The following is a 72,089-nucleotide window of genomic DNA, read 5'->3' on the forward strand; positions in this document are numbered from 1 at the left end:
CTCCTAGATCTCGCTCGCCACTTTCCCAGATCTCGCTCTCTCACTCACCTCTCTCACTTTATACAAAAACGTAAATGTATAAAATGCGTGAAAATTGTATATATACATATATTTTCATTCCCCTCTCTCCCCTCTCCCAGATCTCGCTCGCTCACTCGCCTCTCTCACTTTATACAATTGATCTTTTTGTATATGTATACCAAAGTAGATTATACAACTGCTTTCTTTTGTATATGTATAGCGAAATATACATATTTATGTTTGCTATGGAGCACAATTATGCAAACTTTGCTATAGCATACAAATATAAATTTTGTGTTTGCTACATGTGAAAGTTGCTCTAAATTATTTGTGTTTTGCACGGAATTGAACTATTTTATTAATCTTATCACTTGGTAATATCCGTCCATACAAGAACATAATTAACTAAGTTCAAAGGGAGGACCTTCGACTCCTTTCTTATGAACCTCCATCAATCTCTTTTTTATTATAGTATGTCATCTCATGTATATATCAGAAATGACCCTATAGTTGTTAATATGATAAAGGTTTGCCTCATTGTCTCATAATAGTCATTAATATTGCTTAGATTTCATATCATCGGCCCCGACTTATTTAGAACTGAACCATAGTTATTGATATGGTTATATTATGCAGTTACAAAGAATTAATGCAATGATCAACCAAACAGTAGGTGTCATCTGAATGAAACTGTTCACAACTGGATATTCTAAATCCAAATTTTGATACATAACATGTTAAAATCTCACAATATAATTTTGTGAGCATTTGAAATCACAACTATACATAAATAATAATAAAGACGATCTTAATTTCCTGCCAATCAAGAAGAAAAATGCATGTTTCTTAACATATTTTTCAATAAGATAGTCTGTCAGACTGTATCCAAGTTTACAGTTCATAAATTTAATTGAAAGAAGCCAAAAGAAAGAGTTATTACTATAGTAAAATGATCTTTAACAGAAATTAATACCTTAACTGCTGCTAAATATGTATTTTCAGAGGTAATTAGTACTCTCTATAAATGTCCTTAAAGTATATAGAGTCATTTAATCTATTGACAATTAATTAATGTCGGTAAATGCTCTATCATTCTTCGTTAATGTGCATACTTATTACCGATAAAAATTATTTTTTGTCATAGTGTATTTTGGGCAGCTGTTAGTTTCAAGAAAACTCGATCTCTTATTTTGTACAAAAAGAAGAGAGGAAGAAATATGACCAATTTAATGTCAACTTGCGATAAAAAAAGTGGATTAATTGTCTCTATAAAAATATTTTAGGAAGAGTACAATGGCATATGAAATGTTTTACCTAAGATAAAATAATCAAAATAATATAGTTAATGTGGCAAGCAAGAGAGCAATCTATTTGGTTCTTTTAACAAACTTCACCATTGGTTTTGTATTAGTTATCACATACTTCCTCTGTTCCAATTTATGTGACTTACTTTCCTTTTTAGTCAGTCCCAAAAAGAATGACACATTTTTTTATTAAGTAATTTTTCAACTATAAAATGTCTATTTTACTCTTAATGAAATGATTTACAGTCACACAAATTTCTATCATTCATTTTGGACCACAAGTTTTAAAAGTCTTATCTTCTTTCTTAAACTCCGTGCCGAGTCAAACTATCTCACATAAAATGGGACGGAGGGAGTATTTGTTATTGTGTGTTATCAAATATAGCACAGTCCACAAGCAATTTTCCCTAAAAGTGAATGAAGAAGCTTGTAGAAAGGGACAAAAGAGAAGATAAATTTGCATTCATCCTTGCTAGAATTTTTAATAGAGTCCAAAAAAGTCACCAAAATAGTAAAAAGAAATTGCAATAGTTACATGAATCACTATGACTTACAATAAAAGATTAAGCTTCATGGAATAGGAGGAATAAACTTTTGAGGAATGAAACACATTTCATAAGAAGTTAATTAATGTATTTGAATTTTACTCCCTTGTAGAGAAAAAAAAACCTACAAATAATAGTGGCAGAAATAGAAGTTTTGTTTACTAAAGAACAAAATATTATGAATTCAACTATTCCAGTAGTGTTATGAGTTGTGGATTGAGTGACACAAGAGTAGCAATGTCGCATTGTGATTGAAATAAATTTTCAATGTTTATTCTTTCTTCTTTTGGTGCATTGAAATTAAGTGTGGGGTTTTAAAAGGTGTCAATGAAAAATGAAAAGTTGTGACTTTTGTGAAAAGTTTTGACTTTTGTGCAAAGTTGTAATTTTTGTGAAAAGTTGTGATTTTTATGAAGAGTTCTGACTTTTCTAAAGAATTGTGACTTCTATGAAAAATTGTGACTTTTTCGTAAGGTTATGACTTTTAAGAAGAGTTAAATAAGATTGTGATTTGTGACGGCGCCACATAGGCGGATCTAAGATTCTCTTTTATATATATATACACTAGGGAAATTGTCCGTGCTTCGCACTAGATTGAACTATTTTATTAATCTTACATATGATCATTCGAATATCTATATTTTTGATACATAAACTACATTGTCAAGAATATTTTATCTTAAGGCAAAGCATTCCTTCGAAATCTTAAAGTGCTATATTTTTCTAATTTTTATTTTTATTACACAAAAATTATGAGTCATAGAGAGATTTTAAGTATAAGAAAGAGGTCTAAGAAAATCTCCATGGAAATAGTTGGACAGAAGTAATATATTTTCTAAATTCCCGAAAGTTATAAAAAACAACATCAAACGTTAAAGAAGAGACAAAAAGCCTCAAACGACAACACTCCTAAGTAAAGTGAAACATCATATCCATACAAGAACAAAATTAACTAAATTCAAATTGACGACCTTCGCCTTTTTTTTTATGAACCTCCATCAATCTCTTTGTTTATCATGCATATGTCAAAAATGACTTTGTTCCTTGTTTATGCTCAAGTGTAGATAAGATACTTAATCCTCCCTAGTGTGCCATGCTCAATTGATTTTTGTCATTCATAAAGCAACAATACTGCTACATCATATGGCTGCCTCATCATCCCACCTTGAACAAGTTGGTCGGCTAGCCGTTTGTTAACATAATCCAAGCTACAATAGAAATATTGCAGCAACAAGTTGTCTGGAACACCATGGGTTAGACATTGCAATAAACTTACAAAACTGCACCAATATACCATGATGATGTTCGCCAAGAACCCTTTTAATGTTTTGGATGTTGTCCCTAAGCTTTATCATCATCGAAAGAGGGAAAAATCTTTCAAGGAATACATCGGTAAGCTCTTCCCATGAAGTGATAGAATCATTAGGTAACTCGGCTAACCATCTATAGCTTCTCCTGTTAAGGAGAATGGAAATAGACCGAATGGACTCTTTTGAAATGTTCTTAAAGGTGAATGGTCCACAAACATCCACACAATTTATGAGGTGTTCATGGGGTCTTCATAAGTAAGGCACCATACATTCCTCACATTTGAAGTAATTGAAGCATGGTTTCCGTCACATGAAATACTTCCCTCCTAGTGGTAAGAGGCAACTAGATAGCTCTTGTGGTTTGGACAATGTTCACATGCATCTCATTCATATCGCCCATGTGATCATTTTACCCAAAGTGACTAGCGTCGTCATTTCCATTGTCACTCATCTTTCCAACTACAATTTCGAAAAAAAAAACAAGCCTCTAAAACTAAATGAGTTTACTAACTTCACAAATTAAATTCTTACCCATCACTCTCAGGTAGCAGCACCATTTTTTATAACACTCAAATTTTTCTCAAGAAAAGTAAGAGAATAAGCGATCGTTGTCAATAAAAATACTCAACTAAGAGTCGGAGTAGAATCTTGCAGAGAGAGACATAATGCTTAGTTGATTTGTGTCATGTCATAAAGCAACAATACTGCTACCTCATATGGCTGCCTCATCATCCCACCTTGAACAAGTTGGTCGGCTAGCCATTTGTTAACAAAATTCAAGCTACAATAGAAGTATTGCAGCAACAAGTTGTCTGGAATACCATGGGTTAGACATTGCAATAAACTTACAAAACTGCACCAATGTCCCATGAAGATGTTGGCCAAGCACCTTTTAATGTTTTGGATGTTGTCCCTAAGCTTTATCATCATCGAGAGAGGGAAAAATCTTTCAAGGAATACATCAGTAAGCTCTTCCCATGAAGTTATAGAATCATTAGGTAACTCGGCTAATCATTTATAGCTTCCCTTGTTAAGGAGAATGGAAATAGACTCAACCGAATGGACTCTTTTGAAATGTTCTTAAAGGTGAATGGTCCACAAACATCCACACAATTTCTGAGGTGTTCATGGGGTCTTCATGAGCAAGGCACAGAACATTCCTCACATTTGAAGTAATTGAAGCACGGTTTCGGTCACATGGAACACTTCCCTCCTGGTGGTAGGAGGCAACCAGATAGCTCTCGTGGTTTGGACGATGTTCACATGCATATCATTCATATCTCCCATGTTATCATTTTACCCAAAGTGACTAGCGTCGTCACTTTCATTGTCACTCATCTTTCCAGCTGCAATTTGGAAAAAAACAAGCCACTAAAATTAAATGAATTTACTAACTAACTTCACAAATTGAATTCTTACCCATCACTCTCCGGTAGAAGCACCATTTTTTATAACACTCAAATCCTCAAGAAAAGTAAGAGAATAAGCGGTTATTGTCAATAAAAATACCCAACTAAGAGTTAGGGTCGAATCCTATAGAGAGAGATATAACGCAAAGATTTCAATTATGAAATTTAAATTGTAAATCAATTCATTTACAACAATTAAAAGAGAAGGGTGGATAATTCCACTAAATTTATGAAATAGGATTTTGATATCAAGTGTCACAATTCAACTAAAATTTTAGAGATTCAAACAATTAGAAAATAATCTAGGGGTGCGGGGATTGGAATTGATGTCACATAGGGGTAGTTGTGTTGCTCCATAGTGCTAAACAATCAAGGATAGGCTAGATTATCTTTAATGAAACTAATCTTCTTTCGATCTCATCATACCAATTCATAGAATCTTCTCTAGGTCTCATCTATGTGAATTACAAATAAACCCATTACCTTACGAAATTCCTCTTTTGATCAGATTTGAGCAAATAGATATGACCTATAACATCTTTTTGAGCAAATCATAGACATCAAACCTATATTGCATGTATTAAACTAATTGCCCACTTCAATTGATCTCTTTCGAGTGGCTTACTAGTGGTTTATGTCTCTTCCATGCTTCATATCGATCCAAAACAGATTTTGTTAGAGAAATATTCAAGAGGTAGACAATTGCAACCAGTGTTTTTCCCCCAAAGTGAATAGGAAGTCCCCTTTCATTAAGTAGGCTTCTGGCCATTTCAACCACTGTGCAATTTGTCCACTCAACAACTCCATTTTGTTGTGGCAAATACGGTGCTCTAAGCTCCCTATGAATTCCATTCTCATCACAAAATATATTTAAATCATTAGATAAAAAATTTACCACTACGATTTGTGCGAAGAGCTCTTATGTTGCAGCATGTTTGCTTCTCTACGAGAGCCTTGAATTTCCTGAAATTCTTAAACGCTTCAGATTCCAATTTTAGAATGTAAACCTAGCTCATACAGCTATAATCATCAGTAAACAAAAGAAAATAGTGACTCTCATCAAGTGAATCAGTCTTCATTGGTCCACAAAAGTCAGCATGTACAAGCTCAAGACAACTGCTAGCCCTCTAAGACTTTTTTATAGGGAAAGATCTCCTACTTTGTTTTTGAAATATGCACCATTCACATGACTCAAGCTCGCCCACTTTTGGTAAGTCAACCACCATGTTCTTTCTATTCAACAGTTTCAGCCTATTAATGTTCAAATGACCATAGAGAAGATGTCAAAGTTGAGTTTCATTAACACCTTTAGCAACTAACACATTTTTAATAATAACTAAAACATTAAGGGGAAACATATTGTTCTAAGTCATATGCACAATTGCAATAGTTTGACAAGATTTTTCGTCACTAACAATACATGAGTCATTATCAAACAAAACAGAATAACCATTAACCATCAAGTGTCCAATACTTAGCAAGTTGTAAGCCAAATTATGAATGAATTGCACATCTAGATAAGTTTAGAATTACCCTACGTTGTTTTGATGGCTATGGTACCTCTGCCTTCAACTTGTACTTGTTTGTCATCACCGAGTCGAACTTCACTCTTTTTCGACTCATCAAGATCTCTAAATAGAGGCTTTCTACAAGACATATGATTCGAGCATCCACTATCAATAATCCAACTACCATCAAAATTGTTTGTAATTGGAGAATGAGACATGAACAACTTACTTTCATCCTCAACTTTCTCGGAGAAATTTGTGTGCTTTTGCTTATCTTTTTGCTTGGTCCAACAATATGCTTCAATGTGTCATGACTTCTGACAATACCAATATTTCAAGTTACTCTTGGGCTGACTTGACTCACGAAATTATCCTCTGCCTCTATCGTGACCTCAACCTCGCCCACAAAATCTGCATCTTCCTAAACTAGAGAAATCTGAGGATTTTTCCTTGAAGAAAGATGGTTCATCTTTCGCCTCGAATGTCTTTTCTTCAACCTTCTCATGAGACCTATTTAGCCTATCTTCATGAGCTAACAAAGAATCCATTAATTCATCAAATGTATAATTAGATAAATCCTTGGATTCTTCTATAGTAGCAACCACTTGCTCAAACTTATTGATTAAAGACCTCAAAATCTTTGCTACAACAGTTTCATCAATAATTATCTCTCCATAAGACTTCATGAGATTAACAATTGCAGAGACTCTAGACATATAGTCTTGCGCTGATTCACCATTTTTCATACTCAAAGTTTCAAAATCACAACGCAAAGTTTGCAATTTAACTACAATTACTTTTTTATCTCTTATATACTCCTACTGCAAAAAATTTCAAGTTTCATTAGATGTCTCCGCTACTGAAATTCTAGGGAAGTTATCATTATGAAGGCCTTTGTTGAATCAGGAACAACACCTTTGAATCCTTCCTGTGATTTTTCCGTAGTTGTTGTGTGTGGCCATCATCTGTGTCTGGAAATCCGTTTTCCACCAAGTTCCATAACTCTTGAGACTTAAAAAGAATCTTTATCTTAAGACTCCATAAATGATAATTCACCCCTTTAAAAACTGGGAGAGGTTGAGAGTTTGAATTGGTGTTCACTGCCATTTTTTTATGGATTTCTCTCATGTTTTAACAATCTCTCTTCCTCACTCTCTCTTTGACTCAACTTGGTTGCTCTGATACCAAAATTGCCAGAAAAAAAGAAGAATAAAAGTAGGCAGAGTTATGAGAAAGAAAGTTTTATTACTGCACAATTCCACACTGCATAAAACAACCAGACATAGTACCCTTTATAGGCTTACAACTTAACAAATAAAGTTAAAAAATAGGAACTAACAAGTAGTGGTTAAACATTGGTAAAACACTGAAAACGTGTCCTACTAATATGATCGTCAATGAGAGTCTTTAATATGTTGTGGTTGGGAAGTTCTCATATGAATGACCGGACATCTAAAATCTGAGGAGATTAATGCCCAAACAATGTTATTTGAAGGGAGAATGCAACATAGGCCTGCTAACGTACGATATTTTCCAACCAAGGCTACCTTATTAGAGGACTATGTTAGCTTGCTATCAAAACCGACGTTTTACATTACTCACATAAATTGGTCTTACCTAATTAGGACTCTGAAGTGGGATCCGTTGTTTGACCCGGAGGAGAAAACTTCAATAACTATTGCTTGTTGACTAATTCTTCAAGAATATCAACCAAGTGTAGAATCTTATTATGGTCCTATTTTTTAGTATTAGTAGAATTAAGGTTTACTTAGTCAATTTCTTTATTTTCCGCTTACTGTTTTAGTTGTTTGCTCCAATGACTCTAGGCTCTCCATGCAAATACGCAATAGGCTTCAGTGGCACTGGCCTCACTCCCGCCGTCATAGGTTTAATCTTTCTAGTATATGTATTTTGTGGTGACTGACCTACCTCCACCAGGGGTTGGCCACTTGCCGTCGCGGCAATTGTAATCGAGATCTCTATTTACTTTTGTTTGACGGTAGTAGGTTTAGGTTTAGAGAGCGTGTACGCTTTTAAATTTTACTTTGGCACCAAGAAACATAATTCTTTAAAATAAAATTACTTTCAACAATGGCTTCTATTAAAAAAAAAAAGTTTGTGATATTCCACATATATTGACTGTGAATCCCTTGAACATAAGGATAGACGTTGACAAATCTCAGTCACTATATTATATTTATCTATATCCACCACAACTCACCTTCCTATTAAAAATTAATTTCACCAAATGACGAGAGGGAATAGGAGAAAACATGCATGGTGAGCACAAAAATGAATACTTATGGTAGAGGAATGGCATATACATTGTACGAGTAGTTGCCGAACGAAAGGGGAAAAAGCATAGCATAGTTACTAAGTTGTAAAGAGAAATTGAAAGCATGACTAAATAATATTACAGCAGAAAATGTATAGCATCATAAGCAATCAACCTTAGACTTTTGGCAGATTGAGTGATCATGATGTTATAGCTAGCTAGCACTTAACTTGGTTTTTTTTATCTTGTTAAATTAATGTGACCATTCACCGGAAACCTCCTCCGAATGCGGGAGCCCAGTAATCTGCTCCATTGTCACTCCCAACTTGCAGTGTGCATGATAGCGGAACTAGACACAAACCTCTACTCCGCAGATCCTTTTTCTCTTCTTCTTGATAATCCTTCATTCAAATACAAGAATTAGAGATTGTCTGTTGAAAGAAGGAACAAGCTGTAATTGTTTGAACACATATATAAAACAACTACCTGCTCACCATTTGCCTTCCTTTTCAGGCAGTTGTCATTGGATAGCTGCATTAAATTGAAAAAATAGTTAACAACACCATTTTTGTCACTAGTGTCATTTGAATGCTCGGATGGTAGCTATTATTATTATTATACGTAAATATGGTATTTCGTGATAGAAATTAAAGGGAAATAAAGAATATATACCTGACCAGGGTCTTCGGGAAATAAACTATTTCTCTCATGAACCTGTAAAGCAAATAATAATCATTAATCAATAAATGCAATAACTATATATTATATTAATATTAATTGAATTTCACATGCCATATGCCTCATATATTGTAGACCACAGATATCACATGCATTACAGTGGTCCGCCCACGGCCCCACCTATAGCATTACCGACGGATATATACTTGGGAATGTTATCTCACATCCTTCGTCAAACTAATTAAACAACTCTCCATTCATTTTATATGATATAGTTTGATTTGATATAACTTTTTTAAAAAAGAAAAATTAAATTTTGTGACTTAAAATAAGTGATAATTATTTGTGTAGTTATAAATCATTTCATAAAATAGATATTTTAAAGTTAAAATATTACTAAATATAAAAATGAGTTATTCTTTCTTGAATTGACTAAAAAATAAAGTGAGTTATTTAAATTGGGATAGAGGGAATGTGCATTTTGAATGTTGTTATAGTTTTAAAAATGGACTCTCTTCGTGTAAAAAAGAATAATCTAGTTTGATTCGACCCAAAGTTTGATGATATAAGAAGATTTTTTAATCTTGTGTTTTGAAATTAAAGTTATATCAAATATATCAAAATGTCTTTTAATTTTATGGCCTTAAACATGTCACGTAGAAAGTTAAAATTAAAATATTGCCTAAAAAGTTATTATTTTTTAAATAGACCAAAAGGAAAGAAGATCATTTTTTTAAAACGGAGTAATAGATATGGCTACAAGCTGAATCGTGAAAGTAAGCCGACATCGATTTTACGAATTTCTACTAGCTTTATTCGTAATGCTTCAATATAAAACTTATGTATTTAGAAAGTTCAATAGTTAACAATTCATATTTTTAAAAATTATGATATGTTTATATTTGTGTATTTTTGTGTGTGTAGGGGTCATGTATACTACTCCCTCCGTTCTACTTTATGTGAGGTAGTTTGACTCGCCACACAGTTTAAGAAAGAAATGAAGACTTTTAAAATTTATGGTTCAAAATGAATGATAGAAATTTGTGTGGCTGTAAATCATTTCATTAAGGATAAAATATATATTCTTTATAGTTATATTGTTACTTAATATAGAAATGTATTATTCTTTTTGGGACTAACTAAAAAGAAAAGTAAGTCACATAAATTAGGATAGGGAGTATGTTATTTCAAGAAAGAATATGTACATACCAGTTTGAAAATAATATGTGTAGTTTAAAGGTTAGTTTAGGAGAAAGAATAAAGTTTAAAAAATGGGAAAATTGAGAATCTTACAGATTGCTGGCGCCTCATATTTCCTGATCCACTACCTAGGTAAGGCAAGCTAAGGGCCTGCAATTAAAAGAGAAATTGGAATATATTTTTACAAAAACTAAAACTCATTTTATTTTTCAATCTTATATATTCCATTACTTATGTGTTTCATGGTAGTTTGGGAAAATGAAAGACACAAGAAATGTCACCTCAATTTGGCTCTGCAGGAATCTGACGTACCCAATTGCTTCTAACAGGACAGAAGCTGTGTCAGTCTGCAAAAAATTTAGTAATTTAGGGTATGTTTTGTACCCACCAAAATATTCCCCCTAAAACAAATCAATTTTCTTACTTATTTACTAATATTTGATAAATATTATCTCAAAAATATTTTATATAATCTAGCAAAACACTATAGGGGGTTCCGGGGTGATTGTTTGGCATCGTCATAAGGAGGGATTAGGGGTGTTTGGTGGGTGGAGATGAGATAATGAATTTGCATATGGCACTAATCTATCTAGTAATTTTTCCTATTTTGATTAACAATAATTCATTTTCCTAGAAAAAACATTTTTGGCCAACAAAACTTGAGAATATTGAAAAAAAATATTTTCGTCTGTACCAAAAACACTCTATAAGTTTTTTTTTTAAAAAAAATGGGTAAAGAAACTGTAAAGTGAAAACCCTAAAGGATAAAAGGAGAAAGATGAAGACAGCTTTATAGGAGTATAAAGAAGTTATTTCTTTTAAAGCTGAAAATACATATTATTGTGTGATAATTCCACACTTAAAAGGTAATTAATTAGTTATGTTAATTAATTGGGTAAAGCTTACCTTCCCAAATGGGGAGACAAGTTGGTGAAGAGCTGTTATTCTGTCCCCTAATTTTTCCTTTCTCACCTGTTTACAAACCACAAAAATTTACATGTCTTTGGTGACATATATTGTATGGAAAAGAAAAAAAGAATCACCATTTTTGAAGGTTAAGACAATCAAGAAAGACAAGAGTGTTGTGACAAAAATGAGAAAGAGATGGAGAAAAAGAAAAAGTTTGATTTTTACTAATTATAATTATTTACCTTGAAGGTGGACTGAGTTGAAGATGGTTGAACCCTAGCCTTCTTATTTGGTGCTCTGCTGTTGCACTTTGGAAAAAGGCAAACAAAAGAAACAATTAGTCATTCCTAATCTAACAATCATATCAAACTAGTATGAATATATACCTCAGATGAATGATCTGGAGTTGGGTGTGAGTTTTTGTTAGAAAAATCAAGCATGTTGCTGCTCAAAGTTGTAACACAAGACTTGGGAGATGAGACTGGTATCATCTGTGCTGACCAAGTTGGTTTAGCAGCTAATTCTGCAGTTTGGTGATGGAACTCCACATTATTTCCATCTTCATACATATTATAGCTATTTCCGACATCCTTTTGGTTAACGTCTATAACAGAATCAGGCTGGTTCAGGAACGTCTGTTCATCCCAATTGTTCTCCAATTTCTTCACCTGCATATGTACTGACTTGTCTTCTTCTCCCACCAACCCACCTCTATTCATAGACCACACATCAAACACAAACAATTAATTATACCAACACTACTTTTACTTAAAAAAACATGAAAATCAAAATCAGTTTCAAACAAGTCAATATAAAAGTCTTCAATGAAAATCAAGATCGGAATATTTACACAAGTAATTGGCTCCACGATTCAGGTAGCTGATTTTGGTTACTATCATTCCATGAAGCAGCAGTAGATGACATGGGAATTAGTGAAGAAGAGAAATGAGGAATATGATTATTAGGAGGCAACAAGGAAGGAACATGATGAGTAGTAGCAGCAGCAGTAACAGCTTGTTGAGATGATGATATGGGAGGCCTCATATTATTCATCATGTTCCACCAGTTAGGGCTTCCACCCATAATTTGTTGTACTGGTGATTTCTCCATAACATCACCTCTATTCATTTTCTTTCCAAACTTAGCTAACTTTCTCTTTCTTGTTTATTTCATATCTTCTTCTTTCCAATAATATTTTTTCCTCAAGTCTTGTTTTTTTTTTTTTTTTTGGAGAAACTTTGAGAGGTCTTTCTTACTCTTGATTAAGTAGAGGAAAGATACATAAAAGGGTAGCTATACTTGGAGGAGGAGGAGGAGAGAGAGAGAGAGAAAGAGAGAAGAAAGAGAATTTTGAATGATGGAGTTTTGAGAACCTTTGTCTTTCTATCCCTCCTTTTTCTTTATTACTCTTACTAGCTTTCCTTTATTATTTTTTCCTCCTCCTTTATGTTTTCCCTTTCCTTCTTTACTTTTCTCTTGCTTTTGCTTTATCAAAAGGTGATTGCAATTCTCATCAAGTAAAATAAAAGTTATGTATTGATGAGTTCTACTCCTATGGCTGCTAGTGCACCATAATTTCAACCCTTTTACAACCTTTGCTTCTTCAACTCCTATACTTACCATACATGATACAACTATGACTTTACCAATATTACATTTAATTGTCCATAATAACATGAAAAATAAATTTGTTACTAAAAATTAAATTATGTTTATAGTGTAAAAAAATATTCAATGTCATTGTATATAAATTGCACCATTTTTTGCTAGGCTTTCAACATCTACTTATTTTGACAAGTAATTTAATCAGATGTATTTTTCGAAAAAATAATTTTAGAGAATAGCAATTTATGTTTGGGTAATCCATTAGAAAAATACTTTGTTCAATATTAGAGCACTAATTTTTGTTTGATTATCAAACTACAACAAAAATAGTTTTAAATGACAATAAATATACACATTAACAAAGAGTGTTAAAATTTTTGCCGACATTAATAAATTGTCATTTGATCTAATGTCGTTATAGGATTTAGGGATATTTACAAAGAGTGTTAACTGCCACTAAAAATACATATTTAGTGGCAATTAAGTTATTGTCATTAATTTATATATTATTATTTTATATTTCATATATCGTTTTACATACTATTTTGCAAAATTAGAAAAGAAGGTAACAATAATATTTTTGCAAGATTAGAAAAAAGAAAAAAAAATACTAACAAACATAGATTTCAGCCCTCCCAAAAATGTGTTATATTGATTGAAAATTTGTATATTTATTTAAAATAGTTTCTCTCTATAAAATAATCTTAATATTAAAGGTACATTAATGCTTGACATTTTTCGTAATTTGACTCTTAAAAATACTTTTTAAAAAGATTAATCAAACTCAATTTGCTTATGAAAAACACTTTCCAAATGAATCAGTCAAGTACAAATTGTTATTTTCTAAAAGCACTTTCCTAAAAAACTATTTTTTTAAAATGTTTCTATTAATAAATAGTTTTTTAACAGCGATACTAAACAGGCTCTAAATTATACGTGGGAGGTTAAATTTTGGGAATCTTTTATGCCGATGTATTAACGATTCTAACGGGTTGAATATCATGTTTCCTAAATCCTAATATGTGATGTTTTTTTTGTTGTAGTAACTAGTAAGTAAATTGAGATGTCCCTTGATCCGATGGTATTTAGTTAAATATGAAATTTAATAAAGAAAAAATAGCATTTAAACATATAATCTAAAATAAACTATAAATATATAAAATTCATGAAATGTTAAATATAGAAATGTACCTGTTTTTAAATAAACATTTTAAAATTATTCTAATTTCTAACTATCTAACCTATTCAGCATGCCCTCCTAATCCACATATTTGCTATTCTCTTGTTATTAAAAGTAACTAAAATGATAAAGAAATTAAAGAACATTATTTATTCTTATTGTTTTAGTTATTAATTATTCCATTGACTTCCAAGAATTAACAGATTAATACTCAATTGATTGATCAATTGACTACTATAACTTTTACCATGTTGGTGAGTATTTGATTTTGTTGAGTTTTGAGCTTTTTTCCTTTTCTATGTGAATAAATGAAAGTCCAAGGTTTTGGGTCTTCCTTCCTTTCCTATGTGGATAAATTTAGTCTAAATTTGACTAGTCCACTTTGTCCATAAGCCTAATATTATGGTGCATACATAAGACTTTCTTTTAGGTCTTATTTTGAGAGGTATGACAAGAGATTGAGAGCAGCCATATAGAGAGAAAAGTGAGAAAGTGCAGATTTTCGCACAAGCCCTAACAGCCAATTTCAAATCGCGATTCCTGCTTCGTTTCTTGTCTGATTTTGCTGATTTTTGGACAACTTGTTCTTTTCAACTTAATCTTTGATTGGGAACTGAGAGAGGGTGATGTGGAGTTCTATAGCTCCAAATTTTAGCTCATGAACAGTAGCTGCGGGTTTGGTGTTTTTGCTTGTTTTATTTCTCTAGTTTTTGGTGCTATCTTGTAGTTGTGTTGCTCTGATAGGACTTTGTCGGTGGCCATTTTGGAGAACACTTTTGTATCTCTTGTTGATTATTGTGGAGCTTTGGCCTTGTGGTTTTTACTCTTCACACCAAAGAGGTTTTCCATGTTAAACTTTGGTGTCTCATGTGTTGATTTATTTTTCTTGCTTGGTTGATTTGTTTGCTGCCCAAACAGTTTTATTCTTGCATTATTTTGTCTTCTCTTGGTTCAAATAGAAGGGAAAGTTTTGACTTGGGTTTTCTTTCGCTATTGTCCTGTCGTCCACATTTATGTTGTGCTTGCCTTTCCCAACAAAGTGGTATCAGAGCATTGGGTTGTTGTTAATCATCTATTTGCATGATGGAGTCAAATATGAGCAAGATGGTTTGTTTGAATGGTAATAATTATCATACTTTGAAAGGCAAGATGAAAAATCTTCTATTTGTCAAGAAAACACATCTATACCTGTGTTTGCTTCTAATAAACCCGAATCTATGAATGATGAGGATTGGAAATTTGAGAATTTACAGGTTTGTGGATATATTAGACAAAGGGTTGAAGATAATATTAGAAATCACATTGTGAATGAGATACATGCCAGAAGTTTGTGGGACAAGTTCAAGACACTATATGATTCGAAGACTGGCAACAATAAATTGTTTCTTTTGAAACAATTAATGAACATCAGGTATAAAGAGGGCACTCCTATTTCTGATCATATTAATGATTTTCAGGGTGTTCCTGATTAGCTATCCGGAATAGGTGTAAAATTCGATGAAGAAATTCAGGGACTATGGCTTCTTAATACTCTGCCGGACTCTTTTGAAACTCTTCGAGTTTCTTTGACTAATTCTGATCCCAGTGGTGTTGTAACCATTGAATATGCTAAGAGTGATGTCTTGAATGAAGGGATGAGAAGAAGATCTCAAGGCTCATCTTCTTCTAGTTCACACTCCGATGTTTTGATTACTGAAGACAGGGGGAGAAACAAGTTTAGAGGTCAGAATGACAGAGACAAAAAGCAGAGGAAAGTCAAAGTCCAGAGTCAAGAATGTTACATATGACTATTGCCACAAGAATGGGCATATCAAGAAATATTGTTCAAGTACAAGAGAGATATGAAACAACAAAAGAAAGAAGGCGATAATGAAAATCGTGTTGTTGTTGTTGCTAACGATGACCTTCTTGTTTCTTGTGATGAAAATGTCGTCAATCTTGTTTGCGATGAGTCTAGCTGATTTGTGGATTCTGGTGCTACTTCTCATATCACGCCTAGGAAGGAATTATTTTCTTCTTATACTCTAGGTAATTTTGGGATGTTGAAAATTGGCAATAATCATGAGGTTGAGGTTCTTGGTATTGGGACTGTTTGTTTGGAAAGTAATAATGGTTCCAAACTAGTTCTCAATAATGTCAAGCATGCTCCAGATGTCCGCTTGAATTTGATTTCTGTTAGATACCTTGATGATTAGGATTATGTTAATACCCTTGGTGCTGACCAATGAAAGCTTATAAGATGTTCGATGGCGGTAGCCCGTGGTGACAAGTTGTCTAACTTGTATGTTTTTCATGGAAAAGAGTTTCTTTTCAGAGTCATCCGCCTTCAAGAAAGCTTGATTTGCTGGAGTTGATACATTCTGATTTGTGTGATCCTTTTAAGGTAAAATCTCTTGGTGATGCACTTTACTTTGTGACTTTTATTGATGATCATTCGCGCAAACTCTAGGTATTCTCTTTGAAGTCCAAGGATCAGGTACTTGATGTGTTTAGGAATTTTCAGGCCTTGCTTGAGAGACAGACAGGGAAGAAATTGAAATGCATCCGTTCTGATAATGTTGGTGAGTATATTGGTCCTTTTGATAGATATTGCAGAGAGTAGAGTATTCGGCATCAGAAAACTACTCTGAAGACTCCTCAGCTAAATGGTTTAGTGGAGAGGATGAACAACACTCTTGTTGAAAGGGTTAGATGTATGATTTCAGATGCTAAGCTGCCAGATTCCTTTTGCGCAGAAGCACTTAACACTATTGCCTATGTTATCAATTTATCTCCTACTGTTGCTTTGAATGGTGATGTTCCTGACAAAGTTTGGTCTAGTAAGAATGTTTCTTATGATCATGTTAAAGTTTTTAGGTGTAAAGCCTTTATACATGTTCCTAAGGATGAGAGGTCAAAATTGGATGTTAAAACTAGGCAATGTATCTTTGTTGGTTATGGTCAAGATGAATTTGGCTATCGTTTCTTTGATCCAGTTGAGAAGAAACTAGTTAGAAGTTGTGATGTTGTGTTCTTTGAAGACCAAATAATTGAAGATCTTGACAAGGCTGAGAAAGTTGATTCTCAGAGCACTGAGAGCCTAGTTGATGTTGACCCAGTTCCTTTGACTATTCCACCAGGTGAAAATCTTCAAGTTGATATTGAAGATAGTGATCATATTTAGAATGACCAGTATGTCGTTGATGCTCCAGTGCAAAACGATGTAGTTGGTGAGGAACCAACTATTATTGATGCTCCCGAGAGTTCTCTCAGAAGATCTACTAGAGAGAAAATACCTTCATCTCGGTATTCTCCCAATGAGTATGCACTCTTGACTGACAGGGGAGAACCAGAGAGTCTTGATGAGGCCATGAAAAGTGAAGAAAAAGAAATGTGATTTGATGTTATGGAGGATGAAATGAGGTTTCTACATGATAATCATGCCTTTGATTTGGTTATGTTATCTAAAAATTGACAAGCTTTGAAAAACAAGTGGGTTTTTAGGGTGAAATATAAAGATGGTAGCCCAGTTTCACGGTACAAGGGTAGATTAGTTGTGAAGGGCTTTAACCAGAAAAAGGGAATTGATTTTGATGAGATATTCTCTCCAGTTGTAAAGATGTAATACATTCGTGTGGTTCTAGGCTTGGCTGCAAGTCTGGACTTGGAGGTTGAACAGGTGGATGTTAAAACTACTTTTCTCCATGGTGACTTGGATGAAGAAATTTATATGAAGCAACCGGAAGGCTTTGAAGTCAAGAGAAAAGAGAATTATGTTTGCAAGTTGAAGAAGAGCTTGTATGGTCTAAAACGAGCTCCCAGGCAATGGTACGAGAAGTTTGGTTCTTTTATGAGTTAGCAGGGCTTCAAAAAGACTTCTTCAGACCATTGTGTTTTTGTGCAAAAATTCTCTGATGATGACTTTATTATTGTTTTGCTTAATGTTGATGACATGCTTGTTGCTGTCATAATACTTACAGGATTAAAAAGTTGAAGCAAGAGTTGAATAGGTCTTTTGCTATGAAAGACTTGGGACCAGCAAGACAAATTTTTGGCATGCAGATTGTCTGTGATAGAGATGCCAAGAAATTGTGGTTGTCCACAAGAGAAGTACATTCAGAAAGTACTTCGTAGATTTAACATGGACAAAGTTAAGATTGTCAGTACACCTTTAGTTATGCACTTCAAATTGAGTACTAGACATTGTCCTTCCAGTGATGGTGAGAAGGAAGATATGAAGAAAGTTCCTTATGCTTCAGCAGTTGGTAGGTTGATGTATGCAATGGTGTGTACTAGACCAGATATTGCTCATGGTGTTGGTATTGTTAGTTGTTTTCTTTCTAATCCGGGAAAAGAGCTTTGGAATGCTCTAAAGTGGATTATGAGATATCTTTGGGGCTCTTCTAGTCTGAATTTGTGTTTTGGGATAGGGAAACTTATTCTTTATGGTTATACTAATTCAGACATGGCCGATGATGTTGATACTCATAAGTCTAGAGGCTGAGCTTATTGCAGCTATTGCAGCTGTTGAAATTTGCAAAAAGTTGATTTGGATGAAGAGATTTTTGGGGGAACTTGGTTGTGCTCAAGAGAGGTATGTGCTTTATTGCGACAGTCAAAGTGTTATTCATCTTGGCAAGAATTCTACGTTTCATGGTTAGTCTAAACACATTGATGTGAGGTATCACTGGATTCAAGATGTGTTGGATTCTAAGTTGCTTGAACTTGAGAAAATCCATACCAATGATAATGGTTCCGAAATAATGACTAAAGCTTTGCCAAGAGGGAAGTTTGAAGAATGTTGCATGATCGCCGGGATGGCGGTTTCCTTCACATAGTCGGTAGGGGGAGAATTGTTGGGTTTTGGGCCTTCTTCCCTTCCTATGTGGATAAATAAAAGTTCAAGGTTTTGGCTCTTCCTTCCTTTCCTTTGTGGATAAATTTTGCCCAAATTTGACTAGCCCACTTTGCCCATAAGCCTAATATTATGGTGCATACGTAAGACTTTCTTTTAGGTCTTATTTTGAGAGGTATGACAAGAGATTGAGAGCAGCCATATAGAGAGAAAAGTGAGAAAGTGCAGATTTTCGCACAAGCCCTAACAACCAATTTCAAATCGCGATTCCTGCTTCGTTTCTTGTCCGATTTTGCTGATTTTTAGACAACTTGTTCTTTTCAACTTAATCTCTGATTGGGAACTGAGAGAGGGTGATGTGGAGTTCTATAGCTCCAAATTTTAGCTCATGAACAGTAGCTGCGGGTTTGGTGTTTTTGCTTGTTTTATTTCTCTAGTTTTTGGTGCTATCTTGTAGTTGTGTTGCTCTGATAGCACTTTGTTGGTGACCATTTTGGAGAACACTTTTGTATCTCTTGTTGATTATAGTGGAGCTTTGGCCTTGTGGTTTTTACTCTTCACACCAAAGAGGTTTTTCACGTTAAACTTTGGTGTCTCATGTGTTGATTTATTTTTCTTGTTTGGTTGATTTGTTTGCTGCCCAAACAGTTTTATTCTTACATTATTTTGTCTTCTCTTGGTTCAAATAGAAGGGAAAGTTTTGACTTGAGTTTTCTTCCGCTATTACCCTGTCGTGCACATTTATTTTGTGCTTGCCTTTTCCAACAGATTTCCCTTCTTGACACTTTCTCTCTCTCCCCCCCCCCCCCCCCCCCCCCATTTCTCCTTTCCGTGCTCTCTCGATGTAAAACAATTTTATTTTTTTTTTAAAAAAAACACAAATCAGTACTCTCTTTCCCAATTAAGCTGGTCTCAAAAGAAATTAAGGTGTATGATTTTTTTCAATAAAAATATCAATATCACAAAATCTTTCATTCATCCGAACCATTTTGTATGCCTAATTTAATTTATTTTCACCTTGTAGTATAATATTCTTTTAATTATTAAGAAATTTCTCCAAAATAATCTTGCGCCTTTTGACATAAATGGATAAAATGAAAATTCTTTATCATAATTAAATGTTACTAACAACTAACTTCTGGAGGTCCCCACCCCACCGAAAAAAAAATCCTTAACGACCTCTCTCGCTAAACATTCCTGCATCAACGTATAATATTTAAAAAATAAAAAATACTACCTAAAGTGTCAGTAATTTATGCAATGTGATTATTACTCCCTTGTCCAAGTTAATTAATTATATGTCTAGTAAAGTGAATGTACATTTGGTTGGGATAGAGATCAATTGATCTATCGGACAAAACAAAATCGAGAATATTAGGTAAAAAGGATCAAAGTGGATCCAAACTTAAAGAGAAGGAGGAGTAAAAGCTAGTTTAGGGGCAGATTTGCACCTTTTAAACTTAAATATGCTATCGAACTTTCAGAAAAGGTTCATCTATGAAATTCGTTAAAAGTTTGGTTCATTTATGACATTGTTGTTAAAGATAAGGCTCATCCATGCCTTTTTTTAACTCCATTTTTGTAAAACCATTTTTTTACATCCCAAACAACTTTTAACACTTTTCAATCAGAGTTTTTGGATCAAATATACTCGTTTTGCTTCTTCCTTATTAAGAACACCAAGAACACATAAACAACATTAACGATTCCCAAATTTCAAACTTCTTTAATTCTTCACGAGATCACCTCAAATTTCAAAAGTAGTTTTCCTCCGAGCTAGATATCAAAACTCAATACTTTTTTAGCGTGAATTCAACCTAACTCAACAAGACCCACTTGAAATTTTTTCAAAGTTTCAAAACTTCAACACTTTTAATGGTAAAATTTTCTCCACAACTTCAAATCATTTGAAATTTTGAATATAGACTCAAAAAACACTAGGGAACAAAGATATAATGTCAAAAATAACTACAAAAATATGAATCAAAGCAAATTTTTGAAATTTTGGAACAAATTATTGTTTTTTTTGGAATACATTTTTTTAATACGGGTAAATTTTTAAAACTCTATAAATGATTTTAGAATTTCGGTTTTTAGAAAACAGAAATTAATGATGTACCCGAAATTTGAGATGATTTCATGAAGAATTGAATATGTTGAAAATTTGGGAGTTGTTTATGTTCTTCATGTGTTCTTGGTAAACTTAAGGAAAAACAAGCAAAAAGAGTACATTTGATCCAAAAACTTCAATTGAAAATTGTTAAATCTTGTTTGGGGTGTAAAAAGTGGTTTTGTAAAACAGAGTTAAAAAAAGGGCATGAATGAGCCTTTTCTTTAACATCAATGTCATAAATGAGCCAAACTTTTAACGGGTGATATAAATGAGCTTTTTTTTCTAAAACTTCGATGGCATATTTATGAGCCTTTTCCTACTAAAATACATATATATTGATATCCTTAATCATAGGAGTATTTTTACAATGAATCATTGCATTTTTGAATTTATTTTATAATGAATCATTTCACAAAAGAAAATATTACAATGAATCATTAATATACACTATACTTTATGTATAATGAATTTATTTTTTATATAAATTTAATAAATATGATATATAATTTAGTAAGATACAATGATTTTGATTAATTTACTGTACTTTATGTATAATAATATAAAAAAAAATTATGTGAACTCAATAAATATGAAACATAAATTAGTAAGATACAATGTTTTTGATGTAATCAAAATTAACCTTAATTGAATCTCAAAACACTCTTAAAATTAATAAATATTAATTTATCGATTAAATAATACCTCTACAAAATAATAATATTTCATGATGCCACCTATATTAATTCAGTGGGGTTCTATTATATAAAGGAAAGTACAACAACAAACTAAAACGAAGAAAATAGAAATTAAAATAAAATTTAAGTTAATTATTTTTAAATGTAAAAAAGTGTGTACCACATAAATTGGTATGAGTAAGTACATATTAAATGCTTTTTTTTTTCTAAACTTTAATAATTTTGGAAGAAATTCAATTTGTTAGAATGAGTAATATGAGGAAGTACTCCCTTTATTCTATATTATCTGAATTTGTGAGGCAATGCACATATATTTATTAAGAAAAATATTTAAGGATATAATTTAAATCATATTTTTTCTTATTGCTCTTTATGAAATCATAAATATAACTTTGAGAGTAGTGCAGTTTATCATCCGAAAAAGTGCAAAATTACCCTCGAACTATTTGAAATAGCTCATATATATCATTTAAATATGTTTTGGATCAACACTACCCTTGCTATCTATGTTATGGACCACAAATACCTTTAAAACATTATCTTTGCCATTAGAGCTGACATGACAGTCCACCCAGACAATTCAACATGACAAAAATACCTTCCTCTCAATAATGTTGTTCGGACTTTGGAACTCCAATTTTAAAGTGTGCTGAAGTTTGTTTGAGATTGTAATTGCGTGTTGAAGGATCGGGTTCATTGTTTGAGATTTGGGGTCATAGATTCACAAAATCGATTTTTAGATTTCAAGCTTTTAAGAACTTTTTCATGTATTTGGTATTTTAACACAAATCTTCAAATATCAATCTTCAAACTATTAAAATCAGTTGTTAAATGTCTATTTCCAGGCTCAATTGCAATATCCAAGCAATTTTTCATAACATTCAGTTAAATCTCTTCAAATTTTTACACTTCAAAAACCCAACAAAAGTTAGAATTTCTCACCAACAAGAATGACTTCAAGAGTTTTTCAACATCTTTCAACCTTGAGAATTAAATTTTCAGCCTCAAATTCGATGACATCAAAACTCAAACAATTTAACACACAATTACTATCTCAAATGAACTTCAGCGCACTTCGAAATTGAAATTTCAACGTTCAAACAATAACTCAAACAAGAACAATGAAAGAACTATTTTTGATATTTTTTAAAAAAATTGTAATCGAGATAAACAAGGAAGAACAACATAATTGAGAGGAAGGAATTTTTGTCATGTTGAACTGCCTAGGTGGACTGCCATGTCAGCGCATATGGCAAAGATAACGTTTCAAGGGTATTTGTGGTCCAAAACATAGACTGCAAGGGTAGTTTTGATCCCAAACATGAATAAAGGGTAAATATGAGCTATTTTGAATAGTCCAACGGTAATTTTGACCCTTTTCCATTTATCACCCAAAAAAATATCAAACTTCATTAAAGGAAAGGGAAAATATTTAAAAAATAATTCAAACGTCTATCTTAAACTTTGAACAATTCAATTACTCCCTCTGTCCAACAATAATTGTCTAATATTGACTTGACACACCATTTAAGAAACAATAAATAATAGGGGTAATATTACTATATTATCATTTGGCTTTATTAAATATAATGCTTTGAGAAATATGTTAGATGATAAATAATTGAGTATTTAATAACAAGGGTAAAATAGACACAAAAGGAAAATTATCTCTTGCTTTTCTAAACTGGACAAGTATTATTAGATAACTATTTTTAGTATAGTGACAACTATTATTGGACGGAGGGAGTAATTTGAACAATGAAAAAAACCCCTAAAATTCAGTTAATATGGAATAGAGGAAGTATGACTTAATAGACACCTAATGGCGTTAGAGGCAATAATTATAACCAAATTCCTTCCATATTATATTCCCTTCATTCCTATTTATATATCGTCCTTACTAATTTAGACAGTCCTTAATATTTGTCATTTCATAAAATCAATGCATAAATGATACCATTCCTACTTTACCCTTGAGAGTTATTAGCCTTGAAATTAAGTATGAATTTGACAAACATATGAAAACTAAATGATTAATTCATGTTTATTGGTCAATTGATTAATCAAAATAAATTAATAAATGTTTATTTGTTGAGAACTTGACTTCAAGAGAATACTAAATAAGGGTACAATAGTAAACTTATATAGTTTCTTAAGGAACATGAAATCTAAATGGTGACATATAAATAGGAAATGATGGAGTAAGTAAAAAGAGTCATGTTTTGCATAAAAAACTTACAGTAGAACCTCCCTAAATTAATACTCGGTAAGCTTATAAACTTTTTGAGATAATGTTTTTCTCTTGTATCGACATGGATCATTGGAAAAAATCACAGATTTCGATAAGATAATATATTTTCAACAGATCTCTATGTAAATATAAGGTCTCATTACTATTAAAATTGTAATAATTCTTTAAATTACAAAAATATATAAAACAATTTAGAGAAATATGATTCTACTATCTCCGTCCACTTTTAATTGTCATAGTTTTCTTTTTATAGAGTCAAACTATAAAAAAAATTGACGATATGCAAAAAATTGCAATTTCCAGTACTTTTCATATCGTTTTTGAATATCTAAATTTTTGTTTAAAATATCGAATTCATGAACTTTGAAAATTAGTCAAATTGACTTTCAAAAAACGCAACATGACAAATAAAAGTGGACGAGGGAGTAGTATTTTTTTGTTAATATTTAAATCTAGTTAAAGCTCATCTTTAACTTTTATTATTGCATCCAAAAGTTTTATAGAACTGCACCAAAAAATTGTGAAGAGTTCTAGACATGATAAGTGCTTCCTTATGTGTAATTGGTTCCAAAGATATTGTATCGTCTTCAACTTCACCATCAACATTGTTTTCTCTGATGATATCCACAATATTTTTCTAAGTTCTGAACTTCTGAACATGTATCATTTTCATCCGGGTAATTTAACATGCTATTGCCATCTATTTTCAGGGTCATCTTAACCCATAGGCCACTAAAGTTATCGCTTGGGCCGCCATATTTTTGGGGGCCCCCATTTTAAAAAAATAATTACTTATATATGTTATTATTTCAAAAAAAAATTTAAATGTTATGAGTGCTATGATTTCTACTAAGGAAATTGCATTTGAGATGAATATAAACCTGAATTTCGTAAGAAACAATTTGATGGAAATATGGATAATGAAATCACAAAGTCCCTTGAAGAATCTTTTAGAGTTGATTACTTTATATATGTAGAGTAGATCAAACTATTTCACTTCAAAATAGATTTGAATCAATTGAAGCATATAAAAATATTTTTGATTTCTTATTTAGTGGTTAAATATTGAGATTACTAGATAATGAGAATTTTTTTAAAAATATCGTCTTAACCTTCAACTTTCTTTAACACAATAGTTATTCTGATATTGATGGTTTAAATTTATTTTTTGAATTAAAAGTTTTAAGAGAAATAATACAAGTAGAAGATAATGATCCAATGAAAATACTTAATCAAATAAAAAGACTTGACTATTTTCCAAATAGACTTACTGCTTATAGGATAATGTTAACAGTTCATGTAACCATTGCCTCAGCCGAAATTTTATTTTTCGAAATTAAAAAATTGATTAAATTTTTCTCTAAGATCAACAGTGTCTCAAAAGATATTGAATGAATTAGCTATATTATCATTTGAAAAGAAATTATTAAAACAAATTGATTATAAAATAGTACTTAATAACTTCACTTCTAAAATAGCTAGAAAATTTTATTTTAAATAAAAGTATATATGATGAAAAAAATATAATATTATGACCCATCTCTTAAGCTTCACTTTAGACCCCAATATTGTTGAGTCGGTCCTGTCCATTTTATTACGAAAACCGAGATTATTATTCATGACATCTAATTAATGAATGTCATTTTCACAAGAGGGTTCATTTGAATTCCTAGCGGTTTCATCCCTGAATAATATAATCAAAATTAAACTCAATTGAATCTAAAAAAGACTCTTTAAATTAATAAATATTAATTTATCGATTAAATATAATATTTCTATAAAATAATAATATTTCATTATCCCGATAATAATAATTTAGAGAGATTTTACCATAATCTCAAATTGCATGTGCTCCATCTCAGTTGGCCACATTTGGCCATACTGTTTTGTAAGGTTGCTGTAACCGTTGTAAAAAAGACAATGAAGAGGCCAAGAAACAAGAATGACACAAATTTTGAAGTAGTCAAAAATCCAGATTATTGAGATGCCAAACTTTGGCCAAGACAAGGGAATGAATGATCACAATTACCAAGATTGCATCAATATATTTATTTTTAATAAATAAAGAAGAAGTTACTTTCCCCTATTATTCTTATAGCAAAAAAAGTCAACATTGGCCTTGATTATGTCTCATTGATGAGCTAGAAAATGGGCATTGCAGTCTTTTTATGAGTAATAATCTGCATAATTTAGGGAACAACATTAGGTCATTAGGAAGAAAACTAATGGAATAAAAATAATATTTTTTAACATTCTGTTTGATATATATTTTAATGGGGATTTTGTCATGGAATATAATACATCCTCTCAGGAAGTTATTTTAATGTAGGAAAAAAACAAAAGGATCCTTAAATCCAGAAAGAGTGCGAGTAGGAAATGAATTAAATTTATGGGGTAGAGTGAGTTATATACTCCCGGTCTAATTAATAATTGATCACTATACTATTTTGAGATATTTAACAATACTTGTACATTTTATAAAATCATTGAATAATTTTACATTTAGTCCCTTCCTAATTTACCTTTATTATTAATTATAGTCATTTCTCTATTACATTTTTCAAAAAATTATATTTATTATATTCAAAGGGTGATATACTCTCTCCGTCCAACAATATTTGTCCACTATACTAAAAAAAGTTGTCCAACAATACTTGTCCAATTTAGAAAATCAAGAGAAAATTTATATTTTGTGTCTATTTTACCCTTGTTATTAAGTACAATGTATCATCTAACTCATTTTTCAAAGCACTAAGTTAAATAAAGTCAAAGAATAATATAGTAATATTATCCTTATTACTTCCTCTATCCTTAATTACTTGTCTACTTTTGAATTGACACACCTATTAAGAAAATAATTATTGACATAGTGAATTTACCATTTTACCCCTATAAATTATGAAGTGGGTGAATTAAAAATTTAATATTTTCAAAAAATTCTACCTTTTTCAAAGTAATTAATTGAGGATATAATAGGAATTTTTTTTTGTCCTTTCTAAATTAGTCAAAATGAACAAGTAATTAAAAATAACTATAAAAAAAAAGTGGACAAATAAATAAAGACAGAAGAAATATTTATTATTTCTCAAGAAGTGCCAAGTTAATAAAATTATTTTTCTATTTTTTATCGTACAAAATCAATATTATTCAAAGAGAGAGAGTATAAGGGAATGGAGATGTCTGGTCCGTACTGCTAAAATCTTTGTCGGAGGCTCCTGTCTTTTCCTTTTTATTCCTCTTCTCCAAAAACCATTGCTCCTTCCATTTCATAAAAAATGATCTAGATTAATTTGATATGAAATTTAAAAAAATTAAAAAGAGTTTTGATTTTTATGGTCCTAAATTAAAGTTATGTTAAATGTATAAAATTGCCTTTTAATTTTATTGTCTTAAACATGTCACGTGAAAAATTGAAATTAAAATGTTATCCAAAAGAGAAAGATGTCATTCTTTTTGAAACAGACAAAAAAAAAGGAGGTCATTATTTTTAAAACAGAGAGAGTATTTTATTTTATTTTCTCTCTTAATTATTCTTCAATATATATCATTCCAACAAATAAGACTCTTCTTCCTTGTCTTCTTTTGCCTCTTATATTCCCTTTTGGATATTTTATTTCGTGTACAATAATCTATCTCCTCTTTTCCACAATTTTTTTTTAAATTATAGAAGGTGGGGTGGGGTTGGAAGGGAGGCCAGTTGAAAATCTGGACTCATGTGAATTATACTCTTTTTTTTTTTGTTTTGTTTTTTGGAATTACCCTTTCATAATTGGGGCCAAAACTTTAAAATTAATTATTATTATTTTTGAAAAAAAATTGTATATAAAAAGTTGTATTTAAACATGAATTTCATTTTAACAAAAGAAAATAGTTAAATATGAAAATGTGTGACGGTATGAAAACGATTAATTAATTTACTTGAAATATTACTCAAACCAATAAATCAATCTCGCTTTTTTGTTTGCAGGAACAACATCAGCTCTAAAGCGCTCATTATTGTCGTAGTTCATGGCCACTTGGGCGAAATTGTCATCTCATAAAAATTCTAAAATGTTTTTTTTTATGTTATGGCATCGAAAAATGGTCATAAATTTTGTAATGACCCAGTTGGTTATTTTTGAAATTTTTCTAAAATTACGGTTTTGTCCCTCCCGATTTTGATCCCGAGTCTTTTATGATTGAGCTTTGAAAGTTGGTTTCAAACTTTGAGTAAAACATTGTGGATTTTGATATACTTTGAGTTTGAAAGCTAAAGTTGTTAAAAAGTGATTTTTGGTGTCTTTTAGAGTTTCGAGTGTTGAAATGGAATTCCGTCAATTCCAACTGTTCTGAAATGTGTGTTTTTTTTTTTACCATAAGGCCATGAGCCATTTATTATTAAACAAAAACATACAAAATGCCCAAATCAGATTGATCAAGATCCAAACTAAAACAATAAAAACAAAAAAAGCAAAAATCTAAAAAGCAGTAATTAAATCAGTTCTGAAATGTGGAAATTGATCTAAGAGAGTTGTCGGTTTCAGATGCGGAGTCTTTGTGAGGATATGAGGTCTTAAGTTGAAAATTTATGAAATTTTAGCCTTTTGGTTGACTTTTTTTAACATTCGGGGTTTGGGTGCTCGAATCGGAATTCCAAGAGTTTCATTGAATTTGGAGGATTATTTTAGGCGTAGGTGAGGTCTTGGCTGAATTTTCAGAGGTCTTGAAGCTTGATTTAACCTTTTTAGGCATTATGTTAGTTTCTTGTGACTTTCACAGATGTTGGGTCAAGGAGACTTCAAATTTGTATTTTGATTTTTCTATTGAGTCTGGAACATAGAGTATAATCGATTTGCATATATGATTTGTGTGTACGAAATTATGAATGAATCCAGAGGGCCCTTTCAATGTTTTGAGTGTTGTCTAGTTTTTCTGGTATCTAAGGTTTGTGGTGCTTCGTGTTAGCGATGGGTTGGTCGCTTTCACGATCCATGTGAATGTGAAGGACAACCGAACAAGGCATCGTGATCGGACAAAAGGTTCACTTCCGCGACCTTCATGAAAGAGAAGGTCCCATTTTATTCGGGGTTTGCTTTTGCGACATCAAAGAGGGATTTATGCCTGCGAATTTTGGGGTTTTAGCCCCATCTTTTTTTTTTTGAGTTTGACAAAACCCTTAGAGGCGATTTTGAAGAGATTTCTTGTGCTAAATCTTTTGGATAAGCTTTTGTGACCCTAAAACTTTATTTCCCTTTGATTATCTATGGATTCTAACATTAAAACTTTAGATTTTGGTTGGCAAGTGGCAAGGTTTTTCAAGAACTTCAGTTCTAAACTAAAATGGTGATTGTAAACTGATTTTAAGTCCTTTTTTGACCTAGTTTTCACCAATGACTTCCAAATGCCTTAGGTAGCATTTCAAGTAAAGATTTTCGGATTCAAACGTCATTTTTGAAAATTGGTTTTGAGTTGAATGACCCTTTTTTCAAAGAGCATGAATTGAGTATTGTTAATTTTGGAATCTTATTGTGAATACTTGATTGAAATAGATTGTGTGGCTTTGGACGTTATTCGGAAAAGAAACACTCAAGTCTTGGATTGACTATTTGATTAAATCAAGGCAAGTGATCTTTTAGACTTTACAATCTAGTAAAATGTTGTATTTTCCTTCATTTTATGTGTTGGGGAATAATGGGAATGAGGTGATGAGTTCATTATTCACTTGATTAACCTTAATGAATAAAAATAGATTTAATGAAAAGGCAATGTATTGATTATAATGCTTGTGATTTGCCTTGTTGTGCGCCCTATTTTATTAATTGATGAAATGCTTTGATTGTATGAACGTGGACTTGAATTGTTGCCTCTTCTTTATAGTGTTAAATTACTTATGTTCATTGATTGTTGTACACACGTGTTGAGACATGTGAAACATAGCCGATGAGAAATAGTTTCAGCTAGAGATATTATGCCGAAGGATAATGGTTCCGATAAGTGATGTGATATAAAACCGATGAAAATGGTTCCGATTAGTGCTATTATTCCCAAGGAAAATGATTCTGGCAACTGATGTGATATAAAGCTGATGGAAAATGGTTCCGTCTAGTGATATAAAGTCGATGGAAAATGGTTCCAGCTAGTAATATGATATAAAGTCGATGGAAAATTGTAACACCTCGTATTTGAGAAGAAGAGAAAATGTAGTTTTTGTGCTGGTGTCTATGTCTACAGGTCCCATCTAAGAACCATAGAAGCTTTTACGGATCGTAGATGCCAATCATAGGAAGTGGGAAACTAATTTCTTTCAAAACAAGTCCAGTACCCTTTTTACGGTCCACTAAGACGGCTCGTCATTCCATGTACGAGTCATAGATATGTCTTGAAGATGACCCCAAACTTAGTGAATTTTTAAAACTTAAAGTTGGTTTCTATGGTTGTCATGTACGGTCCGTAGGAAGACCTACGAGCCGTACATGAAATCCGTCAAAAAGTTGGTCAAATTAAGAGTTTGTGATCATGATCTACGGTTGACCAGCACGGTCGGCTAAACCGTAGATGGGGGTCAACAATTATTTTTAAGGGCTTTCTAGTATCTTCCCTAATCGATTAATGCGTAAACTACGTCGTTTTTCCTTCCACCATGAGACCTATATAACATTTTTAATTCCCAAATTAACCACTTTCAACTCATTCTCCAAAATTCCCTAAAACTAACCAAATTCATCCTCCTAAATTCTCCCAAGACTAAGGAAGAATAAGAGTAATAGGGTTCAACTACAAGTCTCTAATCCTCCAAACTTTGTGGGCTTTTAACATCAAGGTTTGATAGTATTCACCTATGGAGTCCTTTCCTCCATAGGATTCCGAAATTCTCCAATTTTACAAGTTATATTCTCCAATTAAAGTTAGGGTTTTATTGAATCTTCATGGTTCCTTTAAATTATGATCCAATTGATTGTTTTCTATATTTTTATGCATGAATTGAAGTAATTACGTATTTTTAAGTTGAATTCACATGAACCTATGCATGATTCATGATTTCTAGATTATGATCATATGATGAACCTTATGAACTATGAAAGATGAATTTATAAAGATATACATGTTTTTTTATGAAATTAATATAAATGACTTAAGGTTGCTTTGGGAGTAAAGAATCAATGTTGTCGTGAAAGAATTTCTCACATACTACTCAAAGTATGATTGTGAAAGGATTTTCTCACAAAAGGGATTCATAAGATTGAAGGATTTTCTCACCTAATTTGAATCAAGGTTAAGGTGCTATTCTAAACGAACGGTAGCTTGGATTGCCTTTCCGTGGATAATAAGATGAATATGATTAATGACTATTCCGTTGGATTTATGCTTAACACCGAGTGGACTATTATCGATTACCCATGTCCCACAACTATGTGTCACCATAGTTTTTTCTTAGATATACATTAGCTAGTGGATTCACTTTAGCTTAATTTTATGGTTCTTACCTTGGAAAACAAGTACATCTCTTTTCGGTGTGGGATAGACACCGAATTCCATGTTATAGCTCACATGGTCTATGTCAGTTAAAGGTAAACTTACTAATGAACTAAGGTTACTTTCTAAATGATATCACAAGTGTTTTTATAAGATGTTTATCTTGCATTGACCATGATTATGACTTACATTTTCTAACATGTTACCTTAGGATTTAGCTTGGTCATTGCATGTCATATAAAGTTCTTTTAGCATGATTTCATTATTCTTGTGTATCACTATCATACTTGATACATTTCATGTACTAACACATACTTCTTCCTACATTGTTTCACTAATGTAGGGCCGACGTTTCTCTTCCCCATACTCGTGGCAAGCTGCCCTTTTTGAGCTTTTGAAGATTGGTAAGTCCTCATGATCCAAGGGCCAAAAATCTTTTATTGCTTTTATGTCATTTATGTTTGAAACTTTGTATATGATGTATGGGTTATGTCTCAATCACTTTTCTTATGATGTAATAGTTGGGTTTGAGACTTATGCTTAGACTTCCGCTTTTGTCAAACACTTTTGTATGAAATACTATCTTTTGAACTATTTACTTCTATTATCTTGTATGATGTATCCTAAGTGGCTTGTGTAGGGCCTCTCAGGGTTATATACGCTATGTTACACATGGGGTCTACTTTGGGTTGTAACAAAATTGGTATTCAGAGCACAAGGTTTAGAAAGTTCCTAGGAAGTCTCATAAGCCATGTCGAGTAGAGGCTTGTTCATGAGTGTGAAACGAGCCACATTTATAAATTAGAAGATATAAGATGTTTAGGAAACTCCACTTCTTTCATCACTCTAAACTCATGCGATAGAGTTTAACTATATATGTATCTATCCTAATCCTTATCCGATACTTTTCAAGATATGGCCCGTCGAAAAGAATACGTTAGGAGGAATGTGAATGATAATGTGGAACGAAAAGCTCCTCAAGAAACTCCTCAAGTTTCGGACGACCTTTTGGCAAAACAAGTGACTAATGTGGAGTTTAGGGCTGCTTTTCAAGTGTTGGCTCAAGCTGTGATGGCTCAAGCCTATAGAAAGGCTATGGTACTCGTGAAGCCAAATGTGGGTATGACGAAAACTAGAGTGAGGGAGTTCACTAGAATGAATCCTCTAGAGTTTCATGGTTTCAAGGTTGAGGATGATCCTCAAGAGTTCATTGATGAGGTGTATAAAGTATTGATGCTCATGGGACTGATGCCGGTAGAAAATGTGGAATTGCCCACTTATCAACTTAAGGGTCGTGCGTCGAGGAGTATTTTAACTTGGAGTTTAAGCTCATGCATCGAGGAACATTTGAACTTGTAGTTTAGGCTCGTACGTCAAGGAGCGCTGTAGGAAAGAAATCCATTAATGTAATTGTCCTTCTAACCCCTTGTGATAAGTTATTATTGCACTTCAACTTGGTGTTGCATTTTATGCTTTTGCATAACTGAAGCTGATTTGTACTTGATCTTGTGTGAACTTTTGAAAGTTGGAGTTTAGAAGTCTCTTGATGCTTTTGCCTTTTGCGAGTGATCAAAGTCCAAGTTTCACCATTCTTTTCATTGGAGAGGTCATCTACCTTGGATGTGTTTGTTGTTTTTTTCAAGGCATAAATTTAACTGGTTCGAAGCTCCCAAATTGTAGCATGATGATTCATTCTTCAATGTTTGGCGATGCCACGGGGCATAGAACTTCTGCAACTTAATCCTTTTTATGATCAAAATTTACACTAGCATGGTTTGTCTTAGCTGTCCCACTATCGTTTATGATGATCTTTCCCTCTCATATCAATGTCATGATCTTTCCTTCAAAATGAAGCATTTGGTGGTGTGATCATCGATGATGCGGTGAAATTTACAATACATAAGCTCATCAAGTTTTTTGGACTTTTTGGGTCACTTTGACTCTGGGAGTGAAATTACTTTCTTGTTTAGAAGCTCATCAAATATTGCAGGAACGTCATAGTCTGGAAAGGGGTACTTCTTCGCTTGCAACTCATTCAAGGTAGATTGATTTTTCACTTCTCGTGTTTGTTGATGTGCCACATTCTCTTTTAACTTTTGTCTTTTAGGGGCCTTTGTAGAAGTTGTGGTTATCACCATGGATTCCTTAGTTGTGTATTCTAATGGCTCCTTGAATTCTGTGTCTTCTTTTCTTGGATCAAAGACAAGTGATGTCTTTCCATGACTTGCAATTCTTAAATCGATGTCATGAGCGCATGTAGATAATTTTTCAAAAGTTCAAGACTTAATTTCTTGAAGGATATATACAAGTCCCCAATGCATTCCTTGTATACAAATTTCAACTACAGAGATTTCAGAAAGTTGATCCTTGCAATTTAGCTCAACATTCACCAATGATTGATGTAGTCTACTACGGGTTCATTCTTACTTTATTTTTTGTTTGACAATTCCATCATGCTCACTGTATGATATATACTATAGAAACGATTGAGAAATTGATTTTCCAGTTGCTCCCAACAATCAGTTGATCCAGACTCCAAGTCTGTATACCAATCAAATGCATTTTCTTTTAAAGAACTAACAAACTATTTGACAAGTAGATCACCATGCGTACCAGCACTTCTACAAGTCTCTTGAAAAAATGGGAAATATAGTGCCGTAAAATTCCCCTCCCATCAAATTGTTGCAGTTTTGATGGTTGATGTACAATTGACATCAGTAAACTTTCAATTTTCTTAGAATACGACTTTGAATATCCTAAGGAATTTTGTGGTAGGCCACCATATTGAGCTTTAATGGTATTTTTGATCATATCTTGTAGTTATTGAACTGTTAGAGTGGCCACTGAAGCAAATATTTTTGCGCATTGAGACTCATTTGACATTGGTGGGAACATCAAATTTTTCTTGCATTATTAGATTATGACGTGACTTTCCAGAGTTGGAGAGATCTAACTTTCTCATAAGTTGGGAGATATGTAGATTTTTGTCATCAATAGACTTCTTTAAGATTTCAATTGTTTGCTCCATCATTGCAAATTTCTCGTCCAAGTCAATTGTGTCAATCATCAAGGCGTTGACCTTTGTGAAGAATGTGTCAACTCAGCAGATTCGCCAATGTAGAAGCCAAAGTGAAAAAGTTCATCAAACAAAGTGGATAAAATGTTGTCTCCAAAGATTGCAGTTATGAGTGTCATTTGAGAATTGCTCTATCTTGCCATCTCCAAAGAGGTAAAGTATTTAGATCCATTCAAACCACCAGTCTTGAACTCGTGTCGAGTGACTAGACCAACATCATTAAAAAACAATAAATGTGGCAATAGTAGAATCCTTGCATGAAACATCATTAATCTTCTTAAAAACCATTGCAAAGTTGAACTTGTTGTTTCTTTATTTGTAGGATGAAGAGATAAAGATTAGAATTGATACCACTGGGTGTGCTAAATTTGTTCGCAACAAATTTCTGTAGCGCTGAAAATTATCTGCAACCAAAATAAATAAAAGAAAAATGTGATTTTTATTCATGAATCTGTGAGTACAATTTTGTTGTTCTCTTGATTCTTCTCTCTTAAACTTCTCCGTAATTCGAGGGCTTTTTGTAGCGTATTTCTTGAATATAGGATGATGTAAACCTCCTTGAGATGTGATTAGTCTTTAGAACTGTTGACCACTCTTTCGAAGAACTATGTAGTTGATGTTGTAACTTTCTCCAATCCTTGCAGAATGCTTGTTAAAGTGTTTTCTTAGCCTTCACTTAGAATGTCATGTCTCTCCCCTACTTATAGTTGTAAGGGGTGGATAGGGTTGTTTCTGATTGGCCAAAGGATATCATTTTGAACACTTGGCGGATTGCGATTGGTTCTTAAATTTGACTGGACTACCACATCATTTGGACATGTGGCATCATCTTTTTGGTCTTGGATGCCTAATCATCGTGACATGTGACATGTATTTAGGCTTCAAGGTGAAATAGACATTGGACTTGAATTTAATAAAAATGGACTTATTTATTTGTAAAACTCAAATTAATTATTCAACCCATATAAACATGACTTTAATAAAATTTTTGTATGAATTAAATCCAATAAAATTTGTATGTCCATAATTCTCAAGAGGAATCCAAACGTATTTTTATTAATGTATATCATGTAACGGAACTTGTCTTCATCCTTGTTTTCCTCGAGCACTAGTTGGAGGCAACATATTCTTAACAAAGACAAATATGATCTTTTAAGCACAATAACTATTTCATGGTGAGTCATATCATCACTTAACATAATTTTAAAATTTTAAGTGTCTTATTCTTGATTTTGTCCTTATTTTATTTTTCATTCGCACCGAAAAATCATTTTAGAAACACCAAACCAAACCAAACCGAAAGTTAAAAACTCTACCGAATCGAATTAGTTCGATTTAGTATTAATTCGGTGCACACTTTTTAAAAATTGAAATCAAAACCAACATTTAATAAAATCGAACCGAATGCCTATCCCTAAATTATCAATGACTCCATTGTCATTGTAATCAGTCACATACCTTCATAATTTTCCCATTCCTACACAAAAGAAGGTGCTTTTAATAACAAAAATTCACTCTTTAGAGAAATTCTAGATTTGCCTTAAATCTAACTATTGCCGATTGAAGATGCCCATCACCTTTGGTGAAAAATCCTCCAATAAAGATTGTTCCACCAATATTAACAACCACAAGAAACACAAACAACCATACCAAATTATGCTAACATAGTGATACCATTCATTATGCAAAGTCCTTTACAATGTGTCCCCTTAAGCCGATAGTACTACTTTAATGAAAATCAAACATCATAGAGAAGTGATCTGAAATGAGGAGTTTGATAGTGTTGCATAATCTTAGTACACAATCATTGAAAAAAAATCAGATTTGAAGGAACTATGTAAAATAGTTCCATAATAATATGGTTGCCAAGGGAAATGCAACATAGGTTTTGTAACGCTCCGTTCCATTGTTATTAAAATTTTGCAATAAAGTCAGAAAAAAAATACAATTTCTAAATTCTCATAGCGTCCCAACCCAATTTAAGTCTGGGACCAAAATGGACCCGATTAACAAAGTCTATAGTAACGTAAGGTATATCGCCACAACGGTATTGCTGCAACGAGGGTATGTGAGGAAGAATCCAAATTTAAGTTGTTTTTTAAGTTTTACTCCTATCTAAGCAAGGTTACTTCTTAAAAATGGTTGGATTTTGAGAAAACAAGGCCTAAGAAGGGTGGAGAGGAGTGACTTTCCATGGAGAATAACTCTGCACTTCCTTTCAGATTCTATGGTAGAAATTTGATTCACGGGCAAAGATGAAGTTGCATGGATACTAGGGCAGCAGTCTAGCGTCGAGATAGACTATGGTTTACTTTTAGGTATAGACTTGGTTAGTGACATGTTTGTACAATATAGATTTTATGGAGACAACATGACTCAATCTACAATCATGGTGTGGCTAACAGTTAGAATAATATAATGTGGATAACATGGAGATGTGTGTCATGCATGTGAGGATGAAATTAGAATTTCTTGGGTCAATTATTAAAGTAATCTAGAAATCATTTGTAGTAGCTCTCATGGTTTATGCCAGTTTTAGTATCTCTCACAGTAAGAATTTTTAGATATTGCATGACCTTCTTGTATATAAGTATTTAGATAAGTAAATTTCAACTTTCATGTTATTTTTAGGGAAAATACATAAAACCCCCTGAACATGGCACAAAAACTTACTTCAGTACTTAAACTACACAGGTGTTTATATACCCCCCTTAACATCTTTTATGTGAATTATTTTCAACCCTCCGAACACCAGCCCAATTGAAGGCTGGGCATTGTTAGACACGCACATTTTCATTGGTCCACGTCGCTAAGAGTTTTAAAAATATCTTACCCATTTTATATAACCCACCCGTTCCCAAAATACAACCCGACCCTTTTTTAAACAGATATCCCTAAATCTCTCTCAAATCTAAAGACCTAATCTGAAGAATAACAAGTCATTAGCGTGAAGGATTTGCTGAGTTTAGGGTTTTCGTGAAGAAACAAAGGATTTGTGTGAAGAAACAAAGTTACCAGGTTAGTAATCTTTGTTTAGATGGTTGTAACATTTGATCGAGTTTAGGGTTTTGGTAAAGCTTAGTTTTTTTTGATCTTTTCAGTTTGATGATGGATGTGTACGTTACTTTAAGGTTTCACCATGGTGGAAAACTACAACAAAAACCCCGTATTAAGTATGAAGGAGGTATTGTCACTGATTGTTTTGATGTAGATGTTGATAAATTGTCCTACTTTGAATTTGTTGATATAGTTAAAGAAATTGGCTATAACTGTTCTGCTTGTGTTGTTTATATTAAACCGCCTAAATGTCGACGTGTTGTTGAAGTTAAAAGTGATAGGGATATTATGGGTATTGTACATCAATTAAAAAGTGAAGATATTATTGAACTTTATGTGACTCATTTAGTTGAAGAAGCTGTTGTGCCCGAAATTGGATATCTAAATGATGTGGGTGGGGAATCTAATGCTACTTTTGATAAGGAATCTAGTCAAACTTTTGAGGGTAGTGAAGGTTTAGGATTTGAAGAGGCTGCACAACTTGCACAACCTAAAGAACCTATTGTGGGTGAAGAGTTGGGTGAAGTGTTGGGTAGGACTTTTGCTAGTGTTGGAGAGGACTTGGGTAGGGCTTCTGCTAGTGTTGCAGAGGACTTGGGTAAGGCTTCTGTTAGTGTTGGAGAAGACTTGGGTGGTACTTCTTCTGCTGCTGCTGCATCTGATATTCCAGAAGTTGGGTCTGATTGGGAAAGTGAAACAGAAGCAAGTGATTATTCAGACAATGCAGATTTGTCGGATGAAGGAGAAGATGAGTATGGTTGTGATGTTCATGAGGAGGTTATAAATCTTAAGAAAGAGAAAAGGGCTGCTAAAATAGAAAAAAGAAAAGAAAAGGGCCCTAGATCTGAAGGAGTTGATTTAGGAAAGAAAGGAGTTGATTTGGTATATGATGAATATTTATCCAAGAAACAAACTACTTTTGAGGGTAAGATAGCTGGAGATGAGCCCTACTTTGATTCAGATGAAGTCGTTAGTTTTGAAATAGATACTGATAAAGATGTTAATGAGGAAGATGAGGTTGAACAACCTACAAGAAGACAAAGAAAAGCAAGAAGAGCAAAAAGAAATGAAAAGAAAGTTGTATTTGATCCAACCTATCAGTTAATAGTATGGGAGACTGGTCTTGCTTCTGAAAGTGTTAAGCAGTTTAGAGAAGCTATTACTAGATATGCAGTTCAAGAACATGTTGAATTAGATAAATATGTTAATGATGCAACTAGGGTAAGGGTAAAGTGTACAACTGGTTGTCCATGGTTGTTGTTTGGAAGTATTAATTCAAGAACAAGAGATTTTGTGGTGAAGAATTATAATCCAGTACATAAATGCAATGACACAACCAAAAATAAATTGGTGAATTCAAAGTACTTATCAGAAAGGTACAAGGACAAAATTATTTCTGAGCTTGGCATTAGCATTTTTCAGTTTCAAATTTTAGTGAAGAAAGAGTTGAATGTGTATGTAGGGATGACTGTAGCAAGGAAAGCTAGAAACATTGTGTTGAAACAAATTATGGGTGATCATGTGGAGGAGTTTAAAAGAATTTTAGATTATAGAGATGAGCTCTTAAAGACTAATCCAGGCAGCATATGTGTGGTGAGACTTAGTGAAGAAACTTTTGAAGGTGGTAGAAAAATGTTCCAATCATTTTACATATGCTTTGATGCTTTAAAGAAGACATTCAAAGTTGTAGCTAGAAGATGTATAGGATTTGATGGTTGCTTCTTGAAAGGTGTTTCTAAAGGTCAATTACTTGTGGCTGTTTGTAAGGATGGGAACAACCAAATGCTACCACTAGCATGGGCAGTTGTTGAGGTTGAAAACACATTAACTTGAAAATGGTTTATCAAGCTTGTAAGACATGATCTTGAGCTAGGAGATGGAACAAAATTGACAACCATTACTGATATGCAGAAGGTATTTTTATTTTCTTTTTCATTTATTTATTAAGTTAGATCTCATGTTATTCTAAATGTTGTTGTTTAAAGGGTCATGACAAAGCTATTCAAGATCTTCTACCAAATGCAGAACAAAGAATGTGTGCAAGACATGTTCTAGCCAACTGGTCTAAGAATTGGAAAGACATTGAAAGAAGAAATTGTTTTTGGAGATGTGCCAAATCTACATATGAACAAGAATTGAAAAGAAATTTGGATCATATGGAGAAGTTAGGCACTGGAATATGTGATGACTTATTGTGGTACAATATAGAGAGGTGATCTAAATTATACTTTAAGTTTTTCAGCTGTTGTGATAGTGTTGACAACAACATGGCTGAAAGGTTTAATTCATGGATTTTGGGGCCAAGACACAAAACTATCATCACAATGCTTGAAGAAATAAAGATCAAAGTAATGAGAAGAGTAGGACAATTGAGGGAATTCTGTGATACTTGGATATCAAACGGCCCTAAAGGTATTGACAGAGAACACAACAAAGTCAATGAAGTGTAACCTTGAATGGAATGGTGAATATGGTTTTGAGATTAAAGACAGCTGGGATAACACATTTGTTGTGAATCTAGGCAATCAAACATGTACTTGTAGATCTTGGATGCTAAGAGGTATACCTTGTTTCCATGTTATAGCTGCACTTCATTTTACAAAATTGGAGCCCATTAACTATGTTGCACATTGGTATAGCAAGGAGACTTATCTCAAGGTCTATAGTCACTACATTCAACCAGTTACTAACATGAAAATGTGGCCACAATCGATCAACCCTTCTGTTATACCACCTGTTATAAAAACACTACCAGGAAGGCCTAGAAAGTGTAGGAGAAAGGAGCAGAATGAAAACAAAACAGGAAAATTGTCCAAGAGAGGTATTGAGATGACCTGCAATCTTTGTCATGCAAAGGGTCATAATAAGAGGGGTTGTCATTTGAATAATCAAGCTAATGCAGGCAGAGGAAGAGGAAAGGGGAGATGATGTGAGACTAGTTCAACAAGGTCAAGTGTTGGTTCTTCTAGAGCACCAACTGAATCACAATCAAGCACAAAGAGAGGAAGAGGTCGACCAAGAGGTTCTACAAAACAGGTAATGTTTATAGTAATTCATTTAGTTGTTAATTTACATCTTAATTAGTCTAATATTTTTGTTGATCAACTTATGTTATAGGCTAGTGCTACTGGAAGGGGAAGAGGAACTGCAATTGGTAATGGAACAGGGATTGGTGTTGCTGCTGATGGTTCTGGTGCCACTGGAAGGGGAAGAGGAACTGGAACTGGTTTAGCTGGAAGGGGAAGAGGAACTGGTGTAGTTGCTACTGCTAATGATGTTCCTGGTGCTACTGGAGGAGGGAAGAGTCCAAGAATGGTTGGAATGGGGATACTACATACACAAAGTGGTTTTACAATCCACAATGTAAGTTGTCTTAATTATTTACATACTTTTCAATTTTAACTTATGAAGCATCTAAGACAACATATTTTTGTGAATCTAGCCTGGAATGCCTATGAACTCTTCAATAGTGATTGGAAATCTTGGGCATCATAAACCAAGATCAGGCTTAAAATGGAAAGGAAAGGCTACTGTAACTCAACAAGGTCTTCAAGAGATGAGAGAAAACAAAAGAATGAAAACGAGGTCCAATGCTGCTGAATTTGATATGGAGACTGCTTTAGTTTGATATTTTAGCTGTTTTTGGAACAATTATGCAGTTGTGACTGCATTAGTTTGATCTATTTGTTTTTGAAACACTTATGTTGCAGCTGTGACTGCATTAGTTTGATCTATGTTTGTTTCTGAAACAATTATGCAGTTGTGATTGCATCAGTTTGGTATTTTGGCTATCTCTTTTCGAAACAATTATGCAATCAGTTTTGCATTACTTTTATGTGTACAATTATGCAATTGTGACTGCAATTTAGCGAATGCAGTTGTAAATAAAAGACAAACAAATACACAAACCACCAAATTACATTAAGAGAATAAGAACTCATTACAAAATAGTCTTGCACCTAATTGATTACAACATAAACAGTGCTACACTACACCAACATTGATCTCACTACATCAACAACTTAAGGCAACTTCATTGAACCTTTCTTCATATATATCACCCAGAACCAATAGCTTATAGCTATAACCACAACACAACAACAAGCTACAACAAAAAAGAGCACATTTTGTCATGTTCTTCTCCATTTATTCTACATTACTTTCATCTTCTCAACCTCTTCTTGCAACATTTTCAATTTCATACCTAGACCATCATCATCTTGTTTGAAATCTCCCGGCTTGTCAACTTCTTCAGTAACCTCAATCAATTCAAATGCAGTGGCTGAGGTTTGAGAGGATTCTACTATATTCTCAAGCTCACCTAATTTCTGTATTAGTTTAGGAATCACAAATTTCGACCTCGGATCAATATTTTCTTTATCCTTCCAACACCAAAAGTTGCAAGATCTAGGACCCTTCAATAATGAAAAAGGATGAAGGAATTAGTGGTTAATCAAATTCTTAATCGGCTAAAAAAATTTAAACAAAAATGATCTTTACCCCATAATAAGGACATGAACAATATCTTCTTCCGGGGTTATTTGAAGTCCAAGATGTTTTCAAACGCACCACAAGTCCATGATTGCAATAAACTTTTTTCTTCGTAGTATAGTCATCTTCTTCCATACAAAGATTTTTCAAATTAATTGATCGCATTGTGTGCTACAATTTTGTGCAAGAATTAACGAGAATCTGAAAAAAAAATAGAAAATAAGAAAAAGGGAGGAAAGAAAAATCAAAATAATAGATGAAGAAGAATAGGTTTGAATCTTACATTTTGAAGAACAGTTCCTTCAAAGATTCAACTTTTAGGTTTGAATCTTACATTTTGAAGAACAATTCCTTTAAACATTCAAATTTTAGGTTTGAAGAGCAAAGATTTGAGAAAAATCAAGAAAGAATAATGAATTAGGTCACCATTTTTTGGATGATTGGGTTGGTGAGGGAGAAGAGGTAATTAAGGTTCTTCAAAAGTGAAGATTGTTCTTCAAATGGGTAATGGGTTGGATATTACTGTTGGAGGGGCAAATTTAATTTTTAAAAAATGTTAAAAGATGACTAACGCGCCGTTCTAAGCTGTAACAACACGCGCACAAGGTTGGCGTTCGGAGGGTTGAAAATAATTCACATAAAAGATGTTAAGATGGGGGTATATAAACACCCGTGTAGTTTAAGTACTAAAGTAAGTTTTCGTGCCAAGTTCAAGTTTTTTTTTTTAATGTATTTTCCCTTATTTTTACAATCACCTCCGCCTCTAGTTGACCCTTTGATTGAATAGGTCACTCATGCCGAGTTTAGGACTTCTTTTCAAATGCTAGCCCAAGCTATGACTACCTAGACCAACCGATATGTTATGGCCCTAGTCAACCAGTGTGAATATGACCTGAACTAGAGTCTGAGATTTCACTTGGATGAACCCTACATAGTTCCATGATTCTACGGTAGACGAGGATCCATAAGAGTTCATTCAAATTATTGAGAAGATCATTGAGATTATTGATGCCACTCCGATCGGGAATGTAGATTTTGCTACTTATCAGTTAAAGGGAGTTTCTTAGATTTGGTTCAAGAAATGAAAAGAGGAAAGGTTGTTGATGCAGGCCCACTAAATTGAGACAAGTTCAAGGGTGACTTTCTACACAGGTTCTTTCCTCTAGAGATGAGAGAGACTATGGTATAAGAATTCATAAATTTGAGACATGAAAACATGACGGTGGAAGAGTATTTCTTGAAGCTTACCCAACTCTCTAAGTATGCTCCTACTATGATGACTGACTCTAGGATCTAATTAAGTAAGTTTGTCTTAGGTGTTTCTAAGATGGTAGTAAAGGAATACAGAACTGCTATGTTGATCAAGGAGATGGACATCTCCCGTTTGATGAACATGCCCAAAAGATTGAGGAGGAAAAGCTTGAGGAGAATGCTAGGGATAACAAGACTTAAACAAATAGTGTGGACTACTCTCATCAAAGATCAAGAGGCAGTAATCGTTCTCAGTTCAGTCAGAAATATTTAGGCCCGACCCCATCTTCTGCTAGTGCTCTAGTGCCTAAGTTTAACAAGGATATGGTGCCAGGCTCTAAGTCATAGGACAATGTTTCTAGTAGACGTTCTTTTCCCGCGTGTCAGAAGTGTGGTAAGAATCCTCTCGGAGAGTGTATCACCTCTATTGGTGGATATTTTGGATGTGGTAAGACTGGTCACAAATTGAGGGACTACCCATCAGCTATAGGCAAGGGTAGAGATGTTCTTCAACAGACTCAACCTAGTGCTCTAGCAGGTCACCTGACTAAACATAGTACCTCATCTAGCATTGGTGGCAGACAACGTCAGAACAAGTTCTAGGAATTTTAAAGATTTAATTAGGATAATGAAAGGAGTTTGATTACTATTCAAATTTGAGGGGAACTTTGAATTTAAAAAGAAAACTTTAGGAGTGAAAACGATTTTGACTCATTTTTCAAATGGTGAATAATTAAACGTAAGCTCTAGGGACAACATAAATCAAGAGGTCTTTATCAATTATTTATGTTTAGTGTTACTTCAAATTTACGATTCTCTTTACTTCTTAAATTAAAATTGGAAAAACCACAGCTCTTAAGGATCTGTGTTTGTTTCACTATTGCCAAAAAAGAAATTGGAAAGTGACGTGGACACTTATTTATGCTACTTTGATTGTCTTACCGACAAATTGACATATGACTATCAACATCACAAGCATCACTAACTTCGCTGAGATTTCTCTTTAAAAAAATAAAATCAACCAATTAATAAAATATTAAAATAATATGATGAATATAATTTTTATTAATGCTACATCATCGGATTTGTCATAACATGCTTAGTAAAATTTCTTGATTAACAATATATTATTATAAAATCTATCTCAAACCCTAGTATTGATCTAATTCATAAGGGGAAAATGCATAAGTACCTCCAACCTATGCCTGAAATCTCAGAGACACACTTATCCTATACTAAGGTCCTATTACCCCCCCTCCCCCCTTCCCCGAATTTATTTTATAAATAATTTTCTACCTCTTTTCAGCCTACGTGGCACTATCTTCTGGGTCCAGCGCGTGTTGACAATTTTTTCAAGCTATTTGGTTGATAGTGCCACGTAGGCCGAAAAGAGGTAGAAAATTATTTATAAAATAAGTTCGGAAGGTAATAGGACCTTAGTATAATATAAGTGTGTCTCTAAAATTTCGGGCATAGGTTGGGGATACTTATGCATTTTCCCAATTCAATAGGTTAAAAAAGGACAATTTCAGAAACATCTCCTCATGTATGATATAATAAGACTAATATTCCGATTTATGATATTATAATTACCTTTCATATTTTTTTTGTTGTTGTAACGGTTCTTTTAAATAAAATATTATGTTTGGACTAGTTTGCCCATTACTACTAACCTAGAAACCTCTATAGCTCATTTAAAACTTGGGATCATGATGCAGTATTGGAAGATTGCAGCCAAATGCCAAAAATAAAAAATAAAAAAAAATCTTAAGAAGCAGTGTCAACTTAACCCCTATTTTTGTTAAAAAGCATAAAATCTTAAAACTAGGATAGGTAACGTAACTATGTCTAGCTGAAAAGTGTAAAATCATATATAGGTCTTTTATTTAAGGAAAAATTGTATGAAATAGCAAGTTATTAATTCAAATTAAATGCTATAGCCATAGTTTATTTTAATTGTAATTCGCAGCAAACATTTCCTTTTTTTGTCATCTGATTCGGTATACAATTAGCCATTTTATACATTTCGGTATAAAATGTATAAAATGCGTTTGTGTTTGTATAAAGCGAGAGAAAAGTGTATATACAAATACATATATTTTCATCCTATAACTTATAATTATATAAATACAAATCTTATTATACAAATTACAATGTATAAATGAATTTATACAAAACTGAACAATTTGTATAAAATTGGATGTTTGTAGCAAATTATACAAATCAAAAGCTCCATAGCAAACATAAAATTTGCTATGGAGCACAATTATGTAAACTATAACTATAACATACAAATATGATTTTTATGTTTGCTATATGTGAAAGTCGCTCTTTATTTAAAGATATTATAATAGAGAACCTGTCATTTACTATTTTTTTATAAAAAAAAATATTTAATTTAAAGAAATTAGGTGTCCAAAAATATGAGAATAAATATTTTTATGATAAATTTAAAAATTCGTGAAAAATTTATTTCTAAAATATATTACATGGAAAGAAAGGTTTTCTTCTAGAATACTTATATTATATGGAAAAGAACCTGATAAAATATAATGAGAATTGATGTGATAAAATATAAGTTCTTTTTTCTTTTCGTTATTAAAGATCATATATACGGCCAAACTATTTGGAAAGTGAATTTGAAATCGAATACAGCATATTGGGTTTAAAATGTTTGCAAGATTTTAACTTCATGTAACAGTTATATATGTTAGGGATCGTTTGGTGTGATGGATAAGATGAATTAATCCTGAGATAACTTTTTAGTGGCCTTTAATTCATTGTTTGGTTGCAAAAGTAGAGATAACTTATCCCGGGATTAACAATTAGTCCTCGGATAAGTTATCCCTCACTGGGGGTGGTATAGTAATCCCAGGATAAGTTATCCTGGGATAAAGTGTGTAAATTAACAAAAATATCTCCCTTAAACCCTCTTTTATACACCACTTTTACATTCATACATATTAACATAATTTTTAACAACATAATAACATTCACAATCTTAATTATTTGTTGTTTTTATGATAAATATATTTTTCTATTAAAAATTTACATTTTATAAATACAATTTTTATTTATGAATATATTATAAGTTGAATTTATTTGTGTAGTTATTATGTTTATTTATATTTTGATTTCTCTTAAAATGTCACTCCACTACTAAATTACATATTTTTCATTAAATAGTTTATTACTCACTTAATAATTATATTTTATCTATAATTAAAATGTAGATAAATTAAATAATAATTTTCTTTTACTTTAATAAACTTAAAATGAAAGTTTTATTTTTAAGCTAAATAAGATGAAAGTTTTATTTTTAAGATAAATAAGATGAAAGTTTTATTTTTAAGCTTGATAAGATGAAAGTTTAATTTTTAAGTTAAATAAGATGAATGTTTATTTTTTAAGTTAAATAAGATGAACGTTTAAATTTTAAAACATACTGCACAATCATGGAAATGCACACACAAAAATATTTAAGCTAAATAAGATGAAAATTTTATTTTTAAGAATGAATAACTAAAGCTTGCAAAGAAAACATAAAAAAAAAAAACTAAATAAGGTGAGTGTATTTTTGTAAAAAAATTATACAATAAATATTAGCTTGAATATGACAAACCAAACAAGCAATAAAAACTAATCCAACATAACTTATCCCGTCATAACTTATCCCAGTATAACTTATCCCAACATAACTAATCTCAACATAACTAGTATTCAAACCAAACGACCCCTTAGAATACTATATGCATAGATGAAGCATACCAAAATCATACTGCTTACATGAATAATAGATAATCAATACGTCTATGCTAGAACACATATAATCATGCTAGAACACATAAACTTTTTGAAACTTAATTCAAGAATTACCTCTTGATGCGTGAGCAGATACTTTCGAGTGAATCCACAAGTTTGACTGCCCTTCAAGTGAATCCACAAGATAGACATCAACTTTGCACTCTTCTACAATGATCTGAAGTTCACATCCGTACTCTCTCAATACTTTGGTGGTCAAGTATCATATAAAAAACTTATTCTTTTTCTAGGTTAGAACAAACCTGACGTATAGAGATTTCTTTCCACTCCAAAAAGGAGAAGAAAAAAGTCACCCCCTCTTTCTTAAACAAGAAATAACGCTTGTTTTTTTCCCTTTTCTAGAAAATAGGATTCTGAGTTCTAGTTAAATGAGCACTGTAGAGATCACAAAATTAATTACTGAGCCTTTCTATTATGGAAATAATTCTAAATAATTAATTTGAATTGTTCTTACCGTAATAAATTACAAATCATTCCACTAGAAATTCATAATTGCACTCCTCTATATATATTTCAAAATTCACCTTTAAGCACTCATGTGATTCCCCATGTTAAGTTTACAGATACTAGTCAATAAATTAAATTATTGACAAATTTAATTTAATGATTAATTTTCTTTATAGCACTGCTTAACTTATTTCATGTGTCGGATTCAAAATTTCACTTGCAAAATTTGACACAATGGAAACTTATAAGTTTCTCAAAATGGAAATCATCAATCTCTATATCGAGATATCAATTGCATCAACTAACTTATTATTTCACCAATATATATTATTATTATTTATCCAATCTACCTGGCATATTGACTCATCTCATAATCTTACCTTTTAATAAATCGAGATGATAATAAACATATACAAATCATAATACTTCTATCAAGATTAAGAATATAAGTACATTTAATAGTTTAGACAATATACTTTTGTCAGTCAGTCTAAAACAACTATCTCTACTCGGTCCCATTTAATACATACACAATGCACTAGCACAAGAAGTTGGAACTATGCCGTTCCCATAATCAAGATAAATTATATATAATCTTGTGCTACAATTATACCAATGACGTGTCCAATTTCCATCTTCGATTGTGATAAAAAAAACTTTATACTTATAAGAACCGATGATTTAATCCTCTATGTATAAGCTAAAACTCTATACATTATAAATCATCTACTATATAAGTAAATAGACACCATAAACCAATATATGATCTATTAAAATTGAAAGAATAATTATTCTATAATAAATATTATATCTAAACATATGGTTAATATTATATATCCCAACAATCTCCCACTTAGACTTTTAACCATCACAATTGTTATAATGTACTATATCTAAATGCATGGTTAATAGTATATACGCTAACAATCTTCCACTTAGATATTTAATCTAGAAAATAGTTAGAGAATTATTTCTAAACACATGATTAATAGTATATACCTTAATAATCTCCCACTTAGACTCTTAACTACACATTTACAACGTTCACAAACATTTCTTTAATTCTTATAGAAAGAATATTTACCAAGTTATTTTCTCATGTAATTTTGGCTAGTAGTGCTTCGTCGTAACAAATCGATTCTGATCTAGATCTTGAGGGAGCTTATCATGAAACCCTTCAAGAGTGTACTTCTTTTAAGGAGTTCTATCATGAAAGTTCTCTCAAGCATACAAAATAAACCAATCTTTGTTATGATTCTCCCACTACGACTAAGTACTACTACTCTAACCACGCTTACATGTTCTTGAGTCTTAATACTTTCTTCAAAATCTTTCGATATTGAAATATTAAAAACCTTTTCATGTAGTGTTCTTTAATTTTCTCAACATCACTCCTTCTACTTGATGTAGTAGATTTTCTTATGTCTAGTAACGTTTCTCCCACTACTTAAATGCAACGGAATATCAATTTTGACATATCGGTTAGATGTTCTTGAACTTCTAAATTTATAACTTACTCATTTGTTATTTCTTTGTTCAGTTCCTATAAAACTAATTTACTTCCGGGAGCATGATTTACTAAATGATCCTTTTCTAGAAATCTTGCAGTTGTGTCAACAATTGCCTTACTTTCTTTAGGACAGTAAAATAAACCTTCTTTCATTCTTTAGGATATCCAACTAACATACACACATTCTCTTTGAAATTCTAATTTGCTTATTCTCCCTCTTAGCACATGTGCTAGACAATCCTATATCTGAACATGTCACAGATATGAATTATGTCAAATCCAATTAGTTCTATAGTTGTACAAGGTACTGATTTGAAAGGAGTTAAATACAAAATGTGATATATAGTTCTTAGAACATGTCCCAAAATAAATTAAACAACTACGAATAAGTCAATCATTAACCTTATCATCTTCGTAAGAGTCTATTTCTTTTCTCTTTTACACCAATCTATATTAGAGTGTCTGGTGTAGACAATTGAAATGCAATAACTCTATTAGATAAATGACTCATCTGATCTGTAGAAAGGTATACGTCACTACAATCAGATTGCGTAACTTTATATATTTTTCAAGATGCTATTTTCATTCGTCTTAAATAAATTGAGTTTATGAAGACATTCAGACTTACAAAACATCAAAAATATATATTCATATCATGAATAACCTTTTATGAATCTCATAATACTCAAATTCACCTCTTGCCTGAATGATCATTTACCGCAAAAATCATAATAAATTAATTCTAACTTATTGATGTACCGTGAATTTATGGTATTTTTATGCATTAAATTTAGAGTTTTGCATGAGTCTTATGCAATTTTTTATTAGATGTGATGCTATTTTGATATGATTTTGCAGGAAATAGATTTTGGAGAAGTTGGTCATCGAAGTGTTGAAAACAATAGGATTTTGGTAACAGACGAGTCCACCTACGAACCGTCGTTCCTTCGACAAGACTTAAGTGGAAGGCGTGGGTGATTTCTCTAGGAAATGGACTAAGTGTTGAACGATGAAGGCGACTGACGGGCCGTAGGTCCTACTACGAGACGTAGATGATGAGTCATCAATAACTTCAGAGAAGATGAGTCCCAGTCCATGAAGGACGATTGAACATGTCGGGCCATCGGTGGACTTATGGTCCGTAAGTCAGGCCTGTCGATGAAACCCAGAGGAATTTTGACTAAGTGTTGAATGACGGTGGGGCCTATGAGCCGTCGATCTTATGACGAGCCATATGTGGCCATCTGTTGGTGACATTGTCCAAAATCAAATTTCCTTAGGCTTGCTTTTCCTACTTGGTTTTGAAATTATTTTCTATAAATATTAGTGGTAAATTTCGTTTTGGGGTGTGAGACCTTTGGTGATGCTTTGTTTTGGCTTTAAGAATAATTCTGCAAACATTTTTAACATTTAAATCTTAAAGTTCGGTTTATGAAATTTGTGTTTGTTCTTCAATTCAAGATTCTGGATTTTATCTATTTTCATTGGAAGTTAGTTCATGATTTATGCTATTAATCCTAATATGAATTGTGAATCCTCAATCATGAATAAATAAATCCACAACTAGTTTGTGGGAACCATGAGTAATCAACAACGTAAAACTAATAATTAAGTAATTCTGGAATAGTGTTTATGCATGTATTGTTAATATCTTTGTTTTCAATGCTTTTAACGGTGCACAACGTTAGAACTCGGCTCATTCCTACTTGCCCAACCAAGGAAGTACTGAATGAGAAAGAGGTTAAACACTAGAGATTTAGTGTGATAATCTGCTATCTAATAGCCTAACCCAAATACCTGAAGGCTAATTTGGGGTCAAGGGTAAGGGTTAGTAAAGCACACACCTTTAGACCGACCAAGTTGCATGGTGAAATTCCCTACTTGCACGACCAATCACTTAAGAAACACCTATCTTACTGACTTTGCATGTTAAACACTAGGAAGGAATTATTATTATTAGGATTACTACGTTGAGAACTTGTGGAGAACACATATGCCTAGTTTCATCTCATATTGATATTACAAATTGTGAATTTGGCTGGCTTGTTACTTATTACTATAAATCAATCAATACTTAGTTTGTTACGAATCCCCCATTTTTACGGAAGTAATCTGACTAAAAGTACAATTAACCATAAATTAGCCTAACTCTAGACCATATTACTTGTGGAAACGATCCTAACCCCAGTTAGATTCTTTATTTGACAACGATCGCTTATACTTCTTTAGGGAGGTGTAATTTAGGAGTATCAAATTTTTGCGCCGCTATCAGGGAATAAGGGTTTAAGATTAGGCTAATTTCGTTATTTATCTTTAGTCAATTATTTCCTGATTTTAATTTTTGTTTTGTTTTTGTTTTTTACAATTCTTATTTGCAGTGTATTCTAAGTACACAGAGTCAAGGGAATCTCCTGAATCCCTACGATCCCAAACTAAGAAAGACTCTGTGAAGAATGGCTGGATAAGGTCAAAACAAAGGAATCAATGAAGATCCTATCAAAGAGGGTCATGGGCACAATGGTGGATTCCAACCTCAAGGAGCAGTGAGAGTGCAAATTTGACCAACACTTGATGTGCGTCTTAAGTGTATGGTGGATCATAATATTATGGGATCTACAGGTGCCACCGTGGTACCTCTAATGCCTGTCGAACATACATATGCTCACAGTTAGAGCGTTGTGTTGCTCCCCAATATACACGCAAGTGTACGTGGTCGCTCTAGTAATATAGTTTCTTTTAGAAACGAGTTTTCGTTTCCAAGGGACTTATGATCGACTTATATTTAGTACTGAATTCTACATTTAAACAAAAGTAATCATTTAAAGAGTTGATGATTATTAACTACTACTACGAATTATGCAATAACTAAAAGTAACTAGTGTGAACGACTTCAAATTATTGTTTCAAGCAAGTAAAAGACAATTCCAAGGATGCATCATGCAATAGATTTCATGTATCGTATTTCAGACAATGAACTAATTTCGGTCATCAAGTTATTGATTTACACGGTTAATTATATGAGTTGGGTCTCTCGACCTCTAGTCGCCTACTCCAGTTAGTTGTCTAACTACATCATTGAGCCGAGATAGCAAGCCTAACTGGCGAGCATTTATATTCATCCTGTTTCGTAACCAAGCAAGTTGTTCATCCGGGCGTCACTCCTGAACACACATCAACTCAATGGAAGATCGAGCTTTTTATATTCTCTGGTCTGGTTACCCTCTCCTCTCTCAATTTTAAGAACAGACAATATACCTATCTCTAGTTGGCCAGTCAAGAAATACTAAAACAAGAATATAAAGTAGCTTAAATGATAACCAAGAGTAAATTCAAAAACCTTTCATATTCAACAATCAATCCGTAGCTATAACTACAGAACTAGCGCGTTTAGCCACTCCTAATATTCGAAAATGCAAAATATAATTGTTTATGCAATTTCTGAAAATAAGAAGAGATAGAAAATCAAAACCTATTACAAACGTTGAACTTGCTCTTGCACACCAAAAATAATGTCGAACCCCCCACAAAATATTCCTAGGGGTCTATTTATATAAGTTAGGAAATCTAGAGTCTAAATCTAATTCAACAAGGATTCTTTTTTTTAATCAATACTCGCTGGAAAAGTCGCAACTACACTGGGGCACCGCGCCAGCTATCACACCAGGCCAAGTATTCCGTTGTTTCACTTGTGGCGCGCCACGCTAGGCAGTGCGCCTGGGAGGTTGCTCTGCAATGAGGCCCTTGGCACTCCGTGCCAGCCAGTACATCTGGCCTTGGTGCTTCCATCCTTAGCTTATTTTTGCACTTCCTTGCTTCTCTTTTCTCCGAATCAACTCCAATTTCCTTGAAAGTTCCTAAAACAACTAATCATGTGTTTTAGTGCACCATTATCACAAGTTATACAAAATTACGTTAATATACTAAATATCATTCTTTAATTCAATCTCATAATGGGAAAATATTGACGACTTTGGCATATAAATATGCCTAAGATCAACACCCCACACTTAAACCTTTGTTTGTCCTCAAACAATCTTTAGACTATCAACTCTCATAACCCTTGGACTTATCAACCCACCTTAAAAATCAACCAAACACATTTAATCAAGATTTTGTAGTTCGCATATGATGCAACCTTCAACAATTTTACTATATCATTATGATACACCAAGTTACAACACACATGCTCAAAGAATGACTCCTTTATTATTTTTCCGGGCTAATGCAAACTCATACAAACACACCAATTAGACAATCCAAACATGTGCCATGAATGCCCTCATTCATTTGTGTTTAGTATAGCCTTTCATTCAAGCAATCATATTATAAACAAGGCCTATTTTTCAAACATTGTACTCACCCTAACAAATGAAATTCTTACTTCTCTTAACATGCCATAAGCTTGCTCATAGTGTATTTTCACTTTCACATCATATTTCTCAAGGAATCATGAGGAATTCTATTTGGTTGTAATGTCGGCGTAGGGTATGGGAGGGAATATTTAGGATGCATTTTAGTGACTACACCTCCCTAATGCTTAGCTTTTCTTTTTTCCTAGTACACACTTCACGAATATCTTCTCTTTTTGTTGCTCCAGCTTAGCCCTTTATTCTTTCTATTCTTTTATTTATATATGCCTTTGCACTAGCCATCCTCAACTTGAGGCTTTAAGTTTCAAGTGAGGTACATAATATCCTTGATAGGTACATGGCCAATGATTTAAGCATACTTCTGAAATAGCCACACTCAACTTAGTTGAGGTGCACATTGTCCACTAAGGACCAGGGCCAAAACAAAGTTTTTTTCTACACTTTTATTTACCACACATCATAGCATTTCCACCCTTTTTCCACTTCTACCAACTTTTTCAACCTTTATTCTCAACATAGTGCATTAAGGATTCTATTGGGATCAAATACCTTGGTATCAATAGAAGGGTTTCGGCTTATTCATGTGGCTTAAAAAAAACAAAGCTAAAGGCTCAATGGGGCTTTACAAGGGATCTTTTCGTTGGTACCCATACAGTTAGAGTCAAGAATTGGCTTTTTCCAAAGAAATTCCTCAATCATTTTCCCTAATTCATACAAGCTACTCATTTAACACATATGGGGCAAGTTCTAGATATCAATCAAAGCAAGAACAAAACAATCACTCACCACACATGGCATCGCGACACACATAAGGACACATCATACTAGAATGCTCATACAACTTGAATTACACTATTACTACTTAATTAAGCCCACTTAGATTCATTCAGAGTCAAAACAACGAACACGTGCTTGTTTCAAGGTTACCATTCTTTTGCATTTTCCAATTGTGACTACCCATGATGTCTGGCTAAATTTTTCGGACATAGTTTCAAAATACCAAGGTTGGTTTGTCAATTCTACTCCTTTACATGAGTAATTTTCCCTTAAAGACGGTTGTCATCCATCCATCATCGGGAAATGTCACTCCTAAGACGACTCTAAAACTTAATAAAACAATAAATTAGTCCTAGTCGGTTCAAAGGGACTATCCTTACGAAAAGTACCAAAAACAAAAGCACCAGAATAAAAATAACATAATAAACAAGACTCGATAAAACATCAAAACTTATATGCAAAATAGAGTTATCTCTCACCCACACTTTAAAATTAGTACCATCCTCAGTGCACAAAAATAAAACAAAGTACAAAGTTAGAGATACTCCCTCAGGCCTCTAGGCCGCGTCGTCATCATCACGACCTCCATCGAACACAATCAAAGAGTTGGCATCCTCATCAACAACATTCTCCTCCTCGTCATCATCCATTTCTTTGTCTGCGGTGGCCTCATCATCATCTAGAGGCTCCGGCAATGTCGGACCAATCCTGCAAAGGTAAGTGGCACTTTCCATCAACGGGTAGCGCTCCGCCAAAGTTTCCATCTCATCATCCATGACCGGGCGACGCCTAAACCTCAGTTGCAACTCTGCCATACCGAACATGCGAGCCATTACAATATCACCTCTTTCCTGCTGCTCCTAAGTCGATAAGACAGGACCATGTGACGTGTCGAGCGCCTTGGTCCGAGTGAAATCTACCATATTACATATCAGGTAAAGGGACCTAGCAATATTCATATTTAACTCCTCATCCTCAATACCCTCGGCCCTCAGAAACCGGATGATCAACCCCCCATAACAAAATCGCCACCTCATGTTATTCCTAAACTTCATCATGTTTTGCCTTAACACTGCCCCAACATTAATGGGCATACCCTTCATCAGCGTATAGACTAACACCACCCTATCCCTTGTCACATCTGAAGTGTGCTTTGCCAGTAAAAATACACTACACACAATATTAAGTGAAACTTTCGCGACTTGGTTAAAATTTGCATAGTGGAGAATGGAATACCTATCGGTGTCCTTACTCATGTACCACCTAGCAGTGGACTCTACCGCACACAACGTATGACATATATCTCTATAAGGGGGGGGGGGATTTCTTTATGCCTATTGTAATCATCGGTATCACATTTGGGAGTTCCCAAAAACAAATTTAACGCCTTAGAAGTAAAACGTATATCCTTTCCCCAAATTGGAACAATTTTATTGAATCGAGTCTCCATATTCCAATTGGCATAAAATTCCCTAACTAAAGTCAAATTTCAATCACCCTGATCCTCAAACATAAATCGCAGCCCAAGAGCATTCATAGTGTTATAAATTACCGAAAATTGAGATTGTAACCTTACCTCATTCACAAACTCGTCCCCATGGTATTTGGCCTCCTTTTGTCTCTCAAACCATTCATGCCCATACCGCTCCACAACTTTCTTACCGAATTTTTGGAACGAAACTTGGCTACTTGAAGACCCGACAGCCTCTCCCTTCCGATTACATTTTAAGCCCGCTCCTCCTCCACATTTTTGGTTTTTGGTGCCATTAGTATCAACTTAGAAGAAGACAAAGTGAGAAAAAGAAAAAAAATAAAATTTGAAAAAAAAGAGAGGGGTCGGCTGGAATGAGAGAGAGAGGAAATAAATTTGAAATAAAAATTTGGAAAAGGAGAGAGTGGTAGGTGAAATAGAATGGTGAAGTTTGGGTATTTTTAGTGGAATGTGGGAAGAAGAAGGGTTGAAATATTTAAAGTTGAGGGAAGAAGAAGATGTTTAGAGAAAAAGAAGAAGAAGAATTTGGAGAAAATATTGAGGAGTTGGGTCGGTTAGGGATTAGGAAAATATGGGATGAATTTTGTTTTGGGAATTTAAGAGGGGTGAAAAAATGGGTTTGGGTCGGGTTTTTGCCCGGATTGGACCGACCCAGCTGTGCCTAAGCGCGTTATTAGCACGATGAGCCCTTGTTGCGCCATGGAGACGTGTCTGTGGGTAGGGCCCTGGTGCGGTGCGGCTGCCAGTGCGCCAGAGGCTGTGCTCTATCGTTTACCTCCTAGCGCGGCGCGCCAAACAGTACTTGATTAACGTTTCAAAAAAACTTCATCCAATTCTAAGTGTCAACAATTGCTAGTCAATATATAACCCAACTATATGAGTTGGGGTCGAATCTTACAGGGAGCGGTACGTGGTTAAGATTCAATAGTAAAGTATAAATATGGTCAAATCAGTCATAGGAATAAACATTATTGAATAAAAACACAATTCAAGTCAAAAGGTGACACGAATGTCAAATAGGGGGTTTTGGTTTGAAATTATCAACTACAACAACAACAAACAATAAGAAATAACAATAATGAGACGGGTTCTTGGGATGTGATTCGATTATAGGCTAATGTAGACAAATGGGTAATTGCAACTATTTGAAAATAGCTAGATATTAGGGAGTAAGCTAGACTATAGAGGAGGTAAACTTTCTCTCGAACAATTTACCCCGAATCAAGTCGATTTCTCTTGAACATTGACAAGCATGGAAAATAAGAACAGCCCACACCTTAGTCCATTAACTCTCTCGGGCTGAATGTGTGGAATTGGATTTAGGATTCACTCTCTCGCGATGAATCCATGACAACCCAATACCCATATACCATCAATCAATAATCTTAGTTTAAAAATCTCTCTCTCGAGCAAGCCAAAAACACAAGGGTAGAACTACATTTGCCACTATAATTCTTAAATTAAATCACAATTATTAATTAAACTCACTTCTAAATAAAATTTAAACTAACAATTAGCAATACCCATAAACTAAATCATCCTATAATCACATAATCACATAATCACACTAGAGAAAACTTGTCTCAATACTCAGAATAATTACAATACGAAATAAAAATTAGATGTAATGAAAATATGATACTAAACTAAATGTTCAAAAATGTATTAATAGTCGCCAAAAATATGCTGTGAAGAGTCACTCGGCGAAGTATATCGGGCTCGCCGATCCACTCTGTGATCCACCCTTTGGTCAATTCCATCGCCTTTCTGCCTTGGCCTTCAACATTCTCATGGTCTGTACCTTTGGGCGATCCAACTATGCATCGCTGAACCACTTGGCGATCCTCCGACTGCTCCTTTGTCTTGCTAACTTGATTCTTTCTTTCAAGGCTTAGCACACTGGAACTTTAGGTGGTCAAGAAGTCATTCGACGACTTGCCAAGTAGACTTAGCGATCACCAGGTTTACTTTTCTTTATTCTTTTAGCTCACTTTGTTCCTTTTTGCAAATTAGTGTCCTTGCTTTGTTCCTCAATACAAATATTTGGAAATCAAGGGTTTTACGTTAGTTATTGGCACAAAATAAGCATTTGGGGACACTAAATCATTGTAAATAAAGCCCTAAAAGAGTGCAAATCTCGGACTCATCAACACCTCCAACTTAAACTTTTGCCTGTCCTCAAGTAAAACTCAAGTTTAGCAGTTCAAAAAGGATGTCTCAAACAGTTCTACACAAGACCCAATCATGAATGCACACAACAAGACTCAACTTACTAATGCAAGGAACAATTGTGCACTCAAAGGTTCAAGTTGTGACTCACCATTATTAAAGATTCTCAAGTTCACAATACTTGCTTCAAATGCAAGTTCAAGCTCAACAACGGTACTCAAATGCCCTCACACAAAGAATGATTCCATATTCACACACTATTCTTCAACAATTTAATGCTTCGGAATCACAAAGATCTCTTACACTCACAAAGATGAACACATGCATGACTTCACCCATAGGTTTGCCCTTATTTTCTAACCAACATTCATTTCAACTCACTCAAGATCAAAAAGGTTTTTTCAAGGCTTGTAACGGGGCAGAGTGTAAATGTATGGTCATTTAGGCTCAGTGGCTGCTATCCTCATGAAATGTGGTATGAACAACATTTTCTTTCCTTTTCTTCAACATCTTCACCCATACTCAAAAGTCACCCCATTATTCACTTCTCATGGAATATCAGACACCCCATTTCTTTTGCACTTTCACAACTTTATTTCAAAACTTTTTCGTTCTTTTTCTTTTTCATTCTTTTTTTTATATGGAGGGGTTCTATCTTTCTCAAAACCATGGGTCAAGGGGGACTTCTTTGAACTTCTTGATTTACCTTCTCTTTTCACCACACCTTTGGCCTAAGTTGGCTATTCAAACAAACCACACTTCATGAGGATTATAGGTGAATGGATAAAGAGAGGTCTCATTTGCTCAAGTTTCTTCTAAGAAAAGGATAAGGCTCAAAAGAGAGTTCAATCAAAGTTCACACACTGACAAGGTTGGCCACAAAAGAGGTATATTATCAAATTATTTCACTCTTCAAAATTGTTGCGTAAGATCATTTCAAGAGCTTGCATCACTTAGTCAACGGGACCAATGGGGAAAATTCTTGGTGTCATCACACAAGGTTCACGGTAAGCTCATCACACAAGGCATTGGAACCAATATCAAACAAGACTCCACACTTTCGCTAGTGTGCAATGTTCATCACAAAAGACTCATTCAATAACTGGCTAGTCACAACGAGATGCAAAAAGTTCACATATTGTCTATGCAACTTCAGTTGGCCTCATCGTAGCTACACATTCATTTTTTTTCGATCGAAAGCACTATTCAAGTCATCGATATTGATCATGACCGACACTCAAATTTAGACAAGAACAACCACATTCAAACACACAAGAGGTATTAAAATTTTTCAGAACGGTTCAAAAACCATTTGCAATTAAAATAAGGAGCCACAAGCTCAAACATCTACAACACAGTGGCAAAACACAATTTACAACATAAAACCCACTATACAAACAAAAGTAATAATCACAAGAGGTAGGTATGGAAACACCTCACCCCACCACAAATAAAAAGCAAATTGTCCTCAAATGCAACAAAAACACTAAAAATCAATAAAAGTGATAGAGAGGGAGGTAAAGAAAAGTCTTGTCTATGCAGTCGCTCATCTGTCGGGGAATCAGTACCAGATTTAACATCAGCAACACTCGATCCACTAGGGTCTGCCATGGACGTCTCTGTCAGCGATGTCTGAATCAGCGACTGTACAATCGTCTCCTCTAGATTTGGCAGGTCTCCATAGATGGTCTCCTCCGGCATATCTATCTGCTCCTCGTTGATTTATGATGATCATCATCGGGTTCAGAGAATGTAGCTTGGGAGTCAAATGTCTCTCCCTCGCTGCTGAAGTTGTGCTCCGGAACATCATACATGGGCTTCTTGCCCTTCCCCTAGTCTCCCCTAGGAGGTGTTGTCTTTCCATTTTTTTGGGGGGGGGGGGGGATTTGCTGCCCCTTCATTGATCACTATGCCCCGTGCTCTTTCACGGGGTGGCATGTTGAGGTTGGTTCTAGCCATGTCTGTAAAAACATCGTAGAAAGTTAGGAATAGTTCAAGAAAAATTGCAGAAAAACAGTTGCAGGTAGACTCGCCGAATTGATCAGCAAGTCACCGAATCACTTTGGAGAGTTAGATCGAGGTCACCGAAAAAATTGGCTCAAATTTTTCTAGAAAAATTGGCATGTCAGCGATGGGAGGGGCATTTCGGCGAATCACCGACAACATTCGACTAGCACAGAGTAGCCCGCCGAAAGTTACAGTGATTTTAAGGGTTAGGGGCGTAGAAAGGGCAATCAAACAAGACTTTCGGCGAGTCGCCGAGTGCACTCAGCGAACTCAGGCGTTTTGCTGAAAGTTACAGAACAAATACTTAACATTTCACGAAATTAAAGGCGATCAAAGGGGGATTTGGTGAACCGCCGAGTGGTTCGGCGAGCTAGACCCAGCTCGCCAAACCGCCCAACATGCCTACTTTCAACCCCAACTTCAAAAATCAATCCCACAGCCCCCGAAAACAAAATCAAAGCATACAAAAACTCAATTAGACTCAGATCCATAAGGCCCATGTCACCGGGGTAATCAAACTTTCCCTGGTTTGGCCAAAATTGGCCATTTGACGACTTAAGCCCTTAAGAATGACGTAAACCGCTCCACCATTGGGCAAAACATGTCATTTGGCAATATTATGGGTTACTCAGAATTCACTCGACTAGACCCAACGACAAATAAACACAACCCAACAAGATTTTGATCAATTTTTAAGCACACAACTCGGGAAATTAACAATATAGGCAATTTAAGCAAGATTTTGAAATTAAAATCGGCAAACAAGCACACAAACATAGATTCAGAGAGGCCCAACACACATGGTGAAGAATAAAATGATTGCAAATAAGAAAAACCACTAAATACATGTTTGGGGTTCGAAAAACCAACCTTTTATGCCGAATATAGAATTTGAAAGGCTAAGTGGCAAAGATTTCCAACTCCATACACGAGATTGACGACTAGAAAGAGGTGAAAACATATAAATATGGGAAATATAGTGTGGGTGTGATCTTTGGAAAGTTAAAAAGTGAGGGAATGTGAAAGAGTTTGAAATTTTAAACCTTTGGCCTTTAAAATCGTCCAGTTCTCGCCCTTTCGGCGACATTAATTTTGCTCGCCGAACCACTCGGCAACATGCCGAGTGGTCACTTACCTCGCCGAGTTTTACAGGACCTCCAGTTAATGTGGGGGTCCAAACGGCGAACAAAGTCGGGGTCGGTAACCTGTTCGGTGGTTGGCCGACTTGTCCATGGTCCTGCCGAGTTTTACAGACTCCAACCTTAGAATTTTTGACTCCAACGATGGTATAAGTCGGGCTCGCCAACCATTTCGGTGAGTCATCGACTGGGACTTTTTCTCGCTAACCTGCTCTTTTCAAACACATTTTACATTTCAACCTGCAAAATCAACACACGATTATTTCAAAAACAAAAAGAAAGCGATAAAACTTGGATTGCCTCCCAACAAGCGCCTTAGACATCATTGTACGACACAAGTCCCCACTCAACCTTCACTCCTGGGGTAGAGATGAGATAACACACGACCCATTTGGGTCTCCAGTAGCTGAATCGACATGGAATGAGAGGCAATTAGAGGCAATGAGAGGCAGTCATCTGATTCAACAATGAGATATTCTCTTTTATCTCTTTCAACACTCTGTCGTGTTCTTCGACTTTGTGGAGAATGAGTGAGAGTATCTTCTAGTTGACCACCCTCGTACTCCTTGGAATTTCAACGCTCGTGAGAGAGAATGTACCGATCTTTCTTCTTTTATGGTACCTCCAATTCCATAATCATTTTGGCCAAGAGATCCAGGTGAGTCAACAGTGTGGCCAAATTCTGGTCTTTCTCTGTCTCCTTGTTGATCTTGGCCATGTGATCAAGTAGTTGGGCTGCTACTGCATAGGGCAATCGTGTGAGACCACCTGGATAAATCTGGTCAGCCACTCCTCTATTCTCAGGACCAAGACCTCTATAGAAGCAGTCCAATAACATCTTGTCTGGAATTCCATGAGTTGGGCATTGTAGCAACATTGTCTTAAATCTCAGCCACAACTCATGGATTGCCTTACCCTCCAATTGCCTGAAACTTAGGATCTAATCCCTAAGAATCATCATTTTTGATGAAGGGTGGTTCACTTGGTTACCGTTGCTACAAGACATGCTCCTTTCTTCTATTCTAAAAAATCAACATGAAAACCAAAACTGAAAGTAAATAAATTTAACTATGACTAACAAGAACAAAATTCAACTTCACCAAAAGAATCTTAACCAACACCACTCCCTGGCGGCGGCACCATTTTGATAAACGTTTCAAAAACACTTCATCTAATTCTAAGTGTGAACAATCTCTAGTCAGTATATAACTCAACTAAATGAGTTGGGGTCGAATCCCACAGGGAGCGGTACATGGTTAAGATTCAATAGTAAAGTATGAATATGGTCAAATCAGTCATAGGAATAAACATTACCGAATAAAAACTTAATTCAAGTAAAGGGGTGACACGAATGTCAAATGGGGGTTTTGGTTTGAAATTATCAACTACAACATCAACAAACAATAAGAAATTACAATAATGAGACGGGTTCTTGGGATGTAATTCGATTATAGGCTAATATAGACAAATGGGTAATTGCAACTTTTAGAAAATAACTAGATATTAGTGAGTAAGCTAGACTATAGAGGAGGTAAACTTTCTCTCAAACAATTTACCCCAAATCAAGTCAATTTCTCTCAAACAATGATAAGCATGCAAAATAAGGACAACCCACACCTTAGTCCATTCACTCTCTCGAGCTGAATGTGTGGAATTGGGTTTAGGATTCACTCTGTCGAGCTGAAACCATGAAAACCCAATACCCACAGACCATCAATCAATAATCATAGTTTTAAAACCTCTCTCTCGATCAAGCCAAAAACACAAGGGTAGAACTACATTTGTAACTACAATTCTTAAATTAAACCACAATTATTGATTAAACTCACTTCTAAATAGCATTTAAACTAACAATTAGCAATACTTATAAACTCAATCAACCCATAATCACATAATCACACCCCAAGAATTGGGGGTTTAGCTAGACATTATAAAAAGATAAAAATCGTTACCTAGTTGAGTTTCCATCAACTTGGTAAGATTAATTTTGTCTTTACAATGTTCCAAGTCGAAGAAATTCAAAGACCCACTTCCAATTTCTCAAAAAGTGAAAAAATTCAATTCTCTAAAGCTTAGGAAGAACTAGAGAGAACTTGTTTCAATACTCAGAATAATTACAATACGAAATGAAAATTAGATGTAATGAAAATATGATACTAAACTAAGTGTTCAAAAATGTATTTATAGTCTCCAAAAATTATGCTGCGAAGAGTCACTCGGCGAAGTAAGTCGGGCTCGCCGATCCACTAGGCGATCCACCTTTTGGTCAAATTACATCGCCTTTTTGCCTTGGCTTTCAGCGTCCTCAAGGTCTGTAACTTTGGGTGATCCAACACGGCATCGCGGAACCAATCGGCGATCCACTGACTACTCCTTTCTCTCGCAAACTTGGTTCTTTCCTTCAGGGCATAGCACACTGAAACTTTAGGCGGTCAAGAAGTCGTTCGGTGACTCGCCAAGTAGACTTGGCGATCACTAGTTTTAATTTTCTTCATTCTTTCAGCTCACTTTGTTCCTTTTTGCAAATTAGTGTCCTTGCTTTATTCCTCAATCCAAATACCTGGAAATCAAGGGTTTTACATCAGTTATTGGCACAAAATAAGCATTTGGGGACACTAAATCATTGTAAATAAAGCCCTAAATAAGTCCAAATCTTGGACTCATCAGTACGCCACTCTGCCAATTTTTTTTTCACTATTACAAAATAAGTTATAAATAATGGAAATCCTATCTATCTAAAAAAAAGAACGAACCTAACTTGATCCTAGGAATTGAAACTACGCTAAAACAAATGTTAAAAGTTAAAACAAGCTACCTATCTATATAACATATTGTTCACGGGTTGCCTCCCGTATAGCGGTTGGTTTAACGTCGCGGCTCGAGTTAGCTTGGATCATTCGTCATTCAACTCAAGAGCCTCTCGATCACGATCCAAATCTTCACCAAAGTAGTGCTTAAATCTTTGCCCGTTTACCAAGAACGTTGGGCCATTTTCTCCTTAAAGTTCAACGGTACCATGTTGTGTCATCCTTACCTCTTCAATGGGACCACTCCATTTAGACCTTAGTTTTCTGGTGAATAACCTTAATCTAGAGTTAAAAAGTAGTATCTCTTCTCCCAGAGTGAAAGTGCGAGGAATTATGTGCTTAGCATGCCACCTTTTCATCTTTTGTTTGTACAACTTTTCATTCTCATATGCATGAAGCCTAAACTCCTCAAGTTCATGTAATTGATCCACTCTCTTCCTACCAGCCAGCTCAAGATCAAGATTTAACTTCTTTATCGTCCAATATGCTTGGTGTTCTAATTCTGCCGAAAGATGACATGTTTTGCCGAACACTATGTGATAGGGAGAAGTCCCTATGGGTGTTTTATATGTCGTTCTATACTCCCAAAATGCATCATCCAGCTTCTCAGACCAATCCTTTCTTTGTGCATTCACCATTTTTTGCAAGATTTAATTCACCTCTCTACTCGATAGATCCACTTGCCCATTTGTTTGAGGATGGTAAGCTGTATCAATCTTATGACGAATCCCATACTTAGCAAGAAATTTTTTCACTAGATGGTTAATGAAATGCTTACCTCCATCACTTATGATTTCCCTTGGACTGCCAAAACGAGTGAAAATATGCTTCTTGATGAATTTAATCACGACTCTTGAATCATTCGAGGGAAGAGCTACAACCTCAACCCATTTGGACACATAATCAACCTCCACTAGAATATATTGGTTCCCACGAGATGGCGGGAAGAGACCCATGAAGTCAATACCCCAAACATAAAAAATTTCCACCTCAAGAATGTTACTTAGTGGCATCTCATGTCTTCTTGATATAGTACCCAACCTTTGGCATTTATCACATCCCTTCACATAAGCAATATTATCTTTAAATAAAGCGGGCCAAAAGAAACCAGATTGTAGTACCTTATGCGCTTTGTGCTCTCCTACATGGTGTCCTCCATATAGGCTAGCATGAGAAATTTCGAGCACTTTCTTTACCTCATACTCCTTAATGCATCTTCTCACCACCCGATCCACTCCTTGCTTGAATAAAAATGGTTCATCCCAGATATAGAACTTAGCATAATGAGTTAGCTTTTTGTTTTGTTGGGTGGTTGCATCCGTAGGGTACTCTCCACTTACTATCAGAAACACTATGTCCGCATACCAAGGTACTTGAGAGATATCTAATGCCATCAATTGTTCATCCAGAAACTCTTCTCGGATTTGTTCCCCTTCATGTACATGGGAAAAATCTTCCAACCTAGACAAATGATAAGCTATTTGATTCTCAGTAGCCTTTTAATCTTTGATCTCAAGGTCAAATTCTTGGAGAACCAATATCTACCGAATCAACCTTGGTTTAACATCCTTCTTATTGAATAAATACCTAATAGCTGCATGGTCAGTATAAACAATCACCTTGGTACCCACCAAATACGATCTGAACTTGTCAAAGGCGAACACTGGAGCTAGCATCTCCTTCTCAGTCACTGTGTAATTAGCTTGTGCAGAATCCAGGGTCTTGCTTGCATAATAAATTGAATGAAACACTTTATCTTTTCTTATTCCCAATATTGCACCCACTGCTACGTCGATTGCATCACACATGAGTTCAAATGGTAATTCCTAATTAGGAGCAACTAAGATGGGAGCTTCAATTAAGTTCCTCTTCAACATCTCAAACGCTTTCAAAAACATCTTATCAAATTCAAATTTTACCTCCTTCTCCAAAAGACTGCACATAGGTCTAGCAATCTTGGAAAAATCCTTGATGAATCTCCGATAAAAACCTGTGTGTCCAAGGAAACTTCGCACTCCTTTTACAGAGATAGGAGGGGGTACTTTTTCAATAAATTCGACCTTCGCTTTATCTAACTTTAATCCCAATTTTGACACCTTATGACCCAATACTGTACCCTCTCGAACCAAGAAGTGGCACTTTTCCCAGTTTAGTACTAAATTGGCGTCTTCATATCTAGCAAGTAGTTATCAAGATTCTGGAGACATATCTCAAAATACGTCCCAAAGACAGAGAAATGATCCATGAACACCACTATAAAGTCCTCCACTATATCATGAAAATGGCCAGCATACACCTTTGAAAAGTTGCCGACACATTACAAAGTCCAAACGCATGCGTTTGAAAATATATGTACCATAAGGATAAGTGAATGTGGTCTTTTGCCTGATCCTCGGGTGCAATCAAATCTGATTATAGCTGGAATACCCATCTAAGAAACAATAGTACTCCTTCCCCGCTAGTCGGTCAAGCATCTGATCAATGAAGAGAATCGGGTAGTGATCTTTTTGTGTGGCCTCATTTAGCTTTCGGTAGTCCATTCAAATTCTCCATACAATTACTATTCTAGTGGGAATCAACTCATTTTTCTCGTTATTCACCACTGTCATACCTCCCTTCTTTGGAACACACTACACATGACTTACCCACTTACTATCAGAGATGGGGTACACATTTCCAGCATCTAACCACTTTATTACTTCCTTTCTCACCACGTATTTCATCAAAGGATTCAGTCTACATTGATGTTGTGCACTCAGTTTGTGATCCTCTTTCATATAGATTTTGTGCATACATAACGCCGGACTAATCCCATGAATATCAGCCATCTGCAATCCAATAACTTTCTTTCTCCTCTTTAGGACTCTCGATGCCGCATCGACCTGTGTTTCAGACAATTCTGCAGAGGTAAAATTTCATTAGTACCCAAATACGCATACCTTAGGTGAGTAGGCAGAGATTTCAATTCCAACTTAGGTGCATCTTCAATTTATGGTTTGGGTGGAGGCCCTAACTCACGATCCAATGGCTATACTCTAAGTTTATGTCTCTCAATCACTGCCAGATTCAAACAAGTCACCATATTTTGAGCCTCATTAACTTCATCTACGTCATGTCCCACTTACACTCTTTCTAAGGGATACCCAGGTGCCATGAGATGCAATTCTACTGCGAGATCTACAACCGTAATAACAGATAACTCATCTTAGACAATAGGTAAATTAAAGGTGTGGTAGACATCAAACACTTCAACCTTATCACGTGATCTTATAGTTAACTGCCCAGCTGCTACATCAATCAATGCACGTCCCGTAGCCAAGAAATGACGCCCCAGAATGAATGGAACTTCAAGATTAGGCTCAAAGTTTAAGACCACAAAATCCATCGGAAAGATCAAGGAACCCACTTGTACTAACACATCCTCTATTACCCCCTCTGGCTTAGCAATGGACCTATCAGCGAGTTGGAGAATTACAGTGGTCGGTTTTGGAATATTTAGCCCAAGTTTCTTATATAATGATGAAGGAATGAGATTAATGCTCGCCCCAAATCACACACCTTCTGGGGATGAACATTTTTCCCAATTGTAATTTTCACAGTAAAACTACTTGGATCTTAAAACTTCTTGGGTAGTCTATTCTGAATTCTAGAGCTGCACTCCACAGTAAGTGCTACCGTTTCATACTCTGTGAGCCTCCTCTTAGCCACGATCTCCTTCACGTATTTAACATACTTTGGAATTCCCTACAAAATGTCAAAAAAGGTAGGTTAATGTGAACTTGTTTAAAAAGAGAGAGAAACTTACCGAAGAATTCGTCTTCATTTTGCTTTCTGAGTTTTTGTGGAAACGGAGGGGGTGGTCTTATTTGGGGAACAAAATTCTCAACATTGGAGTTCTTTACCACCTCTTTTGCTTTATTTTCTTTAGTGACTACCTCAATATCTCTCTTCTTTGGAGCTAGTTCCTCAAGTTGCAATCCACTTCTAGTACTCACCACATTCAGTTGCTTAGGATTGGGTTTTGTATCACCGGGCAAACCTCCTTGAGGATGTAAGTTGAGTGCATTAGCTACTTGCGCAAATTGCTTTTCTGAACTCATTTGGGACATTTGGATGTTTCTTATGTTCTCATTCTGCTTATCTATCCTAGCATTTATCTTTGTACCAATTTTTGCCATTAGCTTTTGGAGTAACTCTTCATTAGTCATCCCTCCTTTTGGTGCACTTGGATTTATGCCCTTGCCAATATTTTGATATTGTTGCCCTATTCCTTGTGGACGGTATTGATTAGACCCTTACGCTTGGTTTTGTAGTTATGGAAGTTCCAACCTTGATTTACCTGACCTTGGAGCTAATGATCCTAATTGGATGGTTGGGCCTTGGTTCGGAAACCACCCATTTTATCATTCACAAGATTCACATCCTTCTCATAAATATTCTCATTAACTGGTTGTGCTCTAGTCTGATAGTTAACTGTATTTACTTTCTCAACATCTCCACTTAGATGTTTTAACACTAAGCCAACTTTTGTTCTCAACCGTGCCATCTCCTCGAGAATATCATCATTGGACTGGTTCAGTGTTGACTGTATTAAAATGTACTCCTTCTAGTAGCCATCGTTCGAGTGCTCCACGCCTTATTATTCTTGGAGATCCTTTCAAGTTTCTCATCAGTCCCCTGAAATGTGTTTGCTCTATAAGATTCTCGAAAAATGGTATCTAGCACAACCTTCTCGTTATCATCTAACCCTCAATAAAAGTACTCCTTTAGCGACTCATCATCAATTCACTTATTTGGAACACTTCTCATGTAGCTGGTGAGTCTCTCACATACACCACTAACTGATTCTCCAGGTGTAGCCAAAAATGTATGAATTCTATCTTTGAGCTTCATCTTCTTTGAAACTGGCAAGTATTTGGCTAAGAACACTGCAACTCATCCCACGTGGTAATAGAGTTATATGGTAGCTCGGGGAACCATACTGTAGCATCTTCTATCTCTGATAATGGAAACACTCTTAAGACAATTACATCCATGTCTAAATCATGTCACCCCCCACTACTCATATAGATACTTTGACTTTTCTTATATGAGCATATGGGTCCTTCGATGATAGCCAAGAAAACAACCTGATCTTAGGCATATTTATATGCCAAAGTCATCGATATTTGACCATTATGAGATTGCATTTAAAGAATAATCTTGAGTCATACTAAATAAAGAATAATCTTGCCCATTATGAGATTGAATTAAAAATACACGAAGATTGTGTGTAGTGTATTTTTACCGGCAAAGCACACTTCAGATGTGACGAGGGATAGGGTGGTGTTAGTCTATATGCTGATGAAAGGTATGCCCGTTAATGTTGGGGCAGTGTTAAGGCAAAACATGATGAAGTTTAGGAATAACATGAGGTGGCAATTTTTTATGAGGGGGTTGATCACCTGATTTCTGAGGGCTGAGGGTATTGAGGAGGAGGAGTTAGATATGAATGTTGCTTGGGCCCCTTAATTGATATGTAATATAGTAGATGCCACTCGGACCAAGGCGCTCAACATGTCACATAGTCATGTCTTATCAGCTCAGGAGAGGTAGGTAAGAGATGATAGTGTAACGGCTCACATGTTCGGTATGGCAGAGTTGCAACTGAGGATCAGGGGAAGCCCGGTTATGGATGATGAGATGGAAACTTTGGCGGAGCGCTACCCATTGACGAAGAGTGCAGCCTACCTTTGCAGGACTGGTCTTGTATTTCAGGAGCCTCTAAATGATGACGATGCCACCACAGACAATTGAAAAAATGGATGATGATGATGAGGAGGATGTTGTTGATGAAGATGCCAACGCTTTGATGGTGTTCGATGGATGTCGTGATGATGACGACGAGTCCTAGAGGCCTGATGAAGTATCTTTAACTCTATACTTTGTTATATTTGTGCGCACTAAGGGCAATGCTAATTTTTAAGTGTTGGGTGAGAGATAACTCTATTATGTATATAAGTTTTGATGTTGAATCGAGTCTTATTTTTTATGTTATTTTTATTCTGGGTTTCTCAACTTTTGTTTTCGGTACTTTTCTTAAGGATGGTCCCTTTGAACCGAATATGACTAGTTTATTATTTTATTGAGTAATAGAGTCGTCTTAGGAGTGACATTTCCCAATGATGGATGGATAACGACCGTCTTAAGGGAAAATTAGTCACGTAGAGGAGTAGAATTGAGAAACCAACCTTAGTATTTTGAAACTATGTCCAAAATAGTTATCCAGACGTCATGGGTAGTCACAATTGGAAAATGAAAAAGAATGGTAACCTTGAAACAAGCATGTATTTGTTGTGTTGACTCTGAATGAATCTAAGAGGGCTTAATTCAATAGTAATACCGTAATGCAAGTTGTATTATCATGCTAGTATGATGTGTCCTTATGTGTGTCGTGATGCCATGTGTGGTGAGTGATTGTTTTGCTTTGATTGATATCTAGAACTTGCCTCATGTGTGTTAAATGAGTAGCTTGTATGACTTAGGGAAAATAATTGAGGCATTTCTTTGAAAAAAGCTAATTCTTGATTCTAACTGTATGCGTAACAATGAAAAGATCTCTTGTAAAGCCCCATTGAGCCTTTAGCTTTGTTTTTATACGCCACATGAATAAGCTGAAACCCTTTCTACTGATACCAAAGTATTTGATCCCAATGAAATCCGTAATGCACTATGTTGAGAATAAAGGTTGAAAAAGTTGGTAGAAGTGGAAAAGGGTGGAAATGCTATGATATGTGGAAAATAAAACTGTAGAAAAAACTTTGTTTTGGCCCTGGTCCTTAGTGGACAATGTGCACCTCAACTAAGTTAAGGGTGGCTATTTCAGAAGTATGCTTAAATTATTGACCTTGGTCCTTCCAAGGATATTGTGTACCTCACTCGAACCTTAAGCCTCGAGTTGAGGGTGGCTAGTGCAAAGACATATATATATATATATATATATATATATATATATATACATAATAGAAATAATAAAGGGGGAAGCTGGAGCAACAAAAAGGGAAAATATTCATCAAGTGTGTACTAGGGAAAAAGAAAAGCTAAGTATGATGTGTGTTGGCAAAGCAATGACATGTGCATTAGGGAGGTGTAGTCACTAAAATGCTTCCTAAATATTCCCTCCCTTACCTTAAGCCGACATTACAACCAAATAGAAGTCCTCTTGATTCCTTGAGAAATTTGATGTGAAAGTGAAAATACACTATGGGCAAGCTTATGACATGTTAAGAGAAGTAAGAATTTCATTTGTGAGGGTGAGTACAATGTTTGAAAAATAGGCCTCGTTTATATTATGATTGCTTGAATGAAAGGCTATATTAAACACAAATGAGTGAGGGCATTCATGGCACATATTTGGATTGCCTAATTGGTGTGTTTGTATGAGTTTGCATTAGCTCAGAAAAAATAATAAAGAGTTATTCTTTGAGCATGTGTGTTGTAACTTGGTGTGTCATAATTATATATTAAAATTTTTGAAAGGTTGCAATGTGAACTACAAAATCATGATTAAATGTGTTTGGTTGATTTTTAAGGTGGGTTGATAAGTCCAAGGGTTATGAAAAAGAGTTGATAGTATAAAGATTGTTCGAGGAAAAACAAAGGTTTGAGCGTGGGGTGGTGATCTTAGGCATATTTATATGCCAAAGTTGTCAATATTTTCCCATTATGAGATTGAATTAAAGAATAATCTTAAGTCTATTAGCGTGATTTTGTGTAACTTGTGACGATGGTGCTCTAATAACATGATTAGTTGTTTCAGGAACTTTCAAGGAAATTTGAGTTGATTCAGAGAAAAGAAAAGAAAGAAAGTGAAAAATAAGCTAAGGATAGAAGCACCAAGACCAGGCGTACTAGCTGGTGTGGAGCACCAAGGGCCTCACTATAGAGCAACCTGCCAGGCGCGGTGTGCCACAGGTGAAACCACAGAATACTTGGCCTGGCGCGGCTCCCTAGTGGAGTTCTGTCTTTTCCAGCAAAAAATGATAAAAAAAAAAGGAATCCTTGTTGAATTAGATTTAGACTCTAGTTTTCCTAACTTACATAAATAGACCCCTAGGGTTATTTTATGGGGCGGGGGGGGGGGGGGGGGNGATATTATTTTGGGTGTGCAAGAGCAAGTTCAACGTTTGTAATAGGTTTTGATTTTCTGTCTCTTCTTATTTCCAAAAATCGCATGAACAATTATATTTTGCATTTTTCGAATATTATGAGTGGCTAAACGCCCTAGTTGTGGGGCTGTAGCTACGGATTGATTGTTGAATATTAAAGGTTTTTGAATTAATTATTGGTTATCGTTTAAGTTACTTTTATATTCTTGTTTTTGTATTTCTTGACTGGCCATCTAGA

The 72,089-nt window shown here is 34.4% G+C and overlaps 1 protein-coding gene and 1 pseudogene across 1 annotated transcript; one reads left to right on the plus strand and one right to left on the minus strand.

Moving 5' to 3' along the window:
- Nucleotides 1–8,378: 8,378 nt before the first annotated feature.
- LOC125876624 (transcription factor bHLH68) lies at nucleotides 8,379–12,644 on the minus strand. The gene is made up of 9 exons (XM_049557844.1): nucleotides 12,010–12,644; nucleotides 11,546–11,870; nucleotides 11,402–11,467; nucleotides 11,157–11,222; nucleotides 10,532–10,597; nucleotides 10,344–10,400; nucleotides 9,045–9,086; nucleotides 8,859–8,903; nucleotides 8,379–8,773 (listed from the first exon to the last, which is right to left on the minus strand). Exons 1-9 carry the CDS (start codon nucleotides 12,285–12,287, stop codon nucleotides 8,639–8,641), a joined length of 1,080 nt encoding a protein of 359 aa, XP_049413801.1. The 5' UTR covers nucleotides 12,288–12,644; the 3' UTR covers nucleotides 8,379–8,638.
- Nucleotides 12,645–39,861: 27,217 nt separating this feature from the next.
- LOC125877486 (uncharacterized) lies at nucleotides 39,862–41,152 on the plus strand (annotated as a pseudogene).
- Nucleotides 41,153–72,089: the final 30,937 nt, after the last annotated feature.

This window comes from Solanum stenotomum, chromosome 9 (genome assembly GCF_019186545.1).
Source record: "Solanum stenotomum isolate F172 chromosome 9, ASM1918654v1, whole genome shotgun sequence".
NCBI classification, from domain to species: domain Eukaryota; kingdom Viridiplantae; phylum Streptophyta; class Magnoliopsida; order Solanales; family Solanaceae; genus Solanum; species Solanum stenotomum.

What these genes read in the sequence shown, in the direction of transcription:
- LOC125876624 (XM_049557844.1), bottom strand. Translation starts at nt 12,287, where the DNA reads ATGAATAGAGGTGATGTTATGGAGAAATCACCAGTACAACAAATTATG. An exon ending in TCCTGCAGAGCCAAATTGAG is followed by an intron (nt 10,401 to 10,531) that starts GTGACATTTCTT and finishes TTTTAATTGCAG; the next exon opens with GCCCTTAGCTTGCCTTACCT. An exon ending in TTCCCGAAGACCCTGGTCAG is followed by an intron (nt 8,904 to 9,044) that starts GTATATATTCTT and finishes AATTTAATGCAG; the next exon opens with CTATCCAATGACAACTGCCT.